Here is a 72,089-nt window from a genome sequence, read left to right as displayed (position 1 = left end):
GGCTTTATTTGTCTGACTTGGCATCTCTTGAATATTGATCGGGAGGTCTTTTGGACGTCGATGTTGGTTTTGGTGTGGGGCTAACGAAAGGCTATAAAAATGAAAATAATTTGATGGGTGATGTGCTACAACTTTGGAATCAAACCTTTGTTGGAACTTAAAACATAACCTCTGCCCCAGTTTTCTTGCTTGGGGTATTTTTTTTTATCTTTTTTTATTTTTTTATTTTTTTTTATTTTTTACACTTATGTTGTGCTATGTGCGTTACGCACACTGTGCCTATTATGCACACTATGTACATTATGCATCCTATATTCACTATGATGCATACTATGACCGAGTCGTGAGGCGCCTACGTATCCTCTTTGAGGAATCAGGTCAAACGTAGTTCCCACGGTTTTGCATTTCTTATGATTTTTATCTTCTTTTTCTTTTTCCTTCTTTTCATTTTTTTTTCTTTTCTTTTTCTTTTTTTTCATGTCTTTTCCATTAGTGATTCCAAAAGAGGGGTATGAAAGAATAACTTAAGGCTCAAAGGGGGAAGCAAGGGTTAAAAGTGTTTGGATAGAAGAAAGAATTGCCTCCGTCATCTCATTATCCAATAAATGCCAAATACAAACAAATAAACCAAAAATTGCCATAATTAAAGAAATTACGCATAATATCTCTTGACTGCATCTGAATTGATAGCCATGTCGACACATCTACCTTCGACATCTGTCAAACACAAAGCACCGTTGGACAATACTCTGGTCACGATATAAGGCCCTTGCCAATTTGGGGCGAATTTGCCTTTTGCCTCGACCTGATGTGGGAGGATCTTCTTCAATACCTGCTGCCCTACTTCAAACTTCCTGGGGCGCACCTTCTTATTATATGTTCTTGCCATTCTCTTCTGGTACAGCTGACCATGGCACACTGCTGCCAATCTTTTCTCATCTATCAGGCTCAACTGTTCCAATCGAGCTTTGACCCATTCATCATCATTAATCCCGGCCTCAGCGACAATTCGGAGGGACGGAATTTCGACTTCCGCTGGTATTACGGCCTCAGTTCCGTATACCAACAAATAAGGAGTTGTGCCTATGGAAGTTCGGACGGTAGTGCGGTAACCCAACAAAGCAAAGGGTAATTTCTCGTGCCATTGTCTGGACCCTTCCACCATCTTTCGCAGTATCTTCTTGATATTCTTATTGGCTGCTTCGACTGCTCCATTCGCCTTGGGACGATATGGGGTGGAATTGCGGTGTGTAATCTTGAATTGTTGGCATACTTCTCTCATCAGGCTGCTATTAATATTCGCACCGTTATCCGTGATGATCACTTTTGGGATCCCAAATCTGCAGATGATATGGGAATGAACAAAGTCCACCACTGCCTTTTTGGTTACCGATTTGAAGGTTTTAGCCTCAACCCATTTGGTGAAGTAATCAATGGTCACTAGAATGAACCTATGACCGTTGGATGCTGCCGGCTCGATGGGCCCAATGACATCCATGCCCCATGCCACAAACGGCCAGGGTGCTGACATCGTATGTAACTCTGTTGGCGGAGAATGAATCAAATCTCCATGTATCTGGCACTGATGGCATTTCCTCACGAAAGTGATACAGTCGTGTTCCATGGTGAGCCAATAACACCCTGTTCGAAGGATCTTTCTTGCCAATACATATCCGCTCATGTGTGGCCCACAAACTCCAGCATGTACCTCTGCCATAACCGTCGTTGCTTGACTGGCATCTATGCATCTCAACAATCCCAAATCCGGGGTTCTTTTGTACAATACTCCTCCGCTGAGGAAGAAACCATTCGACAAACGCCGAAGGGCTCTTTTTTGGTCTCCAGAGGCATGTTCTGGATATATCCCCATTCTGAGGTATTCCTTGATATCATGAAACCAGGGTTCGCCATCTGCTTCTTCTTCTATGGCATTGCAGTAGGCGTGCCGATCACGGACCTGGATGTGCAGAGGATCAACATACATTTTGTCAGGGTGGTGCAGCATTGGTGCTAAGGTGGCCAAGGCATCCGCAACCTCATTGTGAACTCTCGGGATGTGTTTGAACTTCACCGATCGAAATTGCTTGCTCAGATCATGCAAGCATTGTCGGTATGGTATGAGTTTTAGATCTCGTGTTTCCCATTCTCCCTGAATCTGGTGTACCAAGAGGTCCGAGTCTCCCAAGACCAAGACGTCTTGGACATCCATGTCAGCAGCCAAGCGCAGACCCAGAATGCAAGCCTTATACTCGGCCATATTGTTGGTGCAATAGAAGCGTAGTTGAGCCGTAATAGGATAATGCCGTCCTATTTCAGAAATGAGTACTGCTCCTATTCCAACCCCTTTCGCGTTTGCAGCTCCATCGAAGAAAAGCTTCCAACCCGGTTCCTCAGGTAATTCCAACTCATTTGTATGCATTACCTCTTCGTCAGGAAAATATGTTCTTAAGGGCTCGTATTTTTCATCAACGGGATTCTCCGCCAAATGGTCTGCCAGCGCCTGGGCTTTCATGGCCGTCCTCGTCACATAGACGATATCAAACTCTGTGAGCAGAATTTGCCACTTTGCCAACCTTCCCGTGGGCATAGGTTTCTGAAAGATATACTTCAATGGGTCCAAACGGGATATGAGATAAGTAGTATACGAAGACAGGTAGTGCTTCAACTTCTGAGCTACCCAAGTTAGGGCACAACATGTTTTCTCGAGTTGAGTGTACTTGACCTCATGTACTGTGAATTTCTTGCTAAGATAGTAGATGGCCTGCTCCTTCCTTCCTGTGTCATCATGTTGCCCCAATACACAAACCAAATGAATTTTCCAAGACCGTTAGGTAAAGAATTAAGGGCTTCCCAGGCTTCGGCGGGACCAATACGGGTGGATTGGACAGATACCCTTTGATTTGGTCGAAGGCCTCCTGACACTCTGCCGTCCAACCTACCGCAGCATCCTTTCTCAGCAACCGAAATATGGGCTCACAAGTTGCTGTGAGTTGGGCGATGAACCTGCTGATGTAATTGAGTCTACCATGCAAACTCATTACCTCTGTTTTGTTCCTTGGCGGTGGCAAATCTCGGATGGATTCAATTTTGGATGGGTCTAACTCAATCCCCCGTCGACTGACGATGAATCCTAGCAGCTTTCCTGATGGAACCCCGAATGCGCATTTGGCCGGGTTGAGCTTGATATCATACCTTCGGAGTCTTTGGAAAAATCTCCTTAGGTCTGCTACATGGTCTTCCTGACGCCAAGATTTGATGATCACATCATCGACGTACACCTCGATTTCTTTGTGTATCATGTCATGAAACACAGCAGTCATTGCTCGCATATATGTTGCCCCGGCGTTCTTCAATCCGAACGGCATTACCCGATAGCAGTAAGTTCCCCATGGCGTAATAAACGCTGTTTTTTCCGCATCTTCCTCGTCCATTAGGATCTGATGATAACCCGCATAGCAATCTACAAAGGATCCGATCTTGCGCCCCGCGCAATTATCGATCAAGATATGGATGTTGGGCAATGGAAAATTGTCCTTGGGACTTGCTTTGTTGAGGTTGCGGTAGTCGACGCACACCCTGATTTTTCCATCCTTCTTTGGGACTGGTACCACATTGGCCAACCACTCGGGATATCGAGTGACCCGAATGACCTTCGCTTGCAACTGCTTAATCACTTCTTCTTTGATCTTTACACTCATTTCTGTTTTAAATTTCCTTAGTTTTTGCTTGACCGGAGGGTATGCCGGGTCAGTGGGCAATTTGTGAACCACTAAATTGGTGCTTAATCCAGGCATATCGTCATATGACCATGCAAAAACATCTTTGAATTCCATGAGGGTTTTGATCAATTCTTCTCTGACATTCGGCTCAATGTGGATGCTAATTTTGGTCTCTTGGACGTTATCAGCGTCTCCTAGATTCACAGCCTCAGTGTCATTTAGGTTAGGCTTGGGTTTCTCTTCAAATTGGCACAGTTCTCGGTTTATCTCTTCGAAGGCTTCACCTTCGTCACATTCAGATTCATCATCACAAACGACCTCTTGCATCATTGAGTCGGATTCAGATTGATTTATTAGACTAGGTCGAAGATCCGCTGTGCATGCCATGTCATTAGAACCGGTAAAAAGAGAACTGTTCAGAAAGAAAAAGAACAAAACAAAATTAAAATGGGACAGAAGAAAAGAACTTTATTAAACTTGCGGGATAAAAGGGTTCACACTTTTACAAAAACGAAAGTAAAATTTGGATTACACCCTTGAATAATCTGGACAAAACAAAACACACAAAACAAAATCAAAGCCTACTACCAAGACTCCCCTCGGACAGGAAGAGGAGTAACTGTCCAATTGTTGGTCTTGGCCTCAGGCCCCACAAACTGTATCTCTGCTCTGCTGGAACCTTCTCCAGCTTCCACCATACTGACATCCGCGAATAGCCTTTCAAAACTCTGATTCAGGTCCTCATTGATACCGATCAACGGTCCTAGAATCTTTAGGTTGGGAACCTTCTCCAGCTTGCTTCCTATCTGCTGCGGTTGGTTTGAACCCCAATCCGAAAGTTTCCAGATTTTTAGGTAAGGTGACAGGTTGGACAATCCCTTGAAGCTCGACTCCCAGGCCTTTTCCTGGCACAAATCCATTACCCAGCATTTCTGAGACCATCATGACTGTTGCGGCAGCTACCCTAGAGTGCGGGATGATTTCTCCTTCAGAAATTTTGTTGGCCGACCCTGTGTCGAAAATCTGGTAGACCCAAGGACCTTTGTCATCAGCGGTCTCTATGAAAGGTACAATGGCTCCGCCCCTGGTGCACGTTGTATCCTCGCCGTGTAACACGACCTCTTGCCTTTACCACTCGAACTTCACCATCTGATGTAGGGTGGAGGGCACCGCCTTGGCTGCATGAATCCATGGTCGTCCTAACAGCAGGTTGTAAGATACTGTGGCATCTAATACCTGGAATTCCATGGTAAACAGGACTGGACCGATGGTCAGTTCAAGTACAACATCCCCCACAGTGGCCGTTCCGTTTCCGTCAAACCCTCAGACACAGATACTGTTCTTGTGGATCCTTCCGTGGTCGATCTTTAACTGGTTCAAGGTAGATAGTGGGAAAATATTGGTGCTTGAGCCGTTATCCACCAATACTCGAGTTACCACCGAGTCTTCACATTTGACAGCTAGGTATAGAGCTTTATTATGCTCCGTACCTTCCACCGGCAGGTCATCATCTGAGAATGTTACCCTGTTCACCTCGAAAATCTTGCTGGCAATGGTTTCCAGGTGGTTTACAGAAATCTCACTGGGTACATGAGCTTCGTTCAATATCTTCAACAGGGCCCGACGATGCTCCTTAAAATAGATCAGTAATGACAACAGTGAGATCTGGGCCGGTGTTTTTCTCAGCTGTTCGACCACAGAATAGTCTTGTACTTTCATCTTCCTCAGGAACTCTTCAGCTTCTTCTTCGGACACAGGTTTCTTGGTTGCAACTGGGTTGGTTCTTCTTAGCTCCACCGGAGCAAAACATCGACCTAATCGAGTCAGCCCTTGCGCTTCACAACTGACTTCTTCCACCTGTTTTCCTTTGTACATCACCACCGCCTTTTCATATTTCGAAGGCACAGCCCTGCTGTCAATCATCGGCAACTGGACCACAGGGTTTATGGTCACCAGTTCTCTACATACCCCTTTTAACACGACTGCCGGTGTGGGCGAGATCCCTGATATTACCAACTTGCTTGGCTCGGGTTTGCTTGTTATGGTAGACGGGCTTTTTCCCAATATCACTACCGGCTTGACGCCTTCTCCCTGCGACTGTACACTCGTTCCTCCACTGGTTGAGACTTCTTTCGGGGCAGCTTGGATCATCATCACTGTTTGTGAGGGTTTTCTCAACTCTCCTCCCTCACACACCAACTCAATCATGTGAGTTTCGTGGTGCGCTGGCAGCGGGTTTTGGTTGATGTTAGGAGCCTCTGGTGTCTGGACCTCGATCTTATTGGTGTCGATAAGATCCTGTATGGCATGCCTTAACTTCCAACATTTCTCGGTGTCATGCCCGAGCATTCCTGAGCAGTATTCACAACTGATTGATCGATCCAAATTCTGAGGTGGGGGATTTGGTTCTCGAGTCTGAACAGGACTAACCAAACCCAATTGGCTCAGCTTGTGGAACAAAGCGGTGTAGGTTTCACCCAACTCCGTGAAAGTTCTCTGTTTCCGCAACCTGCCATTCCTAGCATCTGGATTTCCCAGAAAACCTGCCCCTGGAGGGTTTCTATACGCCCTTGGTGGAGGATAGGTGTTTTGTGGTGGTGCATATATGTTCTGGGGAGCCGGCGCGTGCCATTGCGGGCGAACCGGAGGCTGGGTGTATGCTTGAGCCTAGTGTACGGAACAATGTGGTTCTCGAGGTGGATAGAAATTTTGTGGTGGGTTGTATGGGTAGTTTGACCTCTGAGGTCTGGGTTGGTTGTAGTGCGGTCTGCCAGCCCTGGACCAACTGCCTACCTCGATCGTGGCAACCTCTTCTTTCTTTCTTCTTAGCGCACCTCCCGTGCCGCTTTGAATAGCCTGGGTTGTGGCTTTGAGTGCCAAATAGTTCAAGATTTTGTCAGACCTCAGACCCTCTTCTATCATGACCCCTATCTTGACCACCTCGTTGAAAGATTTTCCCACCGTTGTCACCAGGTGACCAAAGTAGGTTGGATCCAATGTCTGCAAGAAATAGTCCACCATCTCTCCCTCTCTCATGGGAGGATCGACTCTAGCTGCTTGTTCTCTCCAGCGGAATCCGAACTCGCGAAAGCTTTCCCCGGGTTTCTTCCCAGTTCTTAATAATGTGAGACGGTCAGGGACTATCTCGAGATTGTACTGGAAATGACCTGCAAAAGCCTGCGCCAGATCATCCCACGTGTACCACCTGCTGGAATCCTGCCTAGTATACCATTCTAGTGCAGATCCGCTCAGACTTTGGCCGAAATAAGCTATCAGCAGCTCATCCTTGCCGCCTGCCCCTCTCATTTTGCTACAGAATCCCCGCAAATGTGCCATGGGATCACCGTGCCCTTCATATAAATCAAACTTAGGCATCTTGAACCCAGCCGGGAGTTGGACGTCTGGAAAAGGGCACCGATCTTTGTATGCTACGCTGACTTGATTGCCCAGCCCGTGCAAGTTCCTGAAGGATTGCTCCAGGCTTTTGAACTTTCTCAATACTTCATCCTGTTCAGGGGCCTTAGCCGGCTTCTCAATCTCTGTCGGCACTTCCAAATGTGGATTGTAAGCCTGTGGTTCGGGGGCATGAAACGTAGGCTCGGGGGGATAGTATTGTGTATTGTGAGCCTGAAACAATGGCTCACTGGTCGTTCTTTGCAAAGGGGCTGATGTTGGTCCCACAAAAATGGGAATATTGGGTGTTGGGAGAGGTTGATGGGGTGGTGGAGCTTGGGAATCATGAGGGCTTCTTTCTTGATGATAAAGGGGATTTGGGCGGCTTGTGGAAGGGCCAGAGTGAGGGTATTCCGGCATGTGTCCCAGTGTTTCAGGGCTCTTTTGTGTTATGGCTATGGCTAGCTGCATTGCATTCATCTCTAGTCCCATCCTTTCAATCTTTTCCATCGCTTCTTTTAGCAACTGGCTCATTGGCCTTTCTTCCTCATTACTATTCTCTGAAGTAGTCATGCTTGTTGCTACCGGTCCTTTGGATCTGGTTTGGTATGAGTGTGTTGCCAAAGTTCTTTAACAACTAACTTGTCTGGATCAGACAACAACAAACTTTGTTAGCGTTAGAGTTTAACAGATTTGATCATAACACATAGAGGATGCAATGCACCTAGGCAGTTAACCGTTTCTACATGCTTTGCTTCAAACAACATGCGTCATCCCGGTTTGCTCATTCGTCCCTTTTTTAAAGTATTTTGGGAAATCCTGTGTTTTATTTTATTATGTATTTTCTTTTCTTTCTTTATTAAAAGCGGTCGAATCTTATGGGGATTGCCTACGTATCACGTCCCCCCGTGAATCAGACCAGGCGTAGTTCTGCCTCAAAGTAAAGACACATAGAAATTCTTCTGGAATCACTTAATTTCATTATCAAAAATTGCTATTACACATTACTTTAAACAAAATAGCAACAGTACAGACTCCACGGTTTTAAACTTGGTTTGAGGAAAAGAAAACAACATATGGGGAAATAACAAACAAAATGAACAGGACTCGATCAAAGACTAATTTTCCAACTTAGGGACCCACGAGGCATCCTTCGGCCCTTTCGCGGCCCTAGGTGTAAGGTCTCTTTGCAAGCTCTTCAACTCGTTCATAATCCGGTGGACGCAGCCCATGATGGAGACAATGAGGGTTTCCCGAGGTGTTTGCTCGCATGCCAAACATTTCAGGTAGATGTAATGCCCGATCTCGTCAATTCTTGCTTGAATGTTGTCCCTTTCTGCGAACAACTGCCTTATCTGTCGGCTCTTTAATCCTAGCGTTTGTGCATTGGTGGCGAGCTGATCCTGGAACATCTCCATTTGCCTTTCCATCCTGGTCATTGCATTGTAATAGCGTCTTCTGTCGGCTTGGGCATCTTGTGTTTGCTTGAAGATCCGCTCTTGCAGAGCGGAATTTGTTTCCTTTACCGCTTTGACGCTCAGTTCACAATCCCTCATGACCTGCTGTAGGCGCTTCCTCCGGGCCATTGTACCTTTTGCCCATTTGACCTTCATCCTTGCTATGCAAGCCTCTGATTGGTCTAATTCTTCTTGGCTCTGGATGACCTGATTTCTCAAATTGGCTATCAATCTTTCGTCGGAGCAACGCTTCTGTCGGTCGATGTTATTCTTACTGTCTTGGCGAAGGCGGGCCTTCAGGTTTTGGTTCTCTTGGGCTAGCTTGTCTTTTTCAGCCTGCTCCTGGGCGACTTGCACGTTGTTTTCGAATACAATCCTTTCAACTTGTCGCTTTAGCTTCCTGATTTCAACCAGGTAACTTTCCTCTTTTGCGAGCCAGTCCCATTGCTCTTGTGATGACTCAACAAAATCTTGGAGGTGAGGCCGTTTGGTTGGCCGTTCCACAATGTTTTTCTTGTTATGCCCAGCGAGATAGGCCGGCGAGACTTCACCCCTAGACACATCACTTACCCGAGTATTTGCCGTCAGGTACTGGCATTCACTCCATATGCAACGAACTGTCTTTTCAGGAAATTGGCCGTCACTGCTGACCTCGACTGCATAAGTGCTGAGATCTTCATCCGGGTGTAGTACTTGACATCTTCCTAACTGCCTCATCACCCTGTAAGGGGCATAAGGTTGAATACCTCTGAGTCCCATCAAGAGGAAGTGAGGACCAGTGGCGGGCATGTATATGATTTCTTCCACAGAAAGCCAACCCAAAGTCCAGTTTATTTGATCTGCGGTGATGACCCGGAGATAGGATATCCATTCTTCAAACCCTCCCGGTGATCGGAAACCTGAAACCCTTAGGTTATAACCCTCGATGCAGTCCCCATTTGTAGACATGTAGCGCATATACTGAGGATGGTGACACAAGTGTTCGATCATCCACATCTGTAATAACAAGTTGCACCCCTCGAAGAAGTCTGTCCCGGCCTTACAAGTCATGAGAGCTCGGTACATTTCTGACACTATCATAGGAGCAAGGATGCTTTTATCGTTGGTAATCAGGACTTTAACGATTCCAGCCACTTTCAGATCTATATTTCTATCTTTTCGGGGAAACACCACAAGGCCCAAAAATGCCACCATAAAAGCGAACCGCCTATGCTTATTCCATTTTACCAGATTTACCCTACTGCAAACACCACTTTCTGGATCATTAAATCCTCATATGCTCCCGTACCTCTGGTATATGAATTGTAGGGTAGAAAAACCTCTATCCAGTTCAGGTATGGAACTCCCTTGCTTATCTTCAACAGATCCATGAATTAGTGTGAATTCACAGCTCTTGGAGCGATCAGGTATTTGTGTCTCAAACCTTCAGTGACGTCCATGTAACCCGCCATTTCTTCTAAGGTTAGGGTGAGTTCAAAATCCGAGAAACGGAACACGTTGTGGGCCGGATCCCAAAATGTAACCAAAACCTTTATGATGTCGCACCGAGGCCTGAAGTTCAACAAATTAACCAAACCTCCCAGGTGCAGTTTGATCTTGTCTTGCTCTGACTTTTCCAAATCCTCCCACTATAATCGCACTTCCAGCGGGATTTTGCTTCTAATTGTTACCGGCAAACTTGGACTTATGCTCATTCTGCATGTTTATTGGGGTGATTAAGCAAAAATCCAGACTCATTGGACTCAAATACCAAATTGACACACCCCCCTTTTTTTTCCTAGAAAAAACGAAATTTGGTTGTTTCTGAAAAGTATGATGTCACCTTAAAAACTTTCGTTCTTTAGATTGTACCTATATTTTGAAAAACAAGTTGAGCCCGATGGGGGTTGCCTACGTATCTCGCACCCTGCGAGAATCAAACTGACGTAGTTCAGGCATAAGCCGAATTTTGGAGACACACTATTTTTCTCTTAGAAATGAATCAAAGACTCTTACTTTCTAAAACAAATTAATAAGACACACATTTTTTCTTTTTTTTTCAAAATTCTGGCAGAGCTTTAACCATTTTCTGGGTATTTATTTTTCAAGAATAAATAATTATCTCCCTATCCGTTATTCTTTTTTCTTTTTCTTTTTTTCTCTTTTTTTTTCAAACATTCCCGATATTCAGAAACCGGTCAACATGCAAGCCTTGAAACAAGTAAATGCATAAAGCAAACAGGATGTAGCAGGATGGTCTTTATTCTCAGGTTGCTTGTCTTAGATGGACCCAGCCCCTGTGCTGAGTCCCCTAAGTCAAATGCACATGATGCAAATAAGCGTTCCTACTAGGGATCCGGCATGGAGTTATGTTATACTAAGCTGTAAAACCTAGGTGTTTGTTCTAGACCTGGCTTACCCGAGCGGACAACTCGAGCCAAGGATGGGAGCTGTGTACCGGTAACCAAAAGGCCATCCGATTTTGCAACTCCTCCGAATCCTCGTTCTATTTTGGCATATGACACTAACAGAAAGAAGCCACGACCAGCGTGCACTCCTCAAGAGAGAGAAGAGAGGGGTTTCGGCACAGTTTTATATTTACAGTTCAAATAATATCAAAGCGGTAAAAGCAGCATTTAGCACATTAGGCTCAAAACATGTAATAATCAGATAATAAATAAAGCCAAATAATAACAATTATTCTAAGCTCGAATTCTTAACCCTGAACCAGTGATGGAGAAATTTGGCCAAAACCTATTGTCACACCTCCTTTTTCCGCACCCGATGGGGTGCAAGGGAGTTTTTTCCAATTAAAGGACAATCGAAACGGGATTGGTTTATTTATTTCAGAGTCGCCACTTGGGAGATTTATGGTGTCCCAAGTCACCAATTTTAATCCCGAATCGAGGAAAAGAATGACTCTATATTACAGTCTGCGTACCAGAAATCCGGATAAGGAATTCTGTTAACCCGGGAGAAGGTGTTAGGCATTCCCGAGTTCCGTGGTTCTAGCACGGTCGCTCAACTGTTATATTCGGCTTGATTATTTGATTTTATACAAATATGAACTTATGTGCAAATTTTAACTTTCACCGCTTTCATAATTATTATTATTTTTACAAGGAATTGCAACGTCGTGAAAACATACCTCGAATCACGTTACATCAATGTACACGTGATTGTTGACATATCTCGACTCGGTTGAGATTTGGATTTGGGTCACATAAATGTGCACCCGAGTTAAGGAAAATAAATTATTAAAGGCGCGCTTAAAGCAACTAGCGAATTGTTATTTTGGGGAAAGCCATGAAATTTGCTAAACGGCATGTCCCGAATTCTAAGTATTTTTATATATATACCTTTAGAGGGCCCCGCACTTTGTACATTTTTGTTTGTTGAGGCTCGTCTCATTCCTTATGAAAGGAATTTGCGACGTCATGGAAGTGCATCTCCGACCACGCCACAATCAATGTACCCGTGGTTAGAGACACATTTCGATTCCGTTGAGATTTGGATTTGGGTCACATAAATGTGCACCCGAGTTTAAGGAGATAACATTATTAAGTACGCGCTTAAAGAGACTATCGCGTTATTATTCTGGGAGGGCCGTGAGATTTGCTAAACGACCCGTCCTGGAAACTGAATGCTTCGATAATATACATTTAACGAGGGCCCCGCAGCTTGTGCGTTTTTATTTGTCGAGGCTCATCTCGTCTTTATTTTAAAAGGATATCCTATAGCAACTACGTTTCTTGTCGCATTTGTCTCTACTAATTGAAAGCGGAGATAGTCCTAGTTAATTATATGCTTGCAGGTCATTTATAGCAGGATTCAGAATGCTTAAAAAAATCAGAAACAAGGCTGCGCCCCACAGACAAGCGATCGAATCTCATGGGCCCAAACCCAGTTTGTGCGGGATTGGCCAGGCTTGGGCCACTGATTTTCTGACGAGGCTTGCTTGGTCTGTTTCAACTTGGGCTCGACCTTCGTGAGGTTGAGACCATAAACTCGTGTTCTTTGTTTTAAAGGTGTGGTTTATCAATTATAATAAGGCAGTTTATCAAAAAGAAATGAACTTAGCTAACAATGGATAGCTTCGTGCTTGGCATGTATTAGAGAATATGCTACACGATTAGACTAAGTCTAAGATACAACCTAATGCATTGGGAATACTTTTACCTAACAGCATACATATACGAACTAACATTCAATCACCATGCATTGATATCTACTAGGCGTGCAAGCTACCATCAGTATCCAAATAAAATGTAAACTATTATACATTACATGATATTCAATATAATAGTCTATGTATAAAAAACGTCTTCAAATCTTCTCTTTTGTATTCATGCTCAACTTTCAAGTTACATTGATGCTGTTAATCGTGTACCTGGTATAGAGGACAAGAATAAGGGAATGATCAGCTGGGCAGTATGCAATAAACACAGCAACAGCAGATACACAGCGACAACACAGCAACAAACCAACAACCACAAGTGTTTTCCACAGTCCACAGACAACCAGCAACAGTTTCCAGAACAAAGAAAACCAGCAGATGGTCGAGCACCAAACAAGTAATCCCAGAAAAGAGTAATAAGATGCAGCCAAGAAAAACCAGAATGTTCGATGCAGTAACAACAGAAAATCAATAACCACAAAAGCTCAGCAAACAACCAACAACAATCAGCAAAGACAGCTTGAACAACTTGAACTCTTACACAGTTTTCAAATGATACTCATTCACAGTATTCTGAAATCTCTTTCTGTTTTTTTTTTTCTGAAGACTCCAAGTCCAGCCCTTTTTATGTTCTGAAATGGCCTATTTATAAGCCAAACAACCATTGCAGTCAAGCTGCCTGGATTCTGCCAATTTGCAGACTGCCCATACCTCTTAAATCCCATGCCTAGGCATCTTTTGATGCCAGCCATTTTGTTCCCCACTCCTGGCTTTTTCTTTAATCAAGAGTTATGAGTTCATTTAAGTATTCATTTTAAACCCCATACTCTTGTGTCTTGTTCCCCATTGGTATTAGTTTAATCCCAAATTAGTACCCTACTTGTCAGCTCATTAAAAACTAAGCCTTTCTGTTCTTTTCGAACCCTAGACTACCCTTGTTAAGCCTTGATTATTACTGCCCTGCCCATTGTAGCATCAGGGCATTTTGAACTCATGAAAGTTCAAATTCAGGACTGCCCTGGACTGAACCTTTTCAGTCATTTTTGCAATGCAAACAAACTCATTTCAAACGATGACGGGCATTCAGTCAGTGACAAGGTTCAATTAGTCATGTGAAATTATTAGCTCATTTGATCCATTAGTTATAGAAAACTAATCGACGACGCTTATTGAGTCGACTATACTAAATATAACAGGTAATAATCAGTCGCTCATATAAACAATACGTACAGGGTCCCGAATGACTTCAAACATCTTTTGTTCAACTACTGGGAACCTATATGAGTTAATTAATTTGACGATTAATCTAATTGACGAGCATGTATATCACAGAGTACATTCAGAACACAAACAGAAAACAATTGACCAAATAAAAAGGTCTTTGACAGAGATGGAAGAAATCAGGAAAAATAACAGATAATAACAAACAATCACAACAAATCATGCTGACAACTCAATCAAAACAAAGAAAAAAGAACACTTACTGGAAAAATTTAAACCAAACTGACCCAAATCTGACTCAACTTTGACCATTTGAGGCCGAACAAATTTTAACCAGGGTGTTCTCACATGAGAACACCTTGGTTAAGGTCCATTAGACCTCAAACCCCTGTCAAGATCGGCCGGATTCCCCAGGTGCATGTGTTCTGAGGTCTGGATTTTCAGATCTGTTTTTTTAGAAGTTCTGTGTAGATTCGGACCAAACCAAGCTTGGTTTGGTCACGAGGAGGGTCAGGGGAGTGTCTGGTATGAAGATGGGGTGGTTTGGTATAGATCGAGCTTCGTCTCGAATCTTCAAATCCAGATTCGAGACGATGGAAGGTGATTCGAGGTACATGGCTAGTGGATTCGTGCTCGGGGTAGTTGGATGTATCAGTGGTGTGAAGGGGGTGGTCACCGGCGTTCATGCCGCCGGGTTCTGGTAAAAGGGATATCAGGGCGGCGTTAGGGTTTGGGGGGTTTTAGGGCTTGGGGAAGGAGACGAGTGAAGGGTGGGGTTCGGATAGGGGACGTGGGGTGTGAGGGAAAGCTTATATATGGAGTAGGAGATTGGATCTGAGCCGTTAGCTCAGATGATCTCAACGGCTTGGATCTGATGGTGAGAAATGAGACGGGGTCGTTTGACATTTAAACGGGGTCGTTTGGTTTAAGTGAGGGGCTGGGTTGAACCGGTTATTGGGTCGGGTTATGTTAAATGGATCTGGGGGTGTGATCCTGGCCGTCGATCCACTTGAGATCAACTGCCCAGCTTAGACGGGACAGAACGACACTGTTTGGACCGTGTCCGGGCAGCCTGTGTTTGGGCTATTTCTGGGCCTTAAAATTTTGAAACAAATAGGCCCAATCCGATTTTTCTAAATAATTTGCACTCTTTTCCTTTGTTTTCTAATTTTAAAATACAACTAAATTAAAATGAGTTTAAAAACACACATTAATCAACACTTAACACAATTATCATACACATATTACAAATTCTTTAAATGATTAAATCACAGCCTAAAATAAAAGACGCATATTTTGTGAATTTTCTTTTAATGACTGAATTATGGCTTAATTAACATGACATACATATTTTGTATTTTGCTTGATAAGATAAAAATGAAAAATGGACAGAACCACGAGCGACTACCAGCATATATCACGTAAAATCAAAAATTGTACAACGAGGAATCAATGATTGTATTTTGGAGTGATTGTCCGTGGAGCAAAAATCACGTGCTTACACCTATCAACTCAGACGCAGTCAAAAGATACCATATTTAGGATTGTTTACATTTCTTTATCTGATGTAACCGAACTATGCTTGACCTGATTCCCATTTAAGAGCGGATATGTAGGTAGCCCTGTGGGTTTGGTCACATCTTAATAAAATCTTCATTTTCCCCATGGTCAAGAACTGTGGCAGAATTTTGAGGAGGGCCCTAAAAATTCCAGAGCAAGTCCAGCCAATTTTGTCATATGCAGAACGATCAAAGAATCGCTTATTAAACTGGGGTAGAATTTTGAGGAGGACCCTCAAAATTCTAATACAAGGAAATCGTAATGTCTCTAAAATGTCACAGTCATTGGTTCATCTAATTTACTCGATATTGTATATTACTATATATTGTTTTTTAAAAATAACTGTGTTTATCAAACACATGCATATGTTTTGAGAAACTTTATTTCTATGGTAGTCAGATGTTATCCAGGGTAACTCAAACAGGATCTCTAGAGCAAAGCAAGCAGGCGAAGGTACGAACCAACCTTCCCCGCAAAACTCACGATTTTTTTGGATGCAGGCACAATGAACATGACAGGAGTATTCGCAAGTATACACGTATCAAAATCACTATATTTATAATGACAAGGCTGCCAAACGCAAATATGTCTCCAGATAAGAAAATACCCTGCTATCACTCACTATCCTTCCCTTGCATGAGACTAAGCATTGTCTCCATTTTGGCATGAGGCTAAGTACTGCCTCCTTAACTGCATAAGGCTAAGCACTGTCTTCCCCTGTATGAGACTAAGCATTGTCTCCTCCTCCTTGCATGAGGCTTAGCCCTGCCTCCCTAATTACATAAGGCTAAGCACTGCCTTCTCCTGCACGAGACTAAGCATTGTCTCAATTTTGCATAAGGCTAAGCATTGCCTTCCCTTACACGAGACTAAGCATTGTCTCCATTTTCTATGAGGCTAAGCCATGCTTTCTTAACTGTATAAGGCTAAGCACTGTCTTTCATTGCTTGAGACTAAGCCCTGTCTCCTCTTCTTGCATAGGCTAGCCATGCCTACTCAATTGCATAAGGCTAAGCATTGTCTTTCATTGCATGAGACTAAACATTGTCTCCTCTCCTTGCATGAGGCTAAGCATTGCCTCCCTAATTGCATAAGGCTAAGCACTGCCTTTCCTTGAATCGAGACTAAGCATTGTCTCCTCTTCTTGCATGAGGCTAAGCCCTGCCTCCTCAATTGCATAAGGCTAAGCATTGCCTTTCATTGCATGAGACTAAGAATTGTTTCCCTTTCTTGCATGAGACTAAGCACTGTTTCCCTTTCCTGCATGAGACTAAGCATTGTCTCCTCTCCTTGCATGAGGCCAAGCCCTGCCTCCTCAATTGCATAAGGCTAAGCATTGCCTTTCATTGCATGAGACTAAGCATTGTCTCCCTTTCTTGCATGAGACTAAAGGTGTCTCCCTTTCATGCATGAGACTAAGCACTGTCTCATATCCTGCATAAGGCTAAGCATTGTCTTTCCTTGCATGAGACTAAGCACTGTCTCCTAATTGCATGAGACTAAGAATTGTCTCCCTTTCTTGCATGAGGCAAAGCTCTGCCTCCTCAACTGCATAAGGCTAAGCTCTGCCTTTCCTTCTATAATACCAAATGCTATGCTACTTGAAATCTAGCACTATTTTGCCTTCCCCGAGGCTAATCTCTGTCCCGATCTTATGCAAGACTATGCTTTGTCTTGTTTTGCTTACACGACCCATCATCATGTCTCTGCAATTCATGGGCTAAAATATCACCATATTATCCAAAGGCATCATAGTCCGAAGGAATCATCCTCATAGCATGAAGACACCATGTCATGGCTTGAGGATCTCTTAATACTGCACATCATTATTCAAAGGCATAGTCCAGAGGCACCATTCTCATAGCCCGAGGACACTATTTCATGGACTGTGAATCCCTTATCATACGATTCATGGCCCGGGACGTTATGGTCTAAGGACATCATCCTCACCATCCGAAGACAACCTTCATGGTCTAAAAGGAATTTGCATCATGTTTAAATTCTCGCAATAATCCATATATATTTTGCATGCATCGTATTTTAAGATTTGTAGGTAATCTAGAAGATAACCGTTTTTCAAACAGGAGAAATCTTCACTCCGGTTTCCATTCACAACGTTCACACTCTGCAAATGTTTTAAACATAACCGACTCCCGACAATTACTCACTTTTCTCTATGGCTATTCAGATACTTGCTCTATAATACATCTGATACGTTTCATATTCCCATTTATAACTCTACACCTGATATTATCCTTCCCAAAAGAACTCTTTCCGAAACACATGACCATTCCTATAACAATTCTATTGATTTCATTCACTGTTGAGTCCAGAACTACACATGGCCTGATTCCTATAAAATCAGAGATATGTAGGCAACTCAGAAACCGGAGTTCGGCCTCAATTTTTAAATCACCCCATTCAGTCAAAATCAGTTATCATTTCTTTACCCGACAATTCTTTCATCATTCCTGGGTAAAGAGGGGCAGTTGTTGATACTCAATTTTTTACTCATATTATATATATATATATATATATATATATATATATATATATATTCAACTATAAATATGCTTCATCATTTGATTTATAAACATACACAAGTATTTTTTTCATAATTTTTCATAATTTCTAAAAACTTTAAACCAATTTATTTCTTCAATTTTATTATATAAATATCTAATAATTATCCTCCAAATTATTTTTATGATGATTTAATCATCTAAACTTATCATTTGTACTAACATGAGGTTTTAAATATTTTTTCAGTGCATTTCTTATAATTACATTTGCATTTTAAGGCTAAATTGCATATTTTGCAATAATAGCCCATATGCATGTATAATTACATTATTTATGTAGAAAATAATTTTTTATATTTTTATAATATTAAGTAATTAGTTTTAATTATTTTAGTGCATAAATAATATTTTTATTATTTATTAATTGCCTTTATAAATTATTTATTTATTAAATATTGGGTATTTAAAAACTAGCCTAAATTCCTACCCATTTTTAGACCAACCCCCAGCCCAATTACCTAATACACTAGCCCAAAATAACCCCAGCCCAAACCAAATAACTCTAGCCCAATCAACTAAACCTACCCTACCCAAAAAAACCCGTTTAATCATGGCCATTGATCTCTGAGATTAATGGCCCATATTACTCCAACCCTTTTAATTATACCCAAACCCCCTAACCCTAAATCATTCTGACATGCCCGCAGCCCCTAAATCCTCTCTACTCTCTCTTCGTCTCTGAAGAAACCCTAGCCGTCGCCTCTCAAAACCCTCCTCTAATCCCTCTTCTAATGGGATTTCCCTCTCATCTCCTTACCATATTAGTATGTTTCCGCTATTGGTCGATTCTTCATGGTATTACCTAATACTTGCCTAAACATGGCAAGTATTACCACTTTGATTCTGCCTGATTGACTTCTATTTCTTGAATCTGAATGATATTCCATCTATGCACGTCTATTCTACACCGTATGAGTCCGATTTTGTCTATATTTTGTTGATTCTTGCTTACTCTAAAACTAGGGCTTACATATTTTCTTCAAATCGAACCAAAATTGGTTCAAGATTTTGGTTTTGAGTGATACCTTGTCTATATTCGTCTTATTTATGTGTGATTTTGATTTTTCTTTTTATCGACTTTTCACTTGTCTTAAAAGTTAGGGTTTTCAGATCTTGTTTTCTTAATTAGTTCGATTCACTGATTTTTGGTGCTATTTGAGTCCCTATTCATCTTTGTGTGTGAATATTCTATTAACATTGTGATTCCATAAAATTAGGGTTTACTTATTTTTCCGATTTTTATTTTGATTTTGCATGATGATGCTTCCTTATTTGTGTTTGATTTACACTTTTCCTTATTTACTTGCTCGACCTCTGTCACTATATAAACCCCTCTCATTTCCCTTTAGAAAAAAAGGACTTGAATCGTTAAAAAAACTCACTAAAAACTAAACTTACTACTCTTTGTTCTCTCATACTCGTGTTCTATATTCTGATTCCTAGTCGGCTGAAAGCCAAGGCCAGAAATTCTGGGTTCTTGCTACTGTAGACTTTGCTCTTTCTTGTTTTTTGCTTAACTAGTGAGTTACTGAACCCTTTGAAATTCCATTCCTATGTACATGTAGCTTGCATGTGTTTTCATTTCTAAAGTTCATAGCTTAAGGTGTTTTCTAGGCTGTCTCGTATGCAATTCTGACTGTCTTACTTCAATTTTAGGCCTTTCTAATCTAAATTTCGTTACGTGTGTAGTTTGAAACATGTCTAGACCTGAGTTAGTTAAGTTTTCTTTAAGTTTGCCTAGCCTATGTGTTATTGATGTTTAGAACCTTTGCATTTTAGCCTCTCTTTATGTGTTTGATTTTGGTAGCAATTCTGTCACTTAAACATGCCTTACTCATAATTCTTGCAATGACCTGCTTTCTTCCTATTTGAATTCTGCTGCCAGTCAATATGATTCTCACTAGCAGCTACACTTAACATAATCTGAATCATTTATTTATTATGAGTAAGTGTATACCAATCCTACAAACTTGTTTTATTAATGTGTGATTACTTATACACTAGGTGTCGTTCTTCTGAATCTTTGCTAAGTCTTTTTTTTTAAAACCTAAAGCATGTTTGATTATTTGCTCTATGTACTCAACTTGTACTCTTCAGTTCTATCCCTCAGTTGTTGTCCAGTCTCTCTTATTATCACTTATGTTATTCTGAGCTCCTTATTCTTAGCCGGCTGAAATCCAAGGCTGTCAAGGCTCTTGCTACTAACCTCCCTAATGTGAGCACTGCTCGGGGTCCAATTGAGACTCTTATGAACTCTGACACACTAGGACTTGGTCTTCAGTCTATCCCCAAGGCTCGTGATACTGACCTCCTAGTGTGAGCACTACTCGGGGTCCAATTGAGACCCTTGTGAACTCTGACACACTAGGACTTGGTTCCCAGTCATTTCCTGAATCTCCTCTATTAACCTCCCTAGTGTGAGCACTACCCTGGGTTCTTGAAGCCCTTGGGAACTCTGACACACTAGGATCCAAGGTTCCTTAACACTTTGTTCTAATTGCTCAGTTCTGTTCCATTTCACTTGCTGAATAAGCGAATGGGCTTGTGTGCATGACTGTATTTCTCATGGCTACTTGGTTTTGGCTATGAAAACTGTCTTCTATGCTGTTGTGAACTATGTGAAGGCCTGGCCTGTCCGGGTGTGCTTTGGGCCTGTCTTAGGCCCACTATAGTTAAGTTGTAACTTTGTAATTTATTTCATTCATTGGGCATGTAATAATGATGTAATAACAATTGGGGTATAAGTAAAATAGGGAAACTGGGCTTATTTTAATATTGCATGAAACAGGTAGAAATCCTGCCAATAGGTATTTAATTTGTTTAATATATTTTGCTTCCACCTGCTTGTTAGAAATCATGCCTATAGGAAATAAAATGATCAATCCTCTAATTGTAGCATCTTCACATAGACACCATGCCTATAGGATTACCTTGACTCACAAATACTTGTTCTTTGCAATGTTCACATAGACACCCTACCTGTAGGATTACGTTGATTCACAAATACTTGTTCTTTGCAATGTTCACGTAGATATCATGCCTATAGGAGTATAATCATATGCCATTTCTTTTACTCTCATTACACTGTCACCCGCCTAGAAAGCATGCCTATAAGGATAAAAATATTATAAAATCAAGTATAATTGTCAATTGCTAGAAATCCTGCCTATAGGGTGTTATATTAATGTTGCTAACCTTAGGTCTTCAAACAACTACATAATCACACTTTACTGCATATGTTACCTTTATAACGCTGGAATCCAGAATGATTTAGCAATCATGTCTATAGGATCTGTCACACCTCCTTTTTCCGCCCCCGCGAGGGTGCAAGGAGTTTTTTCCAATTAAAGGACAATCGAAACGGGATTTATTTATTTATTTCAGAGTCGCCACTTGGGAGATTTAGGGTGTCCCAAGTCACCAATTTAATCCCGAATCGAGGAAAAGAATGACTCCATATTACAGTCAGCGTACCAGAAATCCGGATAAGGAATTCTGTTAACCCGGGAGAAGGTGTTAGGCATTCCCGAGTTCCGTGGTTCTAGCACGGTCGCTCAACTGTCATATTTGGCTTATTTATCTGATTTTAATACAATTATGAACCGATGTGCCAATTTTAACTCTTTATCACTTTATTATTATTATTATTATTATTATTATTTTAAAAAAAAAAATTGTGAACATCGTTTAAAACATGTCTTTGGATTACGTCACATGAAATGCACCCGCAATCCGGAACACATTTTTATTCAATGTTTTAGGATTTAGATTTGGGTCGCATGAAATGCGCATCCGAGTTTAAAAAGGTAAAATTAATTAAATCGCACCTAAAGAGTCTAGCGTATCATTATTTTGGGTAGGGCCGTGAAATTTGCTAAAACGGCTCCTCCCTAATTCTAAGCGATTAAATGTACATTTATTGAGGGCCCCGCAATCTATACATTTCATTAAGCGAGGCTCATCTCATTTATTTGGACAAATCTTAAAACGACTACATTTTTCTATAAAAATGAGTCTCTAAAATAAAGAAAGAAAATCCTAATTTATTACTAGCTTTTATTATTTAAGAAGACATGACATGCTAATTGCTTGATTAATACAAATATTGATGAAAAAGGAATTTCACTCTTAATTTCGAAATTATAAATAAAATAAAAATTCAACAACTAATATTCAAAATAAACAAATATAGCTAGATTAAAACTCAGCATTGTTATTTTTTTTAAAAAAAAATTATTGAGATTAATTATTCACAATCATTTGAAACTAGATTTAACCATAATTACTAAAGCTTATTAGAAAGTTTATTAGACTTAAACGTTCTCTTAATCTTGCTTAAGCTCAAGTCATGCCTTAATGCCTAATTTACGATGTTTAATTTAAATTCGTGTCTTAGCTAAATTTAGCTACTTGTTCATGATCAACCTATAATCTTGAAGCCTTCATAACTAGTGAATTAACCTGTTTTGCCGAACTGATTCATTAAAGACTAACTTATGTTATTTTTTCTTATTCCAATTATTATTTAGTAATACATGAAATAGCTTAAATACAATCAACAAAATGAATAAAGAAAAACAAAATTAAAACTTCAAAATTTCATTCTTCATATGTATTCATGCTTCATATTTCGGATTACAATAACCAGCGTGTCAGTTGTGTACCTGATATTGGAAGCAAAAGAAAATGAAGATGAGAATCAGCAACAGTAATAACAATACAGCAACAACAACTGCCCAGCAACAGTAACAACCCAGTAACAGACCGGTGGAGTAGTAATCCCAAAAACAAAAGCTTCAAGCTTTGATGAAACAACAATTAATTCTGATTTCAAACAATGAAAGAAAGCAGAATATTTTTTTTAGTTTTTATTTTTGAAAGTTTAAATATTTTTCGGAATTTTCTCCCTCTTAAATGTTCAGCCTTTTTTCTCTCTCTTATTTTTTCTTTCAAATTCGTTTCTCTTATCTGTGTTTTTTTTTCTCTCGTATCTGTCTCTGTGTGTTTTTCTCTATCTGTATTCTTGTTCTTTTTTCTTCAAGACTTCACATATATAACACATCTCATAAACCTTTTAATCAATTAAATCAATACTTTTTCTCTACCCAACCCATTATCTTTCCACTCATCCTCATTACATTAAATAAACATATCACACCACCCCATTATATTTTGTCCCCCATGCTTTATTTAAAATAATGCAAGATTCCCCTTTAATTTAAATCTTGTCCCCCCTTTATATTAAATAATCATATCACAACCCACCCCATTTCATTTTGTCCCCCATGCTTCAAATAAACAATTTCAAAATGTACAATTCCTAAACTACCCCTTCCGACCTTACTGAAATTACCAAACTACCCCTAAACGTACTACAAATTTACCAAACTACCCATCAGCTATAACACATCAATTAATCAAACTTAACCAAAATATAGACAATATGATCAATTTCTAACAATGTTCAAACAACAATATGAACATGGATGAATATCATAACAACAATATCACATGAACACGATTTTAACAACATTTCAACAACAAATCACATGAACACGAATTGAACAACAAAGAACAACTAAAATTTGATTGAACAATATTTTAGCAACAAACAATACTATTTTCGGATTCAACAACAACAACAATCAAAGTATGAAGATTTCTAAATTCAATCATATTGAACTTAAAATCTTCTCTAACAACATTACAACAAACAATTCTTATATTAAACTTAAAACAAGATTATGAGAACAATTCAAGCAATAATCATAAATGGTAAACAAGAAATCAAACTATACAAAATTCGGATTCAAGATCATCCAAACAAAGTATGAACATGAATGAATCTATTTTAAGACAACAAACATGACGGATTAAACGATTAAAACAATATATTCCTTTAATACAACTAAATTCTTTAAACAAATAACAAGATCGACGAAGAAACAATTATGAACTTAAACTTGAACTTAACAATATTAACAATTTCTAACAATACATAAACACATGAAACAAATTGAAGAAATAGTTGATTAAATTTCAATTTGAATCTAACAAACATCAAACTAACAAATACTTACTTAAACAATAATACAAACATGAAATAAACATGAAAACAACTAATTAAACTTCTATTTTGAAATCTGAAAATTAATTTAACAAACAACATGAACACAATAGAAAATTATTTCAAAGATGAACAACGAACAAAACAAGGATTAAATCATTTAACGATTTTGGATCCGGAAAATATCAAACAAAATATGAACAAAAATAAAACTCAAAAACAACTAACCGGAGATGAATCAACGACGAACTTTGATTGTAAACAAATCTGTCCAAGCCTCGACCAAAGCTCGAACGAAGGACGACGAAGACGAAGAAGAAGTAGAAGCAGCGGCGGAGGAAGGAGGAGCAGCGGCAGCATCGCGGACAGCCATAGCTGCTCGTCGCAGCTGGACACGGGCAGCAGCTGGTCGTCTACTGCTGCTGCGTTCAGCAGCTTATGGAGAAAATGGAGCAGCAGTTCGGGAAGCCATGGACGACGCAGAGGCAGCAAGAAAAAGCAACAAACATGGCGATGGGTTGACGACGAAGACGCAGCCATGGACGAGCCTTTTGAGCTTGACATGGAGAAGATGGGCTTCTTGGTGGTGTGTGCGCTTGTGTCGAAGGAGATTAAGCTGCTGGAGCTTAGCCATGGCAGCCATGGATGTGTGTTTTAGAGTTTGGAGAAGAAAGAAGAAAAGAAGAAGAAGAATGATAGGGGGGGCGGATGACTTAGGTCATTTTTAGGGTTTTTGGTTTTTTTTTTTTTTTGTTTTTTTTTGTGTCTTTGAAATGCAAGATAGGGGTATTGGGTCTTTTGGGTTATGGACTGGGTCGACCCAGTTCGAAATGGACTGGGTCGTAGGGAAGATTGGGCCATTTTTTGGGCCTATGTCTTGAAATTGAAGAAGAGGCCTAATTCCGACTTTCTTTATATTTTCGCTCTCTTTTCTTCTTTTATTTTTTCTAAAACTAAATTATAAAAATATTTAAACTATTATTAAGAACTAAATTAAGTTATAAAAGCGCAAATTAACTCCCAATAACAATTAACGCACAATTAAGTATTAATTAAGCATAAAATTGTATATTTGGACATTAAATGCTAAAAATGCAAACAATGCCTATTTTTGTAATTTTTAATTTTTGTAAAACAATTTTAATTACTAACAATTGTAGAATTAAATACTACATGCAAAATGCGACATATTTTTGTATTTTTTTATTAATTTAGCGAATAAACACGCACAGACAAATACAAATAATTCTTCAAAATATCACAAAATATCACAAAATTGCACACCAAAGAAAAATCATTTTATTTTTGAATTTTTTGGGAGTAATTCTCATATAGGGCAAAAATCACGTGCTTACAACTAATATTAAATATATAACCTTTATATATAAATAATAATTACGAGTATCAAATATATAACACATATATTTCAACCAAGAGATATAATTTAATTTTCTATTCCAAATAGAAAACATCAATTTGTTCACAATATTAATTATATTCTCTGTGCTAGCAAAGAATATAATAATATTTCATTTGGACTAACAACTAAATGTATTTGACTAATTTGAGCCCTTAATTATTTTTATATGAAGTTCAACTTGTTTTGCCTGTCGATTAGTTTTATTATTTTGAGTAGCCTAAGTGAAGTCTAGAACTACCTAAATAAAGATCCAAAGCCTCCTGGGCATGGGACGGGTAGTGCACGCACAGGCTACACTTTAGAATCAACTAGTGCGCTTTAGGTAACAGCTTAAAGATAGTAATCGGGTAGCAGGAGATGATAGTCTGTGCCCATTGAATACTATGAGTAACACCCCATCTTGAGAGAGTTATGAAGTATTATTTATGTTGCACGGGGTGATCCTTTAGGCTAAAAAATTTAGGACCCCCCCCCCCACCTTGTCTTTTAATCAATTATTTGTGTTTAATAATGAACCTCCCAAATTCCTTGTTTTCTTATCTTTGATCACATAGACCAATTCATATAATTGTGTTCGGCCTGAACCCACAGTTGTAGACCTCGAAGAGTGCCTAACACATTTTCTTCGAGGTAATTTCAAGCCCTTACCCGATCTTTGGTGACGCAAACTAGTCAAACAGAGTTATCTGCAAAATAGGTGCCCTAACGCACCTCAAACCCGTTAAGTGGCAACTCTCTCTTTTAAACCTTCCTTAAAAGGGTTGTCACATGTCGAAACCCAATTTCGCGAGAAAAGGGGCATGACACAACTTTTATCCTGATTTCTATCTGTTTCAGGAGCTTTACAAGGGCAAGGTATTGGGGATTGGTAGAGAATCAGATGGGCTGTACTTGTTGAAAGTAAGAGCAATAATATTGGCAGGCACAACTCTAAGAGGAAAGACAGACAGTATTCTATGGCACCACAGATTGGGACATGTTTCCTTGAAGGATATACACCATTTACCTACTTTACAACCTAAAATCACTAGTCGTGATATTGAGAATTGTGATATTTTCCCTCTAGCTAAACAATGTAGATTGCAGTTTCATGTTAGTAGTTCAAAATCAATTAACGTTTTTCAACTTGTGCATTTAGATGTTTGGGGGTCTTACAAAGTGTCTATCTATGCTAGAAAATAGTACTTTATTACTATTGTAGATGATTTTAGCAGGTATACATGGGTATGTTTGATAAGTACCAAATGTGAAGTTGTAGTTGTGCTGAGAAACTTTATCTCAATAGTAAAGAATCTGTTTGCTGTCATTGTGAAGTATTTAAGATCTGATAATGTGAATAAATATTTAACTCCAAATGTAATGAATTGTTTGCTTCTCTTGGTGTGGTGCATCAAAGTAGTTGTACCTATACTCCACAATAAAATGGAGCTATGTAGAGAAAATATAGGCATATTCTTGAAATGGCTAGAGCATTGAAGTTTCAAAGTGGAGTACCTATTAGATTCTAGGGATAATGTGTGAGAACTACAGTATATTTGATAAATAGACTACCAACATCTTTACTAGAAGGCAAGACAGCATATGAGTTACTTTACAGCAAGCAAGATAATATAGAGCATTTGAGGGTATTTGGTTCCTCGTGCTATACAAGTAGCTTGCCAAAGGGAGATAAGTTTTCCCTAGAGCAAGAAGAACAATATTCATTGGTTATTTCTAATACCCAAAAGGGTTATAGGGTATATGACTTAGAGAGTAAATCCTTCCTGGTTAGTACGGATGTAGTTTTTAAAGAGCACGTCTTTCCTTTCAAAAATTTCAAGCACCAAAGAGGATATATTTGTGCAAGATATGGTTGATGTTCCTCCAATTCTTCAAGACAGTATCACACAACCAGCTATGTAGGACAGTACCACTACACAAAATCCAGTCCTATTACAGGGGGATTCACATTCAGCTGGCCCTGCTGCTTCTGAAGGAGACATGGTTGGCATGCATCTTCAAGGTGACCACATGACCACTGATAGTACTACCTCTCAACGGGAGTTGAATTACATAATCCCTGCAAATTTTACACTTGTAGAAGACCTAAAAGTGCAGAACCAGCAGCCCCTAAGCATGGTTCCATTCTAACTAAAGGAACTTCATCAGTGCTTACCAGGCCACAGAGATCACCTCCTATCTGGATGAAAGATTATGTCACCACCTACTCCTCTTCTGTAACAAGCAAATACCCATATCCTCTCATATAGTCTATCATCATCTTTCCCCATATTACTAATCTTATCTGGGAGCTTTTTCAGTGTTACCTGAACCAAAACCTTCAAAGTTGTAGCTCAAAATTACCAGTGGATAGAAGCTATGCAGCAAGAGATCAAGGCTCTTGAGGACAACTTCACTTGGGAGATTGTGAACTTACCTCCTATAAAGAAACCAATTGGATCCAAATGGTTTATAAGATCAAATATAAAGCCAATGGTGAAGTGAACAAGTTTAAAGCAAGACTTATCACAAAAGGCTATACTCAACAAGAAGGATTGGATTACCATAAAATATTTTCTTTGGTGGCTAAAATGGTTAGTGTGCACACTATTATTAGTGTATGGCTGCATCTAAAGGTTGGCATTTCTTTCAAATAGATGTCAACAATGCTTTCCTTCAGGGAGACTTGGCTGAGGAGGTGTACATGGACCTTCCACAGGGATTTCAAAAGCAAGGGGAATATCAGGTGTGCAGGTTGTAGAAATCCCTCTATGAGCTGAAGCAGGCATCAAGACATTGGAACATTAAGCTCATCACTGCCCTATTAGAAGCTGGCTATGCACAAAGCACACATGATCATTCTCTATTTACTAAGAGACATGCAAGAGATATTGTGATCATCCTCATTTATGTGGATGATCTTCTGATAACAGGAAGCTCTCAGCCTTTGATAGATAAGGCCAAGAGTACTTTGCATACATGGTTTAAAGTCAAAGACCTAGGAGAACTTGGATACTTTCTGGGAATTGAAATCATAAGATCAATGAGGGTGGTCTTCTGAACCAGAGAAAATACACATTAGAATTAATTTCTGATGCAGGATTGAGTAGATGCAAACCTGTTTCAACACCAATTGAGTTAAACCACAAACTCACTACAATGGATTATGACAATCATGTTGGAAAAACAGATGATGCACAACTAGAACAAGTGGGCACTTATCAAAGGCTAGTTGGGAAGTTACTTTATTTGACTATTATAAGGCCTGATATATGCTTTGCAGTACAGGTTTTAAGTCAATTCATGCAACAACTAAAAAGGTCACATATGGATATAGCACTAAGAGTAGTAAGATATATTAAAGGGGCACCAGGCTTAGGATGTTGCTGAGGAAAGGAGAGACTCAAACACTCACTGAGTTTTGTGACTTAGAATGGGCATCTTGTCCCAATACAAGAAGGTCTGTAACATGATATGTAATCAAGCTGAGGGATTCTTTATCATGGAAATCCAACAAACAACAAACCATTAGCAGAAGCTAAACAGAAGCAGAATATAGGAGTATGGCAGCAACAATAACAGAGATCATTTGGATGGTTGGCTTACTAGAGGAACTTGGAAACAAAGTGCAAACACTAGTGAATTTGCACTGTGACAGCAAGGCAGCAATGCAAATAACTGCAAATCCTCTATTCCATGAAAGGACTAAGCATATAGAGATAGACTGTCATTCCCCGAGAGAAAAGCTCAAGAGTGGATTGATCACACCACAATATATTTCCACCAAAATGCAGTTAGCTGATCTGATGACTAAGGGGCTAGGATCAGTGCAGCACCAATCGCTTCTGTCTAAGTTGGGAGTGTTAGATATTGAGCCCGTTTGGATTGGCTTAAAAGTGGCTTTTAAGTTAAGTGTTTAAAGCACTTTATAAGTGATGGAGCTTGTTTTATAAATAAGCAGTTACGTGTTTGGATAAAAATGCTGAAACTAAAAAAAGTTGATGAAGTGTTTGGTAAACAAGTGCTGGTAAACACTTTTTCTTGTTAAAATTATTGTCCTTAAAATTGTTAAGGATCAAGTAGCAATAGAGGTGGCCGGCGCCGGGGAAGGAAGCTATCCCAAAATCTTCTCTAATCTTCATTCACTCCAATCATATCGCCGGACTTCACATTCTCGGATGGAAAATACAATAATTTCTCAGAGGTTAAGAGGTGAGCAAGAGAAAGGCAACAAAAAATATATTTGATGAAAGGAAGGAAAGGAACACGTAAATATATTTTCAGTTCATAGCAGCACTAGGGAAGAAAGGAAGGAAAGGAAAAAGATGGGAAAATAATGAAAGTGTAAAGAAAGAAATGAAAGGAAAAGAGAGAAAAGTTATGGAAAATGACCAAGAAGAAAGCAGAGGCTGTTGCAACAAAAATGGAGAAAAGAAAAAGATAGCTACTGAGGGGTAATTTTGGGATTAAGAAAAATTATAAGGGATAAGAATGTAATATTATTGGTCAAAGCAATATGGCTTTTAAACCAATTTGGAAAAAGTTGGGTTTTCCAACTTATTGATTTTGGTTTTTTTAAGTAGATTTTAACTTTTTTAATCTCTTTTTTTGGTTGCCAAACACTTCTACAAGTTAAAAAGTGCTTAAAAGCTGGTTTGAAGCCTATCCAAATATGCTCATTTTCCACTCACCGGCTTGAAGGGGAGTATTGAAGTGAAAGGGCTAAAGAAAGCTTACAAGAAACTAGAAGGTAGCAAAGTATAAATAAAAGAGAAGTAGTGAGGTAGGAGTACAAGTTGTTAAATAAAAGAAAGAGATCATATGGATCTCAGTTGTATGAAAATAAAATTAATTGTCAAAATTCTAGAACATCCTTTCTCTTCTCTCTCTGTTCGAACTCGTTACTGTTCCATTGCTATGGTGGGTTGCATGTGTGAATTGCAGTTGTACTTAGCTTAATCTAGCTCAATTAACCATGAAACGACAAATTTACAGGTCTTGCTCCTTTCTTTTTCCCCGGTTTAAAGAGAGGAGAGAAAAGAAGAAGGAAATGGATTTTGTTCATTTTATGAACAAGATATAACCTGTCATGCTCAATGTTTACTTTGAATTTAGGGCTGGCAAAAGGGCGGGTTAGGTCGGACATGAGACGGTTCAAAATGAGTAATGAAAAAACGGATAAATTATCCGACTCGACCCATATTTAATACGGATTAACCGGCGGATAATATGGGTAACCATATTCTCCATGGTTTCTTGAATATGATCACTTTTGGGAGAATTTCTAGTCTTCCAAACTTGAGAAATCCCCAATTTAAGGTTTTATAAATATAAAAATTATTATCCATTGGTTATGCAGGGATAATATGGTTCTTATCCCCATATTTGACCCGTTTTAAAAAGTTCATTATCCAACTCATTTTTTGATAAATAATATGGGTGGCTAAGTGTTTTCTTTTAACCATTTTGCCGCCACTATTTGAATCTATGATTAGGTGGCAATTCAATTATTCGTAACCAATACATACTATAAAAATAAAAAAAACATATAGGTAAGAGGAAAATAGCAGTGGCTTTGTTCCTCGAATTATTGTCTGATCAACGTCAATTAAACTGATCAATATTTAATATTCATTTAAACAAAGTATATAATTTGGTCGTTGAAGTCCGAAGGTAGTGGAAGTTAACAGAATATCTGTTTATAAAACAGAAAAAGGAAGAAGGGAAAATTAGAGAAACAAAGATAGAGGCGGAGCTAGTCAATTGACACATGGCAACTCCTGAGCACGCTCCACTAACTTGTATACAACGCTGCCTCATACAATGGATGCGACAAAATTTCCGCTTTGCATTTCGTAATTGCCAAATGATAATCCCGGCACACGGCAGTACCACTGCTACCATCGCCACCAACAGCTTCACTCTCTGCTCACTCACAACCTCCTCTGTTTCCATTTTGCTATCATTGCTCTTGCCGTTGTTCAAATCGACAGCAAAGTTGGGCGAAATCATCTCGGAGATTACGGTCTACGGACACCTGAATTTTCTTTTTTGTGAGTACAGTTTTTTATGAATATTCTATTTTCTGGTCCCATTTTGTCATTTCTCTATGATTGATTAAAGATAAAAGCCCTCATAAATATTACTTATGAATGAATGTTGATGAGTGAGAATAGTGGGAAACATCAATGGACGTTTTTTATGCTATCTCGAAGGTCAAACAGTCTTCCTCCCTCAACTGGGATCCACGTTCCCTCATCCCTGCCCCTCTCTATAAAGGAAAAGAACAGTCACTAGACACGTGTAATCAACTATGGAGTAATAATTGACTCCAAAGAAAAAGACGTTATATTTCCATTTGGGTTTGTGTTGGATGTTGTTCTTTCTCAAAATTAAAAGGAACTTTTTATCATTAAAGAAAAAAAAAACGAAATTTGGCAGATCGCTGTTGCCTCTAAACTTGTTTATAGTTGTAAATCTTGCAGCAGAAGCACATGCTTTTGGAATCAACCTATTGCGCAATATCTCTTAATTAAATCAACTAATTTTGATCCTCAGTTCGAGCCGATAGTAAGTTATACACAGTGACAATGTAAAGAATTTAAATTTTCGGTCAATATTTATTAAATAGAGTTACTTGTAGGTATGGGGTCCTCACAAGTTGGAGAAAATGAATTGCCAGTCGAGCTTCCAAATACTCAAGTTTATTTTGGTCACTTGCTTAAAGAGGGTAAACGATAAATACTTGAATTAACTGTGAGTAGCCCAATTCATGGAAATATCTTAACCAGAAATGCTTTTAAAATACCCTCACCTACTCGAGAGATCGCTTAAAAAAATCTGTATTAATTTATCATTCTGAACAAGATTCAACTGCTTCACAGTTGTCATGTGTGTGTCGACTGATTATGAGCCTTAAAAGTCACCATCTCCAAAACTATATAAAAATAAGAATAGAAATAGAAATGCTTCAAAATCATTTATTGGTTGATGTTATTGAAAAATGGGAAATACACAAGGAACCTATCATTTCCTTTTTCTTTTCCTGATCTTAGCTGCTTTATCATCTCAAGTTTATTGTGTTTCTAGTGATTTCCCAATATTAGACAGACCGAATGAGTTGCTTTCAGAAGAAAGAATTTTCCAACTTTTCCAAGAATGGAAACAGAAGCATGGGAAACTTTACAACAATGAAAAAGAGGAAGAAATGAGATTGGAGAAGTTCAGAAGGAATGTGAAGTATATAGTAGAAAAGAACTCAAAGAGGAAGTCAGATTCAGACCATTTGGTTGGTTTGACCAACTTTGCCGATATGAGCAATGAAGAATTCAGGCAAGTTCATACTTCAAAGATTAAGATACCATTTGACAAGAGAAAGACTATTCAGATGAAGAATGCGGAAAAAAAACCAACTCCAGTTTATTGTGATGCTCCTCCTTCAAGGGATTGGAGGAAATATGGGGCTGTCACTGAGGTCAAGGACCAACACCTCTGCGGTAAGCTTGCTTACGTTCTTTTAACTTTTCAAATCAATCATGTTAGCAATAGCCAAATACTGTCTTTTCTGTCTATTAGTCAGTTGACCTGAACACTTGAATCACAAGGGCTGCAATGAAGTTTCTAATTTAGCTATGTGGGGTGTTTTGCTAGTCGATTAGCAGAAACTCCCCTTTCTCTTTAAGTCCCTTGCAGTGTTTTAGTAGTAATACCGTGTTGCTTATTGGTTGGAGGTGGTTGTGAAGTTTACAGCATGAAGGACTGAGAAATAAATGGTACTTCTATTTAGTATATATATCTGGATAGAGAAAAAGATAAACAGTTAGTAGAATGATCTCAACATTCAATTGACAGAAACAAAGGGGTAATTCAGATGATCTAATTCTGTTTCTCTCTCAGGTTATAGCACATAAGAGTGCAGTCATTTCTTTAATTTTATTTGCCTTTTCTGCACATATGTAACACAAAAAGGGAAAAATTGGGCTAACTTACTTGAATAGGCAATGAGTGAGTTAAGTCTGCAAATTGGGCTAACTTACAATCTAAATATACCCTTCATTGGTTCAAGTAACAGGTCAGTGGTAATGCTACTCTGGTAATTTCTTTCTTTGCAATCTTATAATAATGAAGGAGCAATGCAGATGATATATGATCTTTAAATCTACATTAGTGGAGTAATGTGTTCTATTTCTACTAAACATTTGCAGGAGCTTGCTGGGCATTTTCAGCATGTGGAGCGATGGAGGGAATAAATGCAATAGTTACTGGTGAACTTATTAGCCTTTCTGTCCAACAACTTATCGATTGTGATAATTCCACCAATTTGGGCTGTTACGGTGGATATATGGACCCTGCTTTTGAATGGGTGATGAACAATGGTGGCATTGATTCAGATTCTGATTATCCATACACTGTCTCTCAAGGCGCATGCAATATCACCAAGGCATATGATGATCAATTTCATATCAAGTCTTCTATCCATTTTTTCGAATAATATCCTTTTTTGAAAGAAAATCTTGATCTTTGTTCCTCAACAGGTGAACCAAAAGGTTGTAACAATTGATGGATACCGAGATGTTCCACAGGAGGAAAGTGCCCTTCTTTGTGCTGTTGCTCAACAGCCTGTTAGTGTGGGCATCGATGGAGCGAGTGCTGATTTTCAATTATACAGAGGGGTAATCCTTATCTCTTAATACCTTTTTTACATAATTCTTTGCCCTTTCTTCTCTCAAGAATCCCAAAATGTGCAAACTTTGTTTCTTTTATATTATGGGATCAATGCAGGGAATCTACGATGGAAGTTGCTCTAGTAATCCAGATGACTTAAGCCATGGAGTATTAATAGTAGGATATGGTTCTGCAGGAGATGATGACTATTGGATTATCAAGAACTCATGGGGTACATCATGGGGAATGGAGGGGTATGGATATATAAGAAGAAACACTGATTTGCCTTATGGTGTTTGTGCCATTAATTCATTGGCTTCATATCCAACGAAGGAACTGGCTTCTGCACCATCTCCTTATCCATCTCCAGCCGTTCCACCACCTCCCTCGCCATCCCCTCCACCTCCTCAACCGCCTTCTCCAAAACCAAGTGAATGTGGAAACTTGTATTATTGTCCAGAAGATCAAACATGCTGCTGTGAGTTGGAGTTCTTTGGAATTTGCGTCATTCAAAGCTGCTGTCCTCACAAAAATGGTGTTTGTTGTGATGGATCAGAATTCTGCTGCCCAACTGAATATCCCATTTGTGATGTTTATGAAGGCCTCTGCCTCAAGGTATGACTTTCTGTTATGTTATGGTGTACTTAAACTGATGGGTAAATGTAATTTTTGGTTATTAAAATTGGTTGCTTAAATTTGTTTTTTGCCCCTTATCTCGCGCTTAATAACATCCAAACCTGTAATAAGTGAATTTGTTCCATAGAGGAGTCATAATAATTAGAAAGAAAATTCGAATAGCCTTGTTGGCTTTTGATGTCTACACCTCTTTCTTCTTTATTCTAAGAAAATCTAGAGTTCTTGCTTCAATGCCAAGAGCTCTCAACAAATTCCCCTTCTTGATGAATCCCTTCATCCACGCACCCTTTCCAAGATTTTCGTTAATCTTTTAAACCTTGAGAGGTGATTCAATGGTTTTGCTATTTCTGAGTTTCCAAAGGGAGCTCATACTACTGGAGAGAAACGTACAATGCCTAGGGAGTTAATGCTAGAGAACTCATTGGGTAGATCACTCTTGAGATTTTGCTTGTACCGTAAAGTTGAGAGTTTTATCTTCTTATTATTTTATTTCATTTCTCTTTTCCTTGTTGCAGAGGGTTAGAGACACTCTGGGAGTGGCAGCAAAGAAGAGAAGAATGGCCAAATACAAGTTACCATGGAGTACAAGCACTAAAGAAACAGAGGAGTTGGACCAAACACTGAAATGGAAGAGGAATCATGTCGCGCCAGTGCTCTGAAATAAACAATTCTTGTTATGCCATTCAACATTCTTAAGTAGTAGTATCAATTTTGGTTCTGGTTCTAACGCCAAAACTTTTGATGAATCAAATTTGTTAACTGAAAACAAGCATAATTCTTTAATAAATCTGTGCTTGTGGATAAATATCAATTTCTTGAAATTAAAGGACTGGAAAGAGACTTATGTAGTGGCTCCATATACTTGTAAGAAATTACTACCTAAGAAGTATTCTTCTTCTTCATCTTATATAAGTAACTAAACGATTATGGCTTGACTGTTGTGCTGTGAACATTCTTGAAAAAGTTGTAATTTATTGTACTTCTTATGTAGTAATCTCTAGGCTGTAACAACATAACTATGGGATTTTTGCTTTTTTCAATTTTTAGTTGGTCAAATTTTATTTTAAAAAGAACTTATATTTATTTTTATTCATTTTGTGTGTGTGCGCGTGTGATGTGCTTGGTGGAGATTGAAATGTGGGGGATATGCGCACACGTCTTCAGTTATGTTGAAGGTCAATCAAATCCTCCGTGCACTGCCCCCACCGGCCACCACGCTCCAGCTAAAAAGAAAAGTGAAATAAAGTTAATCATGAAAAAATAGGAAAACCGACAGCTCGCTAATTGACCACAGTACTGTCTTTTTAACTTGTTTGGGTATATATTGGACAAATCTATGCGTTTAAGTTGTATTTAATGATGGTGTAAAAAATATTTATATAATTAGGTGATAATTTTAGTTATACTTTCCTATATCTTATTTCCCTTATTTGATACTACTTTTTCTTTTTCCGCTTCTCGTTTTCTCCCCTTTCGTCTTTTGTTTGCCTTTCTTTCTTTCTTCGTCCTCATTCTTCTTCTTCCCTTTTCTTTCTTTTTTACTTTTTTTTTTATCCGAGGGTCTATCTAAATAATATCTCTATCTAATTAGATAGAAGTAAGGTCTGCATACGTACTATTTTCTTGTAAAATTATACTGGGTAAGTTGTTATTATTGTTTGTGCATATAACTTATTCCCAGGGATATATAGCATCAGAACCACAGGGCTCTAGTGACACTATTATGGTTCAGCCAAGAACATTTGCCCATCTTTTAAATCTGCACAGACTCATTCAATGTTAATCACTAAGTACTGTAATTTTTATTCTGTTATTTAACGTTAAAGACTACCTGCCAAGATATGGGTCCAAGAGAACTTTTTCAGTTTACAATACAAAAATACCCTCGCAACTTTTCAAACGTCTTACGGTCATTTTCGAAGGAAAAAAAAATACAATACCGACATGCTTGCACATACATATGTATGTATTATATAATATATAAAAGTCAATTTTCCAGTCTTAATCTACAGTTGCAAATGCTACTTGTTCTTCCAATATACCAAAGACTTTGTTTTGAGAAATTATTTCTTAACTAGTTAATTTTGCCACGGTATTCCCAGCATGATCGGCCCCACGGAGTTACAAAAACAAGTGTCAGTTTTCCCATCCGTACATAATTAGAATGCATTTATAATACCTACCGCTACCAGATTGTGTTTTACATACCCACACCTACCACTCTACCAGTCCTCATCCTGCTTAAACAATTCCATCATTCGTCATTTTAAACCACAGTTAAAAAGTCAAGTCACAGTTTTTCATGTGTTTCACGAGTTAAGTTATTGGGAACCTTAAAGGTCATTTTTTCTAATGTTATAAATTAATGAGAGTAGGCATATATTAGCACAAATTCATTAACTGGTTAATGTTACTGAAAAATGGGAAGCACACAGATTCCCTATCGACACTTCCTTCTTTTCCCACTTTTCTTGATCTTAGCTGCATTATACTCTCAAGTTTCTGCTTTTACTACAGATTTTCCAATACTAGACAGACCAACTGAGTTTCTTTCAGAAGAAAGAGTATTCCAAATTTTCCAAGAATGGAAACAGAAGCATGGGAAATTTTACAAGAATGAGAAAGAAGAAGAAATGAGGTTGGAGATTTTTAAAACGAATGTGAAATATATAGTGGGGAAAAACTCCAAGAGGAAGCCAGATTCAGACCATTTGGTTGGTCTGACCAAGTTTGCTGATATGAGCAATGAGGAGTTTAGGCAAGTTCATACTTCAAAGATTAAGATACCCTTTAACAAGAGAAAGACTATTCAAATGAGGAGTGTGGAGATAAAGCCTTCAACAACTTCTTGTGATGTTCCTCCATCAAAGGATTGGAGAAAACATGGGGCTGTCACTGAGGTCAAGGATCAAGATCGATGTGGTAAGCTTACTTATGTTTTCTTGCCATTTTTTAGTTCAACAATGTGATAAACTTACTTATGTTCTCTTGCTTATACCGATGCAAAATGGTTGGATAGTCCATTTGGAGAAAATCCCCTTCGTCCTCTTTTTAGTATTTTTGTAGTTTTAGTAACTTCCTCTGCTTAATTAATGGTTAGATGTGGTTGTGAAATTTACAGCATAAAGTATCTGACAGAAAAAAAAAAAAAAAAAGGGATACATGTTTCATTGCTTTTAGTAGATTTTTGGCTAGAAAGGAAAATGGTGAGTAGAATGATTTGAATAGGCTATTGACGGAAACAAATGGTAGTTACGTTGAACAAAGTTTCCTGTATAGCCCATAAGGTGCATTCATTCTGTCATTTTTGATTTCATGATATTCATAGAAGAAACACTGATAACTAGGTCATATCTGAAAGATGTGTTATTGAATCTATCAAATTTTCACTCTGCTTCTTTAACTCAAAAAGATAAGACAAAGATAGTGAATACTTCTTTAAGCTTTAAGCATGACTGTAATCGACACAAAACCACTATTTCTACTCTGTCAGCAGATGTGTATCTTCATTTATATATAGCTAGATATTGTATATAGGTATATCCCGTTGCATTTTATACATGTACATTAATGAGTATCGAAAATGTTGGTAACCACACCAAAGATGGGCTGGTTTACACTCCATACATGTTTTACTGCTAGGCAGCTAATAGGCATTATGAAAGCTAGACAAAAGGAATTTAGTGAGTTAAATCTGCAAATTTGTCTAACCTACAGTCTTCATGGGAGTTTTTGTTGGCTCAAGTCACAAGTCAGTAGTACCAAAAGGTCCAAAACTCTATGGGACATTGTCCTTCTTTGCAATATTACTACAATAACAGAAGGGGAGAGCTAGGTGTTGGCAAGGGGGTTCAATTGAATCCCCTTTATCGGAAACTTATACTGCACAAATAGGGGATAAATGACTTGTTTTTGTTATATATAAACTATTGACTTCCCTTGACCCAAGGAAATATAATAGTTTGTGTCAAAGGAATTACAAAAATTGCTTTAGATAATCCTAGGTGCGACATTCTAATAGTTTTTTGAATCCCCTCGTATGTATTCATGGCTTTGCCACTAAGGATCAATGCATATGCAGTTATGTACATCATTAGAGTAATATATTTGATCTCTGCATAACTTTTGCAGGAGCTTGCTGGGCATTCTCGGCGTGTGGAGCAATGGAGGGACTAAATGCGATTGTCACTGGTGAACTTATTAGCCTTTCTGAACAAGAACTTATCAATTGTGACAACTCATACAATACTGGTTGCGATGGTGGACTTATGGACCCTGCTTTTGAATGGGTGATGAACAATGGTGGCATTGATTCAGAAGCTGATTATCCATATACTGCTTCTCAAGGCCGTTGCAATTACGATAAGGCATGTGATGATCAATTTCATATCAAGTCTTCTATCCAGTTGCCAAATATCTTCCTTCTTTAAAACTTCATCATTGTTTAAAATATTTTCCTCAACAGGTGAACCATAAGGTTGTAACAATTGATGGATACCAAGATGTTCCAGAGGACGAGAATGCCCTTCTTTGTGCTGTTGCACAACAACCTGTTAGTGTAGGCATTGACGGAAGCAGCCTGGATTTTCAACTTTATAGAGGGGTAACTATTTTCTATTACTCCATTTTCACATATCTCAATAATCCTAAAATTGATGTGATTTTTCTTTCTATTCTGTTCTGTGGTCAATGCAGGGAATCTATGATGGAGAATGCTCTAGCAATCCAGATGACTTATCCCATGCAGTAGTAATAGTAGGATATGGTTCTAAAGGAGATGATGACTATTGGATAATCAAGAACTCATGGGGTACAACATGGGGAATGGAGGGGTATGCATACATAAGAAGGAACACTTATTTGCCATATGGGGTTTGTGCCATTAATTCGTTGGCTTCATATCCAACAAAAGAAGCGTCTTCAGCACCATCCCCTTATCCGTCCCCAGCCGTTCCACCACCTCCTCCGCCACCCCCTCCGCCACCCCCTCCGCCCCCTCCACCACCTTCTCCAAAACCAAGTGAATGTGGAGACTTTTATTACTGTCCAGAAGATCAAACATGCTGCTGTGAGTTGCACTTCTTTGGCATATGCTTCATTCAGGGATGCTGTCCTTATGAAAATGGTGTTTGCTGTCATGGATCAGAATTTTGTTGCCCAGCTAACTATCCCATTTGTGATGTTTATGAGGGTCTCTGCCTCAAGGTATGACTTTTCTTATAGCACTTTCTTAAGGGAAAAATCCAACTTTTTGTTTTTGAAAGATATTAAGGTTGCATAAATTTGCTCAATTATTAGATACTAGAAGTACTAGGCCTAAGTAACTTTTATTTTGCTTTAGATATTTGTTGGTATCTGAAACCTACTACCCGAGCTAGTCTGAGTTCATTAGGAGGGGTAAAGCACTATGTAGAAGTTTTCCCTGCCAAATGTTCAATATTCAATGTGTAGCAGAAGGACCAAAATTTTGATTACCAAAAATTACAGGGAATACAAGTGAAGGAAATACAACTTAAACAACTCTTAAGAAAGTTAAATATATCTTATTCGTTTGATTTTTATTTGCCTTTTTGCAGGATTACCGAGACAATATTGGAGTGGCAGCAAGGAAGAAAAGAATGGCCAAACACAAGTTACCATGGAGAGCTAACACTGAAGCAACAGAGGAAAGGGACCAAACTCTGAAATGGAAGAGAAATCATGTTGCTGCAATGCGTTGAAAGGAAATTTTCTTAACCAAAAACCACCCAAAAAAAAAAACAATTGTGCTTTAAGTTTGTTAAATTTATGCTTGAAATAATAGTTGGAAAGTGTGAAAATGATATCAAGATGTCACATCAAACTGAGAGATAATAAACAAGTAGCATTGCAATGTATTAATTTGACTTCTAAAAATTTGTGGATGTTGCCAACTATGACCTAAATTATTAGTTTACATAGAAACGAGATGCTCTACTCAGAAAACCCCAGTCCTTTTTTGAGACGGATAGAGCACTTTTGGCTGGCTAATATCCGATCGACTTGTTGATAATTGGTAAACAAGGGGTGGACGAGAAATGTTTTGAGAGTAACGATAACAACGTCCATCACAATGTTGTTGAAATAAATATCCAGTACACTTATATGTATCAACGGATAAAATTTTAGGACAAATTGCACTCAAAAAATGGGGAATACACAAAAGGCCCACCTTTTTCTTCTTCTTGGTTTCGCTCTTTTCTTTATCTTAGCTGCGCAACCATCCCCTCCAGTTTCTCCAAAACCAAATGAATGTGAAGACGGCTTATATTATTGTCCAGAACATCAAACATGTTGCTGTGGTGTAGATTTCTATGGCATGTGCTTAGTTCATGGATGTTGTCCTCTTGAAAATGGGGTTTGCTGTGAGGGATCAAATTTATGCTGCCCAACTGACTTTCCATTTTGTGATGTTTTAGAAGGCACATGCCACAAGGTATGACTTAATCTTCATTTCTCCTTGTTACCATCAATCTTTTTAATCTTCAATAGCTTGTTAATAAGATTCTCAAATTTGTCACCCTTTTATAGGACTATGGAGACAAAATTGGAGTTGCTGCAAGGAAGAGAAGAATGGCCAAGTTCAAGCTACCATGGAGTAGTAGTGGTACTAAAGGAGTAGAAGAGATGGACCAAACTCTCCGATGGAAGAGGAATCAGTTTTCCGCAATGCGCTGAAAGAATTACCAAGTTATTTTAAGTTTTATCATACCAATGGGCACTCTTACAGTGTCACTCTGGATCTTGTTGTCTAATAAAAGTTGTAGAAAAATATATATAATTCAAAAGAAAAAATGTATACAAAAATTCCTTTGATTATCTATGTTTAATAATTTTCGGGCATGTTGTGTAAGCATAAACTTTAATTCATACCGGGATCTTGAATATGATAATCTTACATGTAATTGCCATAGAAAACATACCTGAAGCGGAATCCATTATCTTGAAGCGGAAGCGTTAATTCAAAACTGGTTTCTCGCCCCTTGCCCTAACTTTATGTTACCGCCGCCTTTAGAGATGGAAGAGAGAATAAAAATACGGTAACCCTAATGGGTGGGGAGAGGACCAATTTATAGAGGTTCTCACTTAATCCGGTACGTCCATCAAGTAACCGATCGGACGGATGATATTTGCTCATTAATTAAATATTAATTATGGCCCTAATCTTATTGGGCCACATACACGTAAGAAAATAGTTTACATTCTCCCACTTGGCCCAATAATCACATAATATTAATATTTAATATAGGAACATTAGTTGCGCATAAACAAATCTCTTTTATAATGTCCATCATAAATACCACAATACGATAAACTAGTAAATGTGAGTTATGGCGGTTATACATAATTTGTCTGCATACTCCCTTCCATATACTACAACATTAGTAATTTATCATATCAGGTTCATAAGCTATAAAATATTATGGTCCACAATAATGTCTCCTTGAGACTTATCCTGTAATATCTCAAAACAATAATGTGTACACCATTATGAGAAACAGGAAATCATTAATGTGTATCAGAAACATATAAATGAGCTCAGAGTATCAAAACATCAGAAATACATCAATCATAAGTACAGCCAAGACCCATTCTATGTACATGTTCTTTAAATATCTTTGGCTGTAAACCTTTCGTTAACGGATCTGCAATCATGAGATCAGTTCTAATATGCTCAAGTGACACTCTTTGTTTCTGAACTTCCACCTTGAGGGTAAAGTACTTCAATTCTATATGTTTGGCACCTTTGGAGTACTTATCGTTCTTGGAGAAGAATACTGCTGCAGAATTATCATAGTAAATTTTCAGCGGCTTGGTAATGGTGTCGACAACCCCAAGTCCTGAAATAAAGTTTCGCAGCCATAATGTATGAATTGTGGCTTCAAAACATGCCACAAATTCTGCTTCCATCGTGGATGTAGCAATAACAGACTGTTTGGCACTCTTCCACGAAATTGCTCCTTCAGCTAATTGGAACAAATAACCAAACGTGGATTTTCTAGTGTCAATAATCCAGCGAAATCTGAATCCGAGTATCCAACAACTTCCAAATGCTTGGATCTCCTATACATGAGCATGTAATCCTTCGTTCCTTTCATGTACCTCAAAACTTTCTTTGCAGCTTTCCAATGATCAATTCCTGAGTTACTCTGATATCTTCCTAGCATTCCGACCGCAAAACTAATATCCGGTCTTGTGCAAGTCTGAGCATACATCAGACTACCAACAATTGAAGAGTAAGGAATTGATTCCATTTCCTTTCGTTCTACATCATTCTTAGGGCATTGCATGAGACTAAATTTGTCCCCTTTTTGAATTGGAACAATTCCTGCTGAACAATTATTCATGTTAAATCTCTCTAGAACTCTTTCGATATAGCCTTTTTGAGACAATCCCAATAATCCTTGTGATCTATCACGGAATATTTCTATTCCTATCACATAGGATGCCTCATCCATATCTTTCATTTCAAAATTCTTAGAGAGAAAATCTTTAGTCTCACGTAATATGCCTAAATCATTAGCAGCAAGTAGAATATCATCAACATATAGGACTAAAAATATAAACTTCCTCCCACTGATCTTTGGTATATACACCGATCAACGGTATTTTCCACAAATCCAAAAGATGTTATGGTATCATTAAACTTTATATACCATTGCTGTGACGCTTGTTTAAGTCCATATATTGACTTCTTCAGTTTACACACCATTTGACCTTTTCCTTTAGTTTCGAAACCCTCTGGTTGGTCCATATAAACTTCTTCCTCGAGGTCTCCATTAAGAAAGGCAGTTTTCACATCCATTTGGTGTAACTCTAAATCATAATGAGCCACCAAAGCCATAATAATTCTTAACGAGTCTTTCTTTGAGACTGGCGAAAAGGTCTCTTTATAATCAATGCCTCCTTTCTGAGTATAACCCTTGGCAACAAGTCTGGCTTTGTATCTCTCAATATTTCCATTTGAATCGCGTTTGGTCTTAAAGACCCATCTACACCCGATTCTTTTAGAACTTTCTGGCAATTCAACAAGATCTCAGGCTTTATTGTATTCCATGGATTTTAACTCTTCCTTCATGGCATCAATCCATTTGTTAGACTCATTACTTTCTATGGCTTGTGAAAATGAAACCGGATCCTTATTAAGACCAATGTCAAAATCCGACTCTTGCAAATAAACCACGTAATCATCCGAAATAGCCGATTTTCTAACTCTTTGAGATTTTCTTAATGGCATTTCTTGTGGTTCATTTGTGTCAGATATTTGTGAGTTAGTTTCTTCATGAAGTATTTCATCCAAATGTTGCTCTGTGTTGTCAAAGCGTTCTTCAACAACTGGAACAATATTTGGTATTTGTGTGGAAGTAGGCACATTTCTGGGTAATAGAATATTGACCCTCACCTCTTTAATTTCCACACTTTGCTTTTCAACACTCCCACTAACTTCACCATTCTCAATGAATCTTGCATTACCGGTTTCAACAATTCTCGAACTATGGTTTGGACAGTAAAACACATACCCTTTAGATTTCTCTGGGTAACCAATAAAGTAACCACTTACTGTTTGAGAATCTAATTTCTTTTCTTGTGGATTATAAACTCTAGCTTCCGCTGGGCAACCCCAAACATGCAGGTGCCTTAAACTAGGTTTCCTTCCTATCCACAGTTCAAAAGGGGTCTTTGGAACTGCCTTACTAGGAACCCTATTTAATAAATATACAACGGTTTTAAGAGCATACATCCACAATGATTTGGGTAATGAGGAATTACTTATCATGCTCCTAACCATATCCATATGTGTTCGATTGCGCCTTTCTGCAACACCATTTTGTTGAGGTGTTCCTGGCATAGTATATTGTGCACATATGCCACGTTCCTCGAGGAACTTTGCAAATGGACCTGGACATTGTCCTGATTCATTATATTTTCCATAATATTCACCACCTCTATATGACCTAATGATTTTCACCTTTTTATCTAATTGCCTTTCAACCTCATTAACAAACACTTTGAGAGCATCTGCTGCTTGAGATTTTTCTTTCAGCAAATAGATGTATCCATAACGTGAAAAATCATCGATAAAAGTGATAAAATATTTCTCTCCACCAAAATATGGAACATCAAAAGGTCCACAAATATCGGTGTGTATAATTTCAAGAAACTGGGTGCTTCTTGTGGCACCTTTCTTACTATGCTTGGTTTGCTTTCCCTTAATGCAATCCAAACATATAGTAAGATCAGTAAAATTTAGATTCGAAAGAATCTCATTTTTTACTAATCTTTCTAACCTTTCTTTGGATATATGACCCAAACGTCTATGCCACAAGTAAGCAGAACTTTCATCTAGTGAACTACGTTTCATTCCAACATTATGTTGAACAGTAAGAAGGGATTCAGAAAAAGCAATATCGAGTTTCAATTTATATAAACCATCACTGAGAAAGCCAGAACCATAAAAAATAGCATTCTTATATAAATTGAAACATCCATTTCCAAACTTTAAGTCAAATCCAGAAACATCAAGTCTTGAAAGAGAAATCAAATTCCTAGAAACTGAAGGTACATAAAGAGTTTGTAATAGATCAAGGTGACGTCCAGTCTCCATGATCAAACGATAAGTCCCTATGCCTTCAATTGGAGCCTTCATACGATTTCCCATGAACAAGAAATCCTTCTTTGGATTTGTAGTTTGGATCGTAAGGAATCCCTGCAACGTAGTAGATACATGAGCAGTTGCACCAGAATCAAGCCACCAAGTATTATTAGGAACTTCTACTAAATTTGATTCGAAACATACAAAAGCACTAATTGTACCTTTCTTTTCGAACCAAGCTTTATGTTTCAGGCAATCTTTCTGATAGTGTCCTTCCTTGTTACAGAAACGACACGTATCTGCCTTATGTTCCTTGTTAGCATCCTGTTGAGCTTTAGCAGGTGCTTTCTTCTTCTTGAACTTGTTGGCCTTCACTTTAAGTCTTTTACCAGCTCCTTGACCCATGAGGTTAATTGAATGATTCCCTTGTTTCTTAAGTCTCGACTCCTCCTGAGTAAGCATACTGGACAATTCACTAACATTTCACTTATCCTTAATAGTGTTATAGTTAATTTGAAAAGGTTCATACTCAGGAGGTAACGAGTTCAGAATAAACTGAACCTAGAAGGAGTCATCCACTTTCATCCCCAAGGTCTGAAGTCTTGCTGCAATGTTAGTCATCTCGATGATATGGTTTTGCATACTACGCGACCCATCAAACTTCATGGTCGTGAGTTCAGCCATTAGTGTACCAGCGAGAGACTTATCTGCAGAACGAAAATGTTATTCCACAAACGTCAGGTATTCCCTGGCACTTTCTGTTTGTGGAATAGTACTCTTAATGTTGTTGGCAATATTCATTCGCATAAACATAAGGCTTAGCCTGTTAGAGCGTTCTCATGCTTTATAGAAAGACTTCTCATCAGCACTGCTCGAATCAGTAATGGCAGCGGGCTTATCATTCAGCAGAGCCAAGTCAAGATCCATCACACCTAAGTGGAACTGGACTTGTTCACGCCATTCAGAGAAGTTCAATCCATTGAACATAGTAACAGACGAAGCAAGCGAATGAAAAGGAATAGCTGCAAAATAGATAATACATGCTCACAAATCAATATGGATTCAACAAAACAGTTAAAGCATATCGCAATTCTCCTTTGGGTAGATACTACGACACACTATCATAATTTAAATGTCATTTAGTCTTTAATGGGTAATTAAATATTTTTAGCCAAATATATATGCCATCTTTGGACAGACAATATATATTTGACCAAGAATATTAATTTATCTCATCATATTCACTATTCATAGAATAATTGATTCATCTTTGGGTAAATCCTTAAGTTCTAGCAATAGTGAAAATTAATTTATCCACTAATTTTTATTATAGGCATTTCATTAATTTCATGGATAAACTATAATTTTATGTATGCGTATTTTCATAAACAAACTAGTTTGGTTACTTTGGTGACTAACAAACTATATAACATAAGTGCACACACAAAATAGAGATCATAAGTTTTTATGCATGTGAATACTTTAAACAATCTAGTTTGGTCACTTTGGTGACTAACAAACTATATACACATTGATCACATACATAAAATAAACAATAAATAGTTTCACCAACCTAATAGCCCAAAACAGATTACTATACTGTCCAAGAATTTTAAAAAAAGTTTCAAATCAATTTATGGCATTAAGGCATCATTAACGTTACTCCCGTATCATCAAATTCTTGCATATCAGTATAATCGTTATCTTCTAATATCATAACCTATATAATACAAAATCTATTCAAGTACAGAGAAACAATTTTGTTTCTCTCGGTCAATAAAGAAGATGTTGCCCAAGGTCTTTAATGACTCAGGCGTTGAAGAATTATTTGTTATAGAGTTCACAAGGTTTAAGGCATTGAAGAATCACTTCACTGGTTGCGCCGATGATTTAAAGCATGATTTCATAATTACCGTAGGTATACATAATTTCAAAACAGCAACTCATTCGCAAAGGTTTATTATTTTTAATGAAGATTATCAATTCAAGTAATCCAGGCTCTGATACCACATGTAAGCATAAACTTTAATTCATTCCGGGATCTTAAATATGATAATCTTACATGTAATTGCCATAGAAAACATACCTGAAGCGGAATCCATTATCTTGAAGCGGAAGCGTTAATTCAAAACTGGTTTCTCGCCCCTTGCCCTAACTTTATGTTACCGCCGCCTTTAGAGATGGAAGAGAGAATAAAAATACGGTAACCTTAATGGGTGGGGAGAGGACCAATTTATGGTACGTCTATCAAGTAACCGATCGGACGGATGGGATTTGCTCATTAATTAAATATTAATTATGGGCCTAATTTTATTGGGCCACATACACGTAAGAAAATAGTTTACATGTTGGACAGACAATTCAAGACGTAAAGTACGCATGGGATGAGCACCTCATCTGTCGCGACATTAGTTAACGAGACTTTAGTTTCCTATGATCGCTTAGGGGCGTTTATACTTTTATTATACCTAGAGGAGAGTCACAACTTTGTCATTTAAAATATTACTCATCAATATGTTCCGGAAACCCAAAATGTCCTACTTTATAATTGCTTGTATCATCATTTAGATACAAGCAAGATTCACCAAGGAGTTGTTCTTGTGGTTTTAGAAGCAAGAAAGCCGTCTAAAAATCTTGGCCATTAGAACCTGGAGCCATTTTGCAATCTAAGAGTCTTCTTTGGCATCAGTAGTAGATGTTGCTTTCAGCATCTCAACAAACTGATTCCTCTGCCACTGCAGAGGTTGATCCATCTCCCTTATTGCATTTCTACTCCATGATGATTTGTACATGGCCATTCTTCTCTTCTTTGCTGCAACTCCTAGATAGTCTCCATACTCCTTTAAAAATGAGAATAATACATGAAACCAATTAGTAGCTGTTATTCAAGATTCAAAAAATACTATTCAGCCTCTGGTAAATTGATGATCAAGTAAGGGCTGGTTATTTTGCCCTTTTATTCTCATCTGGAGTGGTCACCTATATTGGTTCCGGTATTTTCAAGTGCTACAATAGAAGTCATACCTTGAGGCATAGGCTTTGATTAACATCACAAATAGGATAGTCACTTGGGCAGCAATATTCTGATTTATCACAGCAAACACCACTTTCATAAAGACAGCATCCCTGAATGAAGCAGAATCCAAAAAACTCCAATTCACAGCAACATGTTTGTCCTGCTGGACACTAATAGTAGTCTCCACATTCACTTGGTGACGGCGAAGATGGAGGGGGAGGTGGGGGAAGGGCTGGAGTCGGATAAGGAGATGGCGAAGAAGACGATTCTTTTGTTGGATAAGAAGCCATTGAGTTAATGGCACAAACTCCATATGGCAAATCAGTGTTCCTTCTTATATACGCACACCCCTCCATACCCCACGATGTACCCCATGAATTCTTGATAATCCAATACTCATCATCTCCTTCAGAACCATATCCTACTATTAGTACTGCATGGTCTATGTCATCAGGATTACTAGAACAATCTCCATCATAAATGCCCTGCATTAAACCATCCATGTCATGATTTCTGAAAGGGAAAAGGACAGTACTAACAAAGATAGAAATATAGATACCCCTGTATATAGTTGAAAATCCAGGCTAGATCCATCTATGCCAACACTAACAGGTTGTTGAGCAACAGCACAAAGAAGGGCACTTTCCTTCTGTGCATCATCTTGGTATCCATCAATTGTTACAATCTTGGTCTTCTCCTGTTAAAGAAAAATGATGAGGACTTTCTTTATGATAATAAAAACATATTGTTTGTGTAAGAAATGGATTCATATTAAGAGGAAATAGAAACATTTTATGCCTTGGTGATATTGCAGGTGCCTTGAGAGGTAGTCTATGGATAATCAGAAGCTGAATCAATGCCACCATTGTTGATCACCCATTCAAAAGCAGAGTCCATAAGTCCACCATCACAACCTGAATTGGATGAATCACAACTGACAAGTTCTTGCTCAGAAAGGTTAATAAGTTCACCAGTGACTATTGCATTTATTCCCTCCATTGATCCACATGCCGAAAATGCCCAACAAGATCCTGCAAATTGTATGCAGATATCAGATATCAGGGGTAAAATATTGTGCATGGCTAAGTAACGACTGGCATGAAAATAGTTAAAGAAAAGAATGCTTACCACAATTCCCTTGGTTTTTAACATCAGTGACAACCCCATGTTTCCTCCAATCCAAAGCAGGAGGAGCATCACAAGAAGTCATTGAAGGTTTTCTCTCCACATTTCTCATCTGAATGGTCTTTTCCTTGTTGAAGGGAATCTTAATCTTAGAAATATGAACTGCCCTGAACTCTTCATTACTCATATCAGCAAAGTTGGTCAAGCCAACCATATGGTCTGAATCTGATTTCCTCTTTGAAGTCTTTTCAATTATATACTTCATATTACTTTTAAAAATCTCCAACCTCATCTCTTCTTCTTTTTCATATTTGTAACTTTTTCCATGCTTCTTTTTCCATTCTTGGAAAAGTTTGAAAACTGTTTCATCTGAAAGTATATTTATTCCGTCTAGTATTAGGGAATCACTACGAAAACAAGAAACTTGACATGATAATGCAACTAAGATCAAGAAAAATAGGAAAAGAAGAACGAGGTTGGGCTTTTGTGTATTTTCCATTTTTGTCAGCGTCAATAAACAATGGATATATGATTTTGAAATATTTCTGCTGCTATTCTTACATTATTATATACTTAGCTTATTAGGAGAAGATGACTCTTATTAACGCTACCAATCAGTCAAACAACTTAGAAGCGTGTAGTTGTATAAGCAAGAGGAAGACTGGTAGTCTAGAGCTCCTTTGTGTCACTTTTCCATTGTTACCAATACCCGAAATCTGTTCCCACATTAGTTTAGCACAAAATAAATGAGAAAATGAGAAGAAAAATATTAGGGGAATATAATATGGTAGTGAATCGCAGGATGAGTCACATTCTTTTCTCATTATTGCAAATATTTTTTGTCAATCCATCATGTTTCTTTTAATTTTACTATTTATGTCACGACCCATTTTCTAAACAAGCCGAGACCGGCACTCGATCACTGAACCTGATCGAGCGAACCATCTCTGCTTATTCAATCTATTATAGCTCCACACTTTATATGCAACAAAGCAATACTCTAACCAAATACTCTTGATTAAATGAAATATTTAAATAAATCAACTCCAAACTTTATTCATTGTAACTACTGAATTATTGCTAAGTTATTATAAAATAACATATGAATCTCAACCCAATTACTATGTCTATGAAGCATCTACTGATAAACTGACGCACTGCTCAGGACATGAGATTTCCTGGTCAGTTCTCTAGATAAACAAAGAAATAGCTAAATGAAAATGACTCTAAGAATACTCCACGAACAAAAGCGGAGCTCACCAATATCACTGGAAGGGAAGGAAGTCCTAACTCGTAACCTGCTCACCTGCAAATCTGGTTCCTACGTTGTACCGCAGACCAACGTAGGTTCCCAAAAGAGAACGTCAGTACCATCCATTGTACTCAGTGAGTCTCAACAACAGGAGGAGAAACTTTAATAACATATACATTACGAGCAAATGTTCTAAATGCATGTAAAACATAAAGCTTATAAGAATAATTCTAAAATAATTGCATAATAGCAATTTACGAATATTCTAAAAGAAATTCTTTTCTTTTTCTTTCTTTACAAAAAAATTACTTCACTTTATACTTTGGGAGTTCCAACTATCCTAACTTAATTCTGTCTCAGTCACCGTGTGATCGGCACGGGTTCGATCCCAACCTGATCGAATAGGTCCAATCTACAAGGTGCCACTCGCTTCATGGTTCTCAGCGCTCATGTATCATACCTTAGCATGGCTAAGTAAATTCTCAGCAACGAGACCCTCGGCTCGTGTGCTCCCTACTTTGGCACAAGTAGTTTCAGGAAGTCAATGCCTTGGTCAGGACCCTTGGCCTGGACGATGACCCCTTCTCAGAATAACGGATACTCCCCAAAAATCTTTTCTTTCTAAAACTTCTTCCTTGTGACTTTTTCAAGTCTAAATCTTTTCTTTATAGAACATTATGTACATGCTCATATTGGTGCCCTTAAATGTAAAGCATGGCATAAGAATGAAATAAACATATAAAAATATTTCTAAAGACTCTTTCTTCTTCATAATCTTCAACATGAAAATAGCATATAAGAATTACACAAAAATCTAAAAATTTAAGCACATATAGCATAATAGATCATCTAAACTTTTGCTAGAACAATTCTAAATTAATGGGTACTCACTCTCTCTAATTAAATAAAGATAAACTCTTTTAAGCAATTCATCAAACACCTTGTATGCGTGCTTTTGTGAGTTAAACTACTTTAGTAAAGGGTTATATCAACTCACCTCAATACTCCTTGGGCTAATACGTAGACTCCAGTCCAGTTTATACCCGTCAAACAATCGTTTCTACAACAATCAGTGTATTTTAATCAATTTTAAAGTACTACACCTAAATATAAAATCTATTGTTGATATAGAGGGAGAAGGGAATTAACTATTCTATTCTTACCTATTACTACTGTAGGGTAATTGACAATAGGGGATTTTACATACCTGAGTTCAAGAATAAGTGAGTTATGAAGAACCCTAGGATTGTTTTCGCTGCAATATCTGTCCGCCTCTGTTCCTACCCCCGCGTATGTGTTTTTTTTTTTTTTTGTGTTCTGCTCCTCTTTATTTCCTTGTTTGTTAGAAATAGGCTTCTTGCCTTTCTGAATGAGAATTACGCTCATTCTTATTCCAAGGCTTTAAGCCTTTTGTATTTTTTTTTAATTATTTTATTTGCTTTCAGCCTACTTTTTTTTTTCTTTTGTGACTTAACTACTAATTAATGATACCCACATTTAATACTTAACAATATTAAAATTATTAACATTTTCATAATTGTATATCCAATTATTTAAGTGTGTGTATATATATATATCACTATAAACAAGATAAAAATAATAGTAATAATAATAATTTAGTTCTATAATTAGCGTATCTTGAAACTTTTATAAATTTAAGGAGTGTTAAAATCTTCCTCTCTTAAAAACATTCGTCCTCGAATGTTGCTAGGATCTTATTCGTGCGCTAACAATCATTCCTTAAGTCCTTGAACCTCTTAAATTTTCTTAGTACTACTCATTCTTGCAAGGGATTCAAAATTTTGGCTGACTCCCTAAAATTTTAAAAATTTCGGCAGAGTTTCCCTTGTAAATTGGACTATCCAAAAAAATATCCCTGTCACAAATACCACAACTACACCAACAACAACCAAATATACCATAACAGGCCATTCATAGGCACCATACGCAGCTCACAAATTAATTACTCACACTCCGGCAAGGAGGTACCACGATAACTAACAAGAATCTAAAGCACAACAACTTTAGCACAAGTAAATCACTTTAATAAATTAAATATACTATGGCATAAACTAAATTACTACAACAACTAAGTATAATCTAAGAAGGACATAAACACTTGCTAACTTGTATTAATAAATGAAATATAAAAGTTAAGTCAAACCTAGGTTCACATACCTTGTTACTCAAATAAATAAGGATACTTCTTCCTCATATCTTCCTCGACCTCCCACGTTGCTTCTTTTGAATCATGATTACTCCACAAAACTTTTACCGATGCTAATTCTTTTGTTCTTAACTTTCTTACTTGCCTATCGAGAATTTCTATAGGTACCTCTTCATAAGTCAGGCCTTCCTTAATTTCTATGGTATCGACAGGTATTATATGCGACTCATCATGGATGTACTTTCTAAGCATAGACACATGAAAGACAGGATGAACAGAGGACAACTCAACGGGTAGCGCTAGCTTATAAGCCACGTTTCTTTTCTTTTCTAGAATTTCATAAGGTCCGATAAATCTAGGGCTAAGTTTCCCTTTCTTACCAAACCTCATAACTCCTTTCATTGGTGAAACTTTCAGAAACACCTTATCACCAACCATGAACTCTAACTCACGATGCCTCTTGTTAGAATAAGACTTTTGACGACTCTGTGCCTCTTTAAGTCTTTCTCTAATTAGCTGAACTTTCTCCAAGGCCTCACAAACAAACTCTGGACCAATCAACGACACCTCTGTTGGTTCAAACCAACCCACCGGAGACCTACATCTCTGCCCATACAATGCTTCATAAGGAGCCATACCAATGCTGGCCTGGTAGCTGTTATTGTAAGCAAATTCTATAAGTGGCAAGTGATCATCCCAATTACCTCCAAAATCTATAACACACGCACGCATCATATCTTCGAGAGTCTGAATGGTCCTTTCTGCCTGGCCATCGGTCTGTGGATGAAAAGCGGTGCTTAAATTGACCTTGGTACCTAATCTTTTCTGAAATGCCTGCCAAAAATTTGCCGTGAACTAAGGGCCTCTGTCAGATATGATTGAAACTGGAGTACCATGCAATCAGACTATTTCTTTTATGTACAACCGCACATACTGCTCTGCGGAGTCTGTCGTCTTTACTGGTAGGAAATGCGCGGACTTTGTCAGTCGGTCTACAATAACCCAAATTGAATCATGTTTACGGTATGTGCGAGGTAGACCTACTACGAAATCCATATTAATCATCTCCCACTTCCACTGTGGTATCTCTATATCTTGAGCTAGGCCACCAGGCCTCTGATGCTCGGCTTTGACTTGCTGACAATTTAAACATTTAGCCACATGATCTGCTACTTGTTTCTTCATGCCTTTCCACCAATACAACTCTTTCAAATCTAGATACATTTTGGTAGCACCTGGGTGGATAGAGTATCTCGAACTGTGAGCCTCCTCCATTATGGCCTTCCTAAGACCATCTACATCAGGCACACATAACCGATCATTCAACTTCAAAACTCCGTCACTTCCTAGAGTGAAAGCAGTGATTTATTTGCTTCTGACTCCTTCTTTTAATTTCACTAAGTACGGATCTTCGTCTTGCTTAGCCTTAACATGCGCAACAAGGGAGGATTGCGCTAAGGCATAAGCAGTTATGTCTCCTTCTTCGGTCTCATCCAATCTAATTCCATCATTTGCTAGTTTTTGAATTTCTCGACCCAAAGATCGCCTTTGTACTGCAAGATGGGCCAAGACACCCATTGACTTCCTACTAAGTGCATCTGCTACCACATTAGCTTTGCCCGGGTGATAAAGGATATTGATGTCATAATCCTTCAATAGCTCGAGCCACCTTCTCTGTCTCAAATTTAGTTCTTTTTGCTTGAAAATGTACTAGAGGCTTTTGTGATTTGTAAACATTTCAGAATGCTCTCCATAAAGGTAGTGTCGCCATATTTTTAATGCAAATACCACTGCTGCAAGCTCCAAGTCGTGTGTGGGGTAGTTCTTTTCATGATTCTTTAACTGCCTGGAAGCATAAGCAATAACTTTTCTATTTTGCATAAGAACACAACCAAGGCCCACTCTGGAGGCATCACAATACACTGTGAACCCACCCGAACCTGTTGGCAAGGTTAGCACAGGTACAATGGTTAACCTCTTCTTTAACTCTTGAAAACTCTGCTCACAAGCGTCTGACCATTGGAACTTAACTGCTTTCTGAGTCAACTTAATTAATGGAGCTGCAAGTGAGAAAAACCCCTCTACAAACCTTCTATAGTAGCCAGCTAACCCCAAGAAACTCCTGATTTCGGTTGGCGTTGTCGGCCTGGGCCAGTTCTTGACTGCTTCTGTCTTCTGAGGGTCTACTTTTATTCCTTCACTAGATACCACGTGGCCTAAGAATGCTATTGACTGCAACCAGAACTCACATTTTAAAAACTTGGCATAAAGCTCATTCTCCTTCAAGGTCTGCAAGGCTATTCTAAGGTGTTCTGCATGTTCTTCCTTGCTCTTAGAGTATACCAAAATATTGTCTATAAACACGATAATAAAGGTATCCAGGAATGGCTTGAAAACTCTGTTCATGAGGTCCATGAATGCAGCTGGAGCATTTGTCAACCCGAAGGACATTACTAGAAATTTATAGTGCCCGTAGCGAGTTCTAAAGGCTATTTTAGATATATCCTCCTTTCTGATTCTCAACTGATGGTATCCCGACCTCAAGTCTATTTTTGAAAAGTACTTTGCACCCTGAAGTTGATCAAATAAATCATCAATTCTTGGCAGTGGGTACTTGTTCTTAATGGTAACTTTATTCAACTGCCGATAGTCGACACACATTCTGAGAGACCCGTCTTTTTTTTTGACAAACATAACCGGGGAACCCCACGGTGAAACACTCGGCCTGATAAAGACCTTGTCAAGAAGGTCTTTCAACTGTTCTCTCAACTCATTAAGTTCGCTGGAGCCATCCTATAGGGAGGTATAGATATGGGATGAGTGTCTGGCATGAGATCAATGCCGAAGTCTATGATTCTTTTGGGAGGAAGTCCGGGAAGGTCATCTGGGAAAACTTCTGGAAATTCTCTAACAATTGGCATTGATTGAAGAGCTGATGGTTCTGATTCTGGATTAATAATGTGAGCCAAATAGGCGAGACACCCCTTACCGATCATTCGTTGTGCCTTAAGATAAGAAATAAACTTACCTACAAGCGATGCTGAACTACCCTTCCACTCTAAGACTTCTTCATTTGGAAATTGGAACCTGACTATCTTGGCATAACAATCTAACATGGCATAGCAGGAAGACAACCAATCCATACCCATGATCACATCAAAATCCACCATTTCTAACTCTATGAGATCAGCTTTGGTGTTGCGACCTTGGACTGAAACTGTACAGCCTCTATAGACTCTGGTGACTTTCACTGACTCGCCAACTGGAGTAGATACTAGGAATGGCTCACTAAGTTGTTCAGGTTCTAGTCCGAGGTTAATTGCAAAGTATGGAGTCACATATGAAAATGTTGAACCTGGATCCATTATGGCATAAGCATTATGTGAGCAGACTAAAAGTATACCTGTAATAACTTCTGCAGATGCCTCTGCACTCTGACGATCAAGTGTAGCAAATAAACGGGGTTGTCCCCCTCCCTGAGTAACTCGGTCTGCACCTCTGCCTGCTCCATGCCCGGACTGATTATGAGAACCACGAGCCTGAGGTGGTGCAACTGCAGTAGCTGAGGAACTAGAAGGACGAGTTGATCCACTACTGAAATTACGTTGCAACTTTGGGCAGTTGGCCTTTATATGACCAATGTCTCCACAATGGTAGCAACCATGAAAACCGAGCTTGCACTGACCTGAATGTTGCCGCTTACATGTTCCACAAAGACTTTGCTGGTGTGAATGTTGCTTAGCATGACTCTGGCTATGTGAGGATGATGTCCTAAAATTCTGATTCTGGCGAGACTGATTTCCATTACTATGAGTACGTCTGAAGGAAGACCCACCACCTGACTGATGACTGAACTGAGCTGGTGCTAATGACTCCTTATTAGAGGAATCCCTTCCGCCTCTGCTGGATGTACCATTAAACCTGCCCGTTGTCCGGGATTTCTTGTTATGCTCTTTCTCTTCTCTCCTTTGTTGTCTGTCTTTTTCTAAGTGCTTGGCGAACCCCACAACAGATGAGAAAGCTGTCATTCCTACCGCTGCAGCTGATGTCGTATCCTTAATGTGGTAAGCCAAACCGCTAACAAACCTGCGAATCTTTGCTTTTTCTGTCTTAACCATGTGAGGAGCATGCTTAGCTAACCTTATGAATTCCATGTAGTACTCTTGCACACTTTTATTCCCTTGCTTGAGTTGTTCGAACTCTGTAGCCTTAGCTGCCATATCCTCTTCTGGGATAAAGTTAGCCATGATGGCCTCTTCAAATTCTTCCCAAGTAGGTGGACCATCATCTTCATCTCTCTCTTTTTCCCACATCTCAAACCAAGCGCCAGCCACATCTCTAAGCTGGTAAGCATCCAGCTCCACAGCTTTGTCATCAAATACTTTCATCACTCGGAGGGATTTCTTAACACCCTCCATCCATAACATTGGATCTTCATCAACTATAGAACCATGGAACACTTGATGACTCAACTTCAGAAATTCATTCACTCTTGAGGACTCAGAATTGTTCTGCCTATTTGCTTGAGGTGGAATCTTATCTCTTTTCTCGTTCTGGTTGGCCATAAAGGCCTTAAACATCTCCATAGCACTATTGACTGCATTGAACATCTGACCCACATCTGGGGATATAGTTGTTTGAGTCGGAGCTGCTGTTGGGGTTGGCGTTGGATCCTGAGGTACTTGCTCATCATGCTCCACCCCTTCTTCATGTTCAACCTGGGGTACTTGAACCCCCTTGTGGATTTACCCTTCCTTTTCTGAGTTCAAGCCTTTTTAGTTATGCCTCGAGCCACAATAGTAGCAATAGTTTCTTGAGCAACATCCTGAGTGTCGGTGTCAGAGTTGCGAGTACGAGCCATTTCTGCGAGTTTTGGAGAAAAGAATACATTAGATAATTTCTTAGAGGTATGCTCTACTGCACGATCTAAAGTATGAAAAAAAAAAGATTTTTCCTAAATGCTTGTAGCCTCCTGTTTATAAGTATGGCGCGCTTCATACACATAAACAAGACTCTACTAACACGGCTTCATAGACCCCTAGGACTCCATAAACCTGAGGCTCTGATACCAAGTTTGTCACGACCCATTTTCTAAACAAGCCGAGACCGACACTCGATCACTGAACCTGATCGAGCGAACCATCTCTGCTTATTCAATCTATTATAGCTCCACACTTTATATGCAACAAAGCAATACTCTAACCAAATACTCTTGATTAATTGAAATATTTAAATAAATCAACTCCAAACTTTATTCATTGTAACTACTGAATTATTGCTAAGTTATTATAAAATAACATATGAATCTCAACCCAATTACTATGTCTATGAAGCCTCTACTGATAAACTGACGCACTGCTCAGGACATGAGATTTCCTGGTCAGTTCTCTAGATAAACAAAGAAATAGCTAAATGAAAATGACTCTAAGAATACTCCACGAACAAAAGCGGAGCTCACCAATATCACTGGAAGGGAAGGAAGTCCTAACTCGTAACCTGCTCGCCTGCAAATCCGGTTCCTACGTTGTACCGCAGACCAACGTAGGTTCCCAAAAGAGAACGTCAGTACCATCCATTGTACTCAGTGAGTCTCAACAACAGGAGGAGAAACTTTAATAACATATACATTACGAGCAAATGTTCTAAATGCATGTAAAACATAAAGCTTATAAGAATAATTCTAAAATAATTGCATAATAGCAATTTACGAATATTCTAAAAGAAATTCTTTTCTTTTTCTTTCTTTACAAAAAAATTACTTCACTTTATACTTTGGGAGTTCCATCTATCCTGACTTAATTCTGTCTCAGTCACCGTGTGATCGGCACGGGTTCGATCCCAACCTGATCGAATAGGTCCAATCCACGAGGTGCCACTCGCTTCATGGTTCTCAGCGCTCATGTATCATACCTTAGCATGGCTAAGTAAATTTTCAGCAACGAGACTCTCGGCTCGTGTGCTCCCTACTTTGGCACAAGTAGTTTCAGGAAGTCAATGCCTTGGTCAGGACCCTCGGACTGGACGATGACCCCTTCTCAGAATAACGGATACTCCCCAAAAATCTTTTCTTTCTAAAACTTCTTCCTTGTGACTTTTTCAAGTCTAAATCTTTTCTTTATAGAACATTATGTACATACTCATATTGGTGCCCTTAAATGTAAAGCATGACATAAGAATGAAATAAACATATAAAAATATTTCTAAAGACTCTTTCTTCTTCATAATCTTCAACATGAAAATAGCATATAAGAATTACACAAAAATCTGAAAATTTAAGCACATATAGCATAATAGATCATCTAAACTTTTGCTAGAACAATTTTAAATTAATGGGTACTCACTCGCTCTAATTAAATAAAGATAAACTCTTTTAAGCAATTCATCAAACACCTTGTATGCGTGCTTTTGTGAGTTAAACCACTTTAGTAAAGAGTTATATCAACTCACATCAATACTCCTTGGGCCAATACGTAGACTCCAGTCCAATTTATACCCGTCAAACAATCGTTTCTACAACAATCAGTGTATTTTAATCAATTTTAAAGTACTACACCTAAATATGAAATCTATTGTTAATATAGAGGGAGAAGGGAATTAACTATTCTATTCTTACCTATTACTACTGTAGAGTAATTGACAATAGGGGATTTTACATACCTGAGTTCAAGAATAAGTGAGTTATGAAGAACCCTAGAATTTTTTTCGCTGCAATATCTGTCCGCCTCTGTTCCTACCCCCGCGTATGTGTTTTTTTTTTTTTGTGTTTTGCGCCTCTTTATTTCCTTGTTTGTTAGAAATAGGCTTCTTGCCATTCTGAATGAGAATTACGCTCATTCTTATTCCAAGGCTTTAAGCCTTTTGTATTTTTTTTAAAATTATTTTATTTGCTTTCAACCTACTTTTTTTTTCTTTTGTGACTTAACTACTAATTAGTGATACCCACCTTTAATACTTAACAATATTAAAATTATTAATATTTTCATAATTGTATATCCAATTATTTAAGTGTGTGTGTGTGTGTGTGTGTATATATATATATATATCACTATAAACAAGATAAAAATAATAGTAATAATAATAATTTAGTTCTATAATTAGCGTTTCTTGAAACTTTTATAAATTTAAGGAGTGTTAAAATTTATATAGCTGATTATTGCAGAAAATGATTTTATTTGAGCTAAATTCTGAAAAATATTATGAAAATAAGTGACATAAACTATGGTACAAGAGTGGCTTAGTAAATCCCAGTAATTACAATATTCAGTGGATTAGTGGCTGAATATAACAGCGTGTTTCCCTAATAATCATTACGTAGAGCTTGTTTGTCTTAGCAACTAAAAGCAAATCTAATTTTATAAAAATAAAAAAAATAATGACGTATTTGGATAGAAGTGCTGAAATTGATAATAAGAAGTTAAAGTATTTCGCAAAATGGGTTTATAAACATTTTTTCTTTGTTAAAGTTACTAAAATACTCTTAAATGTTATAACCAAAAGAAGCATTTTTCCTTGAAACAAGATGAATGATAGAAATAAAAGGGGAGAGTTAGGGTTTTGTATTGGAAAAGGATGCATAGAGATTACAATAACATAAAAACTTTGGTCAAACTGTAATTGCTTAAAGTTGAAAAATTACAAGTTGAGGATGACTAACTTTTGCTTTTAGATTATTTTTGCTAGTTAGAATATATACTTATAAGCACTTTTAGTACTTATTAAATTTGTAAATGAGAGAAAATTGTTTAAAGGATTAATTACCTTCTATAGCAAAGGTTAATATTTTATTTATTTTAAATAAATATCCTTTTAAAAAATTATATTCCATAGCTATCTTTTGATTTTTTATAGCCAAATATCTATTAAGCCATAAAATAAGTTTTGTATTATTTTTCTCTCCCATATCCCCTCAAATTTCTCCTATCCCCTACCTCATATCTATTCTCCCTCTACTTTCCGATGTCTTTCTCCTCCACCGGATCAAGGCTGGAGATGAAGGCACCGGAGTTGCTTCTACTTTTGATAAGCGACAGAGAACACGACTTCTCCTCCGAAAATGTATACAAACATTTCTAACCAGAAAAAGCACTACCCAATTTTGTCAGAGCATCATCGATAAAGGTAACTAGGTCTTCAGAACTCTGAACTTGGAATCCAATCAAACTAGAAAACGTCAAATCTTTACATTGCGATAATGCTTGGGTCACCTCATTTCGGTCATTTATCAATTCATATGTTTTCCCAACGGCAGCACAAAGCTCTATAAACGAGTGATCCTCCAGGTTTTTCCTCAAATCAAGTGAAAAACCTTGTCTGTCACATGCTTTGCCTTCAATCTGGTAATTACGTGCTAATCGTCGGCAACCGGAGGTAAAGGTGACGGCGAACGAGGACTGAATAGTGGTGTTGCTTCAACGAGACGATATTAGGGTTGTTCTTGAACAAAGATGACAGAGTTGGGGCTGAGCAACTTGAATTTTCTGTTAATATATTTCAATGTATTTCATTATTTTTTATATTGTATTTCAATGTATCTCGTTGTATTCTATGTATTTCATTGTATTCATTGTCTTTTTTTTCATTGTATTTCAATGTATTTTATGTATTTCATTGTATTCACTGTCTAGCTATATTCCATGAATGTATTCGTATATTTTTTTAATCAATATAATTTATGTATTCAGATGTATTATATAATTTCTTTGAAGATTGCTATATTTTTGGGGTATTTTTCGGTTGAGAATTTTTTTATAACTGAAAATACAAAATTTGTGTGTTATAATTGAGTTTGTTGAGTTATATTAGGAATCTATTATGTTAATTGATTCACTTTCCGTTTAAAACAGTGTAAAACTCTGTTTCATGCCGTAAATATAGTCGAATGCAATAATCTGTCCAGCTGTAATCCCATATTTCACGTCATGAATACAGTCGAATACACCCGAATACAAAAATTTGGTTAGTTGTAATCTCTTGTTTCACGCCTAGAAATGCTACTGTATTCATGAATACAGTAGCTTAAATACATCGAATACACTCTAAAAAATCTGAAAACATAACTATAGGAAGTAATATAATAAATGATAGCTACAATTAACTAATAACCACTAAAACATAGTAGTTTCTGAAAATTTTTCTAATAAATCGCTTATAAACTTACGAAGGAAAAATCTTGATTATGAGCATTGAAAAGCCAAATTGACCCTTGTCCTTGGTCCATATCCTGAATTGAATTGAAAAGCCCAAATCTTGAATTCCATATCCTGGCCTATTTTAGGACTCAAAATTCTTAGGAAGAAGAAATGGGAGAAATTAAAAAATAGCCAGATGTACAAGTAGTTGTTCAAAATAGTTCAATTTCAAAACTAATTGAAATATAATTATTTTTCATGTAAAGATAAATTTGAACAAAAACACTATTCAAAATTCGAAAAAATACTCCAGCATAATATACTGGAGTTCCCGTATAATATAATGGAACTCCAGTCGAATATACTGGAGTTCCAGTATAATATATCGGTCCAGCATAATATACTGGAAGTTCATACACAGGTGCATCGAACTCCAGTATATTATGCTGGACTGATCTCTGTTGTAGCAAAATAGTGACTATATTTCATTGACTTGATAAACGCTGGCTATTTTTAAATGACCAGCCCGAAAACTGGCTAGACCGTGCTATTTTTAGAGAAGAAATGCAAGTGGAATCCCTTTTGACTTTATCACTTTTAGATAGACGTAGCATAGAGTACGGGAGTTACATATCACAACTATATGTATCAAAACTACATAAAACTAAAAGTTATTAGTTAATGGCGAAGTTAGAAAGATACGATTGGAGAATAATAGTGAGCATGTCATCAAGGTTCAAACTTGTGATACTACAATTTAATTTTGTTCTTTGAGAAGACGATAAGTATTTTTAATTGACTAAAGATTAGAAAAACCAAAGGGTAAAAGGTATATTGTGTCCTCCGAAGGCTGAATAAAATGGAATCGAAAAGATAATACTGAATTTGCAATGTTATCTTTTGTGGTTAAGAAAAGAGGGGGAAAATTGAAGTTGACAAAGTCGATAAGGCACGGGTAGATCCATGATGTTATGGGAATATGAGTCAAATCATAACATGTATATAATCCAGTTTGCACATGCAATGTTGTCTCTACTCTTCCAAACAAATAAATTGACACGACTTAACACTTCCTCCAGACATTTTGCTAACTTCAGGACAAACACTTCCTTCATCTCAACACTTTTCTAATTCTCAACCATGTTTCTCAAAATAATTTTTTGCTTTATCTCATATTTAATATAATTATCCTCGGTTACCATTTTTTTAAAAATTTGAAAATGCAAGCTTTATGTTTTGTCCAATACTTGATGAACTGATTTTACAATATATTTAAAAATATAGATTTAAAACTCCAAAGGAAGTTCAACAATTTATGTAGTTTGACCTCAAATTAGTGTGTGCATTACTCGCTGCCCTGTGATTCTCTGTCAGGTCAACATGCCCTCCTCTATTTTTAACATCTTAATAAAGGGTGTGTTTTGTATGGCAAAAAATATTATCAAAATTATTTTTCAATTTTTCCATGTTTGAATGGCCTAAATATTTCGGAAAGTATTTTTCTCATGAACTCATTTTTTTTTTCAATTGGAGGGAAATGATGTCCCTGCCAAAAAGAGGAAAGACATTTTCCAAAACTATTTTTTAACTTTCCCCACCCTTCACCTTCCATCACCCCAACCCCCAAACCCCCACCCCCTCCCCTACCCTACCCTCACCACCCCAGCTCCTAGACCTCGACATGGTATCCTTCCCCGCCCTTACACATCTCGTAGGAGTGTATGCCTAAATCATATATTTTTCAAAAAATATTTTCTTTTGCATAACCAAATACCAGAAAATAAGTAAAACAAAATTACTTATATTCCCGAAAAATATTTTTCTTCATACCAAACACACCCAAAAAGAGAAAAGATCCTTACTTAAAAGAGAAAAGATGTTAAATACTCCCCCCTTTCCAATTTATGTCAACTTGTTTGATTGGGCACGGAGTTTAAAAAAAATTGAAGATTTTTAAAATTTGTGGTCATAAACAAATTAAAAAAGGGCGCAGAGTATTTGTGTGATTATAAAATCATCTCATTAAGGGTAAAATTGAAAGTCTAAGCTAAATTGTTTCCTAATTTAAAAACGGATCATTTTTTTTGACATGCCTAGTAGTTACGACCAAATCAAACGACTAACAGGTTTACTATACTGCTCCAAAGAGAGGTTAAATTAAACATTTTGTCACTAATAATAATTGCAAGATGTGACATGACATGGGTGAGGTTTGGTCTTTTCCCATTTTCATAGGCAGTTGAAAAAATAGATTACAGGAGTGGTAGCTGCCCAACTTTTGTGGCCCAAGTTTAATGCTTGAATTGAAGGAGTAGTAACGAGAAGATTGCTTGAGAGGAGAAAGAAGAAAAAAAGAGGCACATAATATAAATGCCATCATCTTTCACAGGGATTGATTGTGAAGTCCTTAAAACACAAGACAACTTCACATGGCCTATCAATTTTCGTTATACATTTAATTAAGCAAACATTAATTATGTGTAGGGGCCCCCTTTATTTGCAATCCCAAAATTAGACTTAATTCTCTACAAGGCAATCGCATTAATTGTAGCTAGCTTGCTCCTTTTAATTTGTTTTGGAAAATAGGAAAGGGATGGAGATTACGAAGAAAGAATAGAATGAGAAGGGAAGAGTATTTTTTGAGTTAGAAAATTTATTCTATAAGGTAGAAAAATAATAAGAATATCGTTAAAAAAAAAAGGGATATGCAAATTCTTTTTGGAATCTAAATACTGAAGTAACCAGCAAAAAATTGGCGCAATTTTAGGACAAATTTGACAAGTTCAGCTACCAGATATCACTCTTTCTTTCTTTGGCTCCTTTTTTTTTCAGTGTCATTTTCTCAAGTATATTAAAAGAGTGAGGTCCAAATGATAATAATCCAAATAACAAAAGCAAATCCAACAAATCACTAAACATACTGAGAATTCGGCGATTATGTCTGTGTAACTAATAATAATTCTGTCTTTTCTCGAAAGATGCCATCCGTCTATTTAGGGACTAAAATGAAGGTGACATTGTTTGTCTTTTACCTTTATGTTCATTTCCCTAAGCGTGGCCAACAGACAAACCTTTCTCAATTTAACAAAAAATAATACCCTAATAAACAAATAATCTTGGATTGATACAGTCAATTATGGCAGACAACAAAAGTCATCAAATAAAAAAGTCTTCCGTTGATAATAATCCTCACATGTGAGGAGTTGAAAGCAAACATTCCAGATTTTCTCTCAACATAAATTAGTTTGAAGATTTTACTTTTCTGAGGGCCCGATTGGCAGTTTCTTAAAAGCTTTTTAGGAAGTTGTTGGGAATTTAGACCAAGAAATAATAATAAAATTTGTATACAACCACTATAGTCTAAAACCATAACTTAATGCGCATATTTAGTGAGGGACTAGCTATTTTTTGTAATTCTTTTGGACTTTCTTCATTCACATTATTCAGAAGACGAAAAAGTGATATGAGTCATATTCAATGAGGACTTGTTAGAAATATACAAACTTAGGCAAGAACTTGTTCAATATGAATAGTTTGTTTCAAGAGTACTAAGAACATCACTATGTAGATAGAAAAAATATAGGGTCATGACTCATGCGCAGAGTGTTCTATTATTCTATCTCTTTATGGGTAGGGATGGATATAATTTGGGCAAACCCAGATATCCAAATCGAAATTTAAATTTTTAAAATTTTTAATTTGGATTTTCGGATTACGGATTTAATTTTTAAATTTTTTGGATTTCAGATTGGATGATGGATTTGGTACTTCAGATTAGTGGATATCCGAAAATTCGAATTTTTTTATTTTATATTTAGTTCATTATTCATATGCTAATAATAATAAGTCCAAGACTTTACCCATTAGACATTATCTCATATATTGAATACTAATTATTAAGTTACTGTCAGAATACTTTTTATTTGGTTTACTATTGCTACTTCTTATCGTCCTTATTAATGTCTTTGTTGTATTTCCTTGATAATGATTTCATTACTTGAATACTTTATTTGAATGATTGCAGTGAGAATGAGAAATTTTTTAGGTAATTTAACATGAATACTTTATTTGGATGTTCATTTTTATAAGAAGAAAAAATATCTATACTTATAGGCTCAAAACTGAAAATCAGAAATATCTAAACCGATTAATTCAAAATCGAACTTAAAAAATCCGCTTCAATCCGAACTTATTTGAATTGAATTTGAATTGTCATTTAATCTGAAAATCAAATATTCATACCAAAATTTTTATATTCAATTTGAAATGCCCAAACGTCCACTCCTATTTATGGGGTTGGACAGGAAATAAAAGCAAGTAATTGCAAGAAAACATAAGCATCAATGTTCAATTAACATTGCCTTCGTTGCTTAAGTCGTGTATATCCGTAGTGTCAACATCTTCTTTACGTATTCCAAATGTGGGCAGATTCATAGGCAAGATAATGAGGCACGTGAACCCATGATCTTTTCATAAAAATTATATATTTTATGTACGTATTTTTTAAATTTGATAGAATATTAATTGTTGACACCCATGCTGCAAGAGGATGGAATAATGCACTTGGTTTAAGGTTAAGTTATTTACCAAGAGGACCTTACTGTCACGACCCAAAATCCAACTAGTCGTGATGGCACCTATAACGACCCGATCGGTCATTTTTCTTTTTAGAACTCCGTTCCCTAAATAAGACTTCTCGTACTTACTTTTACTGATTTATGACTTGCCGGGATGGTTAGTTCGGGATTTGGAAGAATTCGGGTTAAAATCAGAACATTTGGTTCCTTAAGGTTGACTTACAAGGCCAAGTTTGACTTCGGTCAATCTTTTTAGAAAATGGCATCGGAATCAGAATTTGACGATTCCAATAGGTTCGTATGATAATTTCGGACTTGGGCATATGTTTGAAGCGGGTTTTGGATGACCCAGGAGCGCTTCAGCGCCTAATAGTGAAAGTTGGCATTTTGAGCAAATTTTATAAGTTTGGGTTGAGATGGATTTTTACATTCTAAACGTCCGTTTGGGATTCCGAGACTGGGAATAGCTCTATATGGTGATTCTGGACCTAGGAGCGCGTCCGAAAGTGGATTCGAAGGTCCGTAAGTCGATTCGGAGTCATTTGGCGAAAGTTAGAACTTGAAGTTTTTGGAAAGTTTGACTGAGGGTGAACTTTTTGATATCGGGTTCGGATTCCAGTTTCGGAAGTTGGAGTAGGCCCGTAATGTCATTTAAGACTTGCATGCAAAGTTTGGCGTCATTCCGAGTTGATTTGATAAGAATCGGACGCGCGAAGTGTTTAGAAGTTTTTGGAGTTCATGAGTAAATTCATGCGTTTTGGCATCCAATTCGTGGTTTTTGATGTTATTTTAGTGTTCCGATCGCGCGATCAAGCTTGTATGATATTTCTAGACTTGTGTGGGTGTTGGTGTGGAGCCCCAAGGGCTCGGGTGAGTTTCGGACGTTCGAAAGGGATGAAAACAAACACCGGATTTCTGGTGTTTCTTGGCATCAGTTGCAGATCTCGCAAATGCGAACCTCGCTTTTGCGAGAAGAGCTTTGCAATTGCGAAGAAGCTCGACTGGGGCATTGTTCGCATTTGCGACACCTGAGCCGCAATTGCAACCTTAGCAGTGATCGCAGTTGCGGCCCCTGTGTCGCAATTAGCGACCTGGGCAGCTGAAGCCAGGCTTCACATTTGCGAGTGTTTTGTCGCATTTGCGAACCTGGTATCGCAAATGCGATATCAGAGGCATGTGTCTAGCTCTTTTGATGCGAGACTTAGGCCATTTATTTCATTTTGCTTCATCTCTTGGGTGATTTTTGGAGCTTTTGGAAGAGGATTTTCACCTAGCACTTTGAAGTAAGTAATTTTTACACAACATGAGTTAAATACATAGATTATGGGTAGATTAACATATAAAAATTAGTGAAAATCAAGGGTTTAGATGAAAACCTAGATTTTTGATAAAAATGAGATTTAACCACGAAATTGGTTATGGAACTTAGTAAAAATTATATATTTATGTTTCTAAGGTTATGGGTAACAACTTTCTTCAAAGATTTCAGGTATCCGGGCATGTGGGCCCGGGGTAAATTTTAGGAATCTTACGATTTGGTGTAACGACCCGAATTTCCCACCCTCGGGAGTCGTGATGGCACCTACTCGTGAAATCTAGGCAAGCCGCGTAATATAGAATCCCTAACTCTTTTATTTAGCCTTTTTAACAATTTAAGCTAACATATGATTAACAGTGAAATATTAACGATAAATAGATACAAGCGGAAGACTTAATCTGGTAAGTTAACCATAAACAGTACGACAATGCCAACATACATCTCTACTCGGAATCCGGTGTTATAATATCACGGATTGTTTATGAATACTACATAAAATGTCTGAAAAGAAAGTAAAATCTATCTCGGAAGCAAATGAAAACATAATACACATAAAGATAGAAGAGAACGCCGGGCCCGCGGACGCCTGCAGGACTACCTCGGGATCTCTAACTGGACTGAAGGCATCCACCCAATGCTATGGTCCAAAAGCTGCCGCTCCGGGATCTGCACATAGTGCAGAGTGTAGTATCAGCACAATCGACCCCATATGCTGGTAAGTGCCTAGCCTAACCCCGGCGAAGTAAGAGACGAGGCTAGGACCAAACTACCAAATAAACCTGTGCAGTTATATAATGTGCAGCGGAAAATAAAACATGAAAAAACAAGCAAAGATAGGAGGGGTACATGCTGTGGGAGGGATATCAGTACCAACAGTAAATTAAGAGAAAAGGCATAAGAACAATTTAGAATTTATAGCAAAACAATAAGGAACTCGTAACCAATCTATGAACACTTCGTATTATCAATTGTTGCAGCGCGCAACCCGATCCCAAAACTTAATAACTCTATTGCGGTGTGCAACCCGATCTATATCATTTATCACTATTGCGGCGTGCAACCCGATCCAATTATATTATTGTTACGGCATGCAACTCGATCCTAATATTATATTGTTGCGGCGTGCTACTGGATCCAATTATAGTATTGTTGCGGCGTGCAACCTGATCCAAATATAATATTGTTGTGGCGTGCAACCCGATCCACATACACAGTTCAATACTAATCACAACAAGAGTCCCGGCAAGGGACCAATTAAGAAACAACACTATCCCGGTAGGGAAATCAACGGTACAAGTAAATACGTCCCAGCAAGGGAAAATCAACTATAACCAAACTTGTTCTAACATCTAACTACCTCAACTACCATCAATACTCAATCATAAGTAATTTCACGAGGATAATCATAACCCTTGTCCAACTCAGAGAATCAACAACTTAGGCGTTCGTAGTATTTATTCAGAACACAACAATATCAATTTAAGACTCACGGTCATGCTTGACAGCAACATATAGATACTCGTCAACATGCCTATACGTCATACTCCACAAGTAACATGTAGCAAATCGGACTCAACTCCTAATCCCTCAAACTAAGGTTAGACCAAACATTTACCTCGATGTCACGAACACAATTCAAATCTATACTATCGCTTTACCTCTTGATTCCACCACCAATTCGCTTGTATCTAGCCACAAGTTACTTAATTTCGTCAATAAATGCTAAATGAATCAATTCTAATGCATGAAAAAGAGTTTTCTAAAGTTTTACCCAAAAAGTCAAAAATCGCCCCCGGGCCCACATGGTCAAAATCCGAGGTTCGAACCAAAACTCGATTACTCATTCCCCCACGAACCCAAATATATAATTTGTTTTTAAATCGGACCTCAAATCGAGGTCCAAATCCCCAATTTTTGAAAAATCTAGGTTCTACCCAAAACACCCAATCTCCCCCATAAAAATCATTGATTTTGAGTTGAAATCATGTGAAAAGATGTTAATGATTGAAGAAAACGAGTTAAAATTGACTTACAATCGATTTGGAAGAAGAGCTGTCTTTGAAAAATCGCCCAAGAGTGTTTTGATTTAGAAAAAGTGTGAAAATGAAAGATTTTCGGCTAAGTTATAAAATTGCAGGTTGCAGATGTCGCATTTGCGACCAGGGTTTGCAATTGCGAACCCAGACTTCTGCTAAGTTCGCATTTGCCAAGACGTTCTTGCATTTGTGAGTTGGGAATTGCGAACAACTTGTCGCATTTGCGACGATTGGCTAAGACTGGGAGGATCGCATTTGCGATAGATTCCTCGCAATTGCGAGGTAGGCTGGCCTGGGCTACATTTCGCATTTGCGAGTCAGGCTTCGCAAATCGGGTTTCACGTTGCAACAGTGATAAATGATATGGATCGGGTTGCACGCCGCAACAGAGTTATTAATTTTTGGGATCGGGTTACGCGCCGCAACAATTGATAATACGAAGTGTTCATAGATTGGTTATGACTTCCTTATTGTTTTGCTGTAAATTCTAAATTGTTCTTATGTTTTTTCTCTTAATTTACTATTGGTACTTATATTGCCCCCACAACATGTACCCCCTCCCATCTTTACTTGTTTATTCCTGTTTTATTTTTCGTTGCATATTATATAATTGCACAGCTTTATTTGGTAGTCTGGTCCTAGCCTCGTCACTACTTCGCCGGGGTTAGGCCAGGCACTTACCAGCACATGAGGTTGGTTGTGATGATACTACACTTTGCACTATGTGTAGATCCCGGAGCGAAAACTTTTGGACCGTAGCATTGGGTGGCTGCCTTCAGTCTAGTTAGAGATCCCGAGGTAGTCCTGCAGGCGTCCGCAGGCCCCGGCGTTCTCTTCTATCTTTATATGTATTCTGTTTCATTTGCTTCCGAGACAGATTGTACTTTCTTTTCAGACATTTGTATGTAGTATTCATAGACAGTCCGTGATATTGTGACACCGGATTTCGGGTAGAGATGTATGTTGGCATTGTCGTACTGTTTATGGTTAATTTACCAGATTAAGTGTTCCGCTTGTATCTATTTATCATTGATATTTCAGTGGTAATCACATGTTAGTTTAAATTGTTAAAAATGCTAAATAAAAGAGTTAGGGATTCTATATTACGCGGCTTGCCTAGCTTTCACGAGTAGGCACCATCATGACTCCTAAGGGTGAGAAATCCGGGTCGTGACATTTGGGTTGGGTAATCACTTTAATATTGGGAATATGAACTTTTGAACATATATTGATTAGTTTTACACTATTTGAATAGTTTTGGATTGATTCGGCTCCGATTTGAGGGTTTGAGCGCATTCTTGAATTTGGAAGTAGGCTTTGAGACGAGGTAAGTCTCTTTTCTAACCTTGTAAGAGGAAAATTTCCCCACAAGTGAATTAATTAATATGTGATTATTTGTGGGGGCTACTGATCGCTGCCAACTCTGCACTACTAATAAGTAGTGAAAGAGGGTCGCAATAGCTTTTACCCGATTTTGGATCGGGATCGATTTCCACAGAGAGCTAGGAATGGAATTGAGTGTCTATTTAGCTTAGGATTGCGTGATTGTTCCAAATTGCACTGCTATTCATTTTTGGGTCTTCTTTATAATTCTACGATTATCAAACTACAAATTATAATTGCAACTAAATTAAGCTAAGAGTAAAATGCTACAAGTTGTATCTAATGGTTTAAAAGGCACTAGGGTAGTGACTTCCACCTAGGTGGTCAATTGACGGGTAATTGCATCTAAGACACGATTGACATGATTGGGGAATATGTTATAACCATTGCTCGATATTATTCACTCTGACACCTCTCGGTAGAAAGAATGATTTTGCCCAATTGACTTTCTCAAGACCAATTGGGTATGCATATTTGCTCAAACAACTAGGGTTCAAGTCGGGTATTACTCTCTCGAGGTTTAACCCTTTAATTGGGACTATCAATTATCTTGAGTCCATCCCAATTCCTTGTTGGATCAATTCCGGAGACTTATGCTCTCTTTCTCAAGAAGAGCCCAAG

The 72,089-nt window shown here is 37.9% G+C and overlaps 3 protein-coding genes and 1 pseudogene across 4 annotated transcripts; 3 read left to right on the top strand and 1 right to left on the bottom strand.

Annotated features, from left to right (window-relative positions):
• The first annotated feature begins 31,237 nt into the window (after positions 1–31,237).
• On the top strand, positions 31,238–35,659 carry LOC107822485 (cysteine proteinase mucunain). 2 transcript variants are annotated; one of them, XM_016649037.2, is made up of 6 exons: positions 31,238–31,607; positions 32,644–33,050; positions 33,759–33,994; positions 34,089–34,226; positions 34,336–34,833; positions 35,370–35,659. In XM_016649037.2, exons 2-6 carry the CDS (start codon positions 32,762–32,764, stop codon positions 35,511–35,513), a joined length of 1,305 nt encoding a protein of 434 aa, XP_016504523.1. In that variant the 5' UTR covers positions 31,238–31,607; positions 32,644–32,761; the 3' UTR covers positions 35,514–35,659. The 2 variants fall into 2 exon arrangements, with proteins under 2 accessions (XP_016504523.1, XP_016504521.1); XM_016649035.2 differs by lacking the exon at positions 31,238–31,607 and having other exon boundaries at positions 31,636–33,050.
• Positions 35,660–36,862: 1,203 nt separating this feature from the next.
• LOC107822486 (low-temperature-induced cysteine proteinase) lies at positions 36,863–40,749 on the top strand. Its single transcript, XM_075250237.1, has 5 exons — positions 36,863–37,776; positions 38,986–39,221; positions 39,320–39,457; positions 39,550–40,059; positions 40,431–40,749. The coding sequence occupies exons 1-5, from the start codon at positions 37,275–37,277 to the stop codon at positions 40,572–40,574; spliced, it is 1,530 nt and encodes a 509-aa protein (XP_075106338.1). The 5' UTR covers positions 36,863–37,274; the 3' UTR covers positions 40,575–40,749.
• Positions 40,750–40,896: 147 nt separating this feature from the next.
• On the top strand, positions 40,897–41,705 carry LOC142179548 (cysteine proteinase mucunain-like). Its single transcript, XM_075250236.1, has 2 exons — positions 40,897–41,308; positions 41,404–41,705. Exons 1-2 carry the CDS (start codon positions 41,021–41,023, stop codon positions 41,548–41,550), a joined length of 435 nt encoding a protein of 144 aa, XP_075106337.1. The 5' UTR covers positions 40,897–41,020; the 3' UTR covers positions 41,551–41,705.
• A 3,660-nt stretch (positions 41,706–45,365) lies between these two features.
• On the bottom strand, positions 45,366–59,930 carry LOC107801216 (uncharacterized; annotated as a pseudogene).
• Positions 59,931–72,089: the final 12,159 nt, after the last annotated feature.

Source organism: Nicotiana tabacum, chromosome 3 (genome assembly GCF_000715075.1).
Source record: "Nicotiana tabacum cultivar K326 chromosome 3, ASM71507v2, whole genome shotgun sequence".
Taxonomy (NCBI): Eukaryota; Viridiplantae; Streptophyta; class Magnoliopsida; order Solanales; family Solanaceae; genus Nicotiana; species Nicotiana tabacum.
This window is presented reverse-complemented; position numbering and strand designations above follow the sequence as displayed.

Bases quoted from the DNA above. Each gene is read 5' to 3' on its own strand.
- LOC142179548 (XM_075250236.1), top strand. From the start codon at position 41,021: ATGGGGAATACACAAAAGGCCCACCTTTTTCTTCTTCTTGGTTTCGCT. The intron at 41,309-41,403 runs GTATGACTTAAT...ACCCTTTTATAG, and splicing joins TAGAAGGCACATGCCACAAG to GACTATGGAGACAAAATTGG.
- LOC107822485 (XM_016649035.2), top strand. From the start codon at position 32,558: ATGGGAAATACACAAGGAACCTATCATTTCCTTTTTCTTTTCCTGATC. The intron at 33,995-34,088 runs GCATATGATGAT...GTTCCTCAACAG, and splicing joins GCGCATGCAATATCACCAAG to GTGAACCAAAAGGTTGTAAC. The intron at 34,227-34,335 runs GTAATCCTTATC...GGATCAATGCAG, and splicing joins ATTTTCAATTATACAGAGGG to GGAATCTACGATGGAAGTTG.
- LOC107822486 (XM_075250237.1), top strand. From the start codon at position 37,275: ATGGGAAGCACACAGATTCCCTATCGACACTTCCTTCTTTTCCCACTT. The intron at 37,777-38,985 runs GTAAGCTTACTT...TAACTTTTGCAG, and splicing joins CAAGGATCAAGATCGATGTG to GAGCTTGCTGGGCATTCTCG. The intron at 40,060-40,430 runs GTATGACTTTTC...GCCTTTTTGCAG, and splicing joins ATGAGGGTCTCTGCCTCAAG to GATTACCGAGACAATATTGG.